Raw genomic sequence first — 72,089 nt, 5'->3', positions numbered from 1 at the left:
TATTACGCAGCGCCTGAAAATAGTCCCCTTGGTAACTTTCAATAGCAGGGGACTATTTTCGGGCATTGCGTAATGTCATTGACCCTCCTGCAGCCATGTTACGGCAGCAAAGTCCTAGCCACATCGACCTAGAAAATCGCAATTTTTAATTTTCCGTCGGTCTTCGTACACAATGTAACTACAGAAGAGTGAGGTTTTAAATAGGAAAAATATCAAAACTCTTTGGCTATTTTTTAGCGTGATGCTAATGGTCTAATCAGTTTGAATGGATTGTGCTAAGCTAAGCTAAAAGTGATACCGCCAGATGTGGAAATCAGCTGAATGGATTCCAAAACGGTAAAAATCGAATGTTTAACTCTAGGAGAGCTGGAAAATGAGCATGTTTTGTCCCTTTAAGATTTTGAATTAATTCAACTATTAGTTATATATTAATATAAGTAACTTTTTTTGAAGTATTTAAAAGCTTTTAAAATGATACGAAAATTTTTAATTGCAAATATGCTAATTGCATTAAAGTATTTTATGATAAAAAAGTGTACTTTCAAATCACTGTCAATGTAAACACTGGCACTTTGCTGACATAGCAAAAGGATAAGTAAATTGCTCCTGCATAGTTCAGTGGTAAAGCCTTGTGTTAGCAGCGCAAAAGGTCGTGGGTACAAACCCAACAAAAATGCATAGCTTGTATTGTCGCTTTAAATAAAATATCTGTAAAATGCCAAACAAGAACCCCTTTTTTCCCACAAATTAACAGAGCCATGTCTTAGAGTCATAAAGCTGCAGTGTTTATTTAAAAAAATTGACTTGCATATGATTTACTTGAAGCATTTATTTGCATTTTTTGCAATCTCTGTTTGAAACATTAAACTGCAAGTTGTTTGCACTTATTTTCCTGCATTTCGCATTACACATCAAAAATAATTATTATAAACTTATCGTTGCAAATCAGAGTAAGGTAAGGTTTCGAAGACCAAAGTAAAAATAAAACCAAACATTTACCAAAGTTTCTTAAAACTCACTTCACTTTTTAAATACTTTGCACATTTGACACATATCAAAACAACTTTCAATATTTTTCTGGATGCACGCAAGGTGAGGTTCACTCACCGGAATGGAAGATGGTGTCCAGACGCACTTTCCTCGCCCTTAAAAATCGACCAATCTGTTCAAGCTCCCCGTGCCGGATTAAATCCTGAAATATGACATCATTGGTGAAGTGCACGGCCCGGGCAGGTTTGACAGTAACGGTGGGAGTAGACTTTACAGTTGTGCGGGGCGAGCTGGTCTGTCGGGATAACTTGCTGTAGAGGGGGGTATAGGTGGACTTGTTTGCCGGGGTGTACGCCGGTGGGGTGTAGTATGATGCAGTGTGGAGTGTAGAAGGGCTGTACTTGGTTGAACCGTACAGACTGGGTGAATACGAGCTGCTGTTGTACTGTGAAGGAGTGTAATGTGTGTTTGTGTGGTGCGTGTGTGTGTTTGAGCGTGTGTACTGGGACACCGGGTACTGGTAGCTGTACTTCATTCCCGCAGACGCCACGGCTCTGCCTCCCTCACGGCTCTGGGCACGAGAGGAGGATGAGACTTGAGTAAATCTCCAAAGAACAGTAAAATCCTTTTTTGGGGGCGTCCTCAACACTTTAGGGTCACCCTTTCGTCAAAAGTTTTTAAACAGTCACACTTCAGGTCCAAAAACTTTCACTTTTCCAGAGGAATCGGTTCCTTTTTGGGGGATCTCTCTCTCTGTATGTTTTTTTTTAGTTTATTTGTCCAGGTCACGCATAGTGTGCGTTTAGTGTACTCTCCTAACAGTGAAGGTTGAAGCTGGTCCCTATATACCCTCTGTAGGGTTATTTTGGGGTTGTCATGCCTTGTATCGAGTGACTTTGCTTAGCAGTGAGTGGCTGCAGCGTAACCCCACCCTACTTTCACATGCTGGTCACCCCTAGACTCCGCCCCTGATAAAAATCTCAGGCCCAATGAATGTTGTCTAACCAGCAGCAAAGGTCTCTTTCAATAACATATACGTGTGTTTACCAAAGTAATGAGGTCATCCTCGATGCCAGCTGAACACATGAGGAGCAGCTGAAAGGGAACGTTTTACGACGGGTGTTTGAATCTAAAACCTGAACGAGACATGTGATCTTGATGATGTTACAATATATCATGAATTAGTGGAGCTCATGTTGATCGTGACTTTTAAGCAGTAACACAACTTAGAAAACAACGTGCACGGATTCTCAATATCAAAACAAGCTGCAGGTGCACGAAAGAAATTTGTTTTGGATTCACATGTTTGTACTTCTTGGTTGCAAGTTGCATTCACACCCCAACTCTAGGCCATACTATAAAGACGACATTATAAAAACCGACCGAATAGTTGGAAATAAGTGTTTTATATTTCAATTAATATTTCAATTTTGCATTTAAAAGACAGTAATCCCAGACGGCTAGGCTACAACAAGGTGAAATTTGGGGTGTCAGTGAAAATGTATTAGACGTCTATCTGTAGCCCAAAGAATAAAAATAAAATAAATGAAAGCAAACACCTTAGAGACACTGTTGACTGTGCTTACATGATTGAAAACTCAAGTTATTTTGGCAAGATCAACTTGTAACTGAATTCAAGGTTATTTTGGCTAGAAGTGGGTTACTCATAAGCCGCGTTTCTATTACCCTTTAAATTGCGCAAATTTAAATAGCGAATTGAAAATGCACCCAGTAGAAACACGGCCATTTCGCATAAACTCCCATATATCGCAAGAAAGTATTTATGCTCGGTTGAGGTGTTTTTTTCAGGCAATAAAAAATATATATATCGCAAAACTGTGAATGAAACTGTTTTTTTTTTTTGCACTTACAGGTCAGCTGATTTGTATAAAAGTCACATGATCATTCTTTAAATATGGCACGTTGGTTAAAGGACAAGAGTGTTTAGGTGTGTTCGACTTCATGCGGCGCTGCGCAGACCGATCGGCGGCTGACTTGAAGCAGTGCATTCCGGTTAGTAATTTTGTCCGACTTCAGCTGGCGCTGCAGGCACGTGACTGTGTCATATGGTTTTTAAGTACCGCGAGAGCGTTTCGAGAGTAGCCGGCTAGCTCAGCCGGTGCAGCTTCTCCAGAGCGGCTGCACGGAGTTGTGATGACGTAACAGCTTTACGTGATTGGTCGCCTCACTGATGACAACGATCACGTGCATTTCAAGTTTAATCCAATCTTTAGTTCCACTAATAAACATTATGAATTCATGTTTTAAAACAGGGAAACACTTTAATATGCTTAAATATGTTATATCGTGTCGTGTAATAAAATAAAAATGAAAATAACAAACTCTTGGTATTTTAATAATATAGGATTGTTTCCCGTTATTTTCGGGTATACAGTATAATCAGCAATTAAAATATTCGATATAAAATGTTTCTGGATGCAACTTTTTATTAAAATGTTTGTTTTTATCAAATTTAGCATCTAATTCACTTCATTTGCGATTACAAACAAGGAAACACGGCGCACACGTCACTACGGCAAGCAGCAGGTGTCCGGCTTGACGGCTCCGTCTTCAGTTCCTCTCTCGACTGCAAGCGGCAAACCTCGCCGATCGGTCTGCGCAGCGCCGGATGATCTCGAAACACACCTTTTGACTTCATGTGGTGTCACAAGAACCAAATGCATGACATCAAAATACCGCAAGAGCGATTTGGGAGTTGATGGCGCTATGCTTTCGAGTCGCTGACGCTGTATTTTGATATCATAGGGATGACGGTGTGCGCAGTGCCGTATGAAGTTGAACACACCTGTGCCATGGTTTTAGAATGACAACAACATGCTTTGGTTGCATCGGTTAATGGAAATGCTTTCATTTCGCAAGTTTTTTTTTTGTCGAACTTTAGCGCTAAATCTTTAATTGAAACGCAGCTACTGACATATTATATTAAGATCATAAAACAGTTACTACTATTGTTGGGGTATTACCACACCAGAAAACTGTAAGCATCTGCTTTTTATGTTAATGGCTATACATGTTGATATGATTTAAGGGCAAAACAAAATCTGTGGTGAAACAAACATCAAATATTGGCTGTGTACACTGCTGGTGTGTTGATGCTGTCTAGTGTCACGAGCCTCTAAATATATCTGCTATATTTAACACCTCCTCACTATTGCCCCAATAGGTCATATGGTACATACTCACAAAATATTTTAGTTTTGGGTTCTGTGTATGTGGCCTGATGAGATAAAGCTTTCACTAGCTGCACTCTTTTAAATAAAGTGGGTTCTTTGCAGTCATAGAAGAAGAATTTGAGGTTCTCCAAAGAACCTGTCATATATTTTACAAGCTGTACAGCCTCTATCCACAATAAAGAACCGTATGTGCTATTTATTTATTCAAATCAACAGTTGGGTTTGTGCCTTTTCAAGCCAACTACAGTTTGAAGATAACCCAAAATTTTTAGTGTGTGCAAGCATTTGGTTAAATGGGTAACTTGTCAGATGTCCAAAGGGAATTATTCTTAGGCTCATTTAGCAAGAGCATCTGCAATAACAGCCCTACTGTATGGTGTTTCCAAGCAGGTTCACTACTACAGTGTCTCTGAAACAACTGAAGATGACACATAGCAAATTCTGGTCTTAAGCCCGGAATACACTGCACAATTGTTGCCCTCCTATAAGATCATTACATTATCACACTGTGCGACATGACTCGTTTAAAATCGGGAACGAGAGGCATGTAGACTGTACGATGATGACACGGAAGCTTCGGCGGCAGCGTCACACGTTGCGCAACGTCACCAGTATGCGCTCGTGGTAAACAAATATCGGCGCGCAGGTCGTAGCAGCAAACACACTGTGCGTTGATCATGCTGAATTTCTGACACTGTCAGAAAACCATCGTAGGCTATCTTTGGACGCAAGACCGGGAAAACGGCCGTCTTTGAACCTCTCTCAATGTACGACATAGGACCACCGATGAAGAGCCACGATCACAGAAATCGCGACGATTGTTTCACGATGGCCATCTTTCGTCTGGGACAGCCAATTATCGTGCAGTGTATCCCGGGCTTTAGGAAGAAACTCCCTATACAATAACTCTGCTCTTGGAGTTTAATTTTAAAACTTGTTTAGAGTTGTAACTAACCCTAATTCAACAAAAGAAATATTCATGCTGCAATGCATACTGGGTATCAACGTAGTACTAAACTAATGCATGACTCTCAGCAACTTAATTTCCACTTAATTTTGAAAACAGATTTCTTTTCAAATGCACATGCGTTTCTACATAAACATATACAATCACAAAAAAGAAAAGAAAGGTTAAAATTTGAGAAAGTAAAGAGTCAAGGGCTTAACTAAAACAAACACTGAACACCGTAATGTTGGTTTATTAATATCAGCAGCAGCACCTGCTGCTCGTTTAGAACACTAGAAATGATACATGTTTTCACATATGGTTGGCTTTCTGGACAGGGATTAGCTTAAGCCAGGCCTAGGTCTTAGTTTAATAAGGAAATATAACTAGTTTTAACAAACATGCTTTACTAAAACAATTACTTGTGTGCATTTTGATGCAAAATAAATGGCACTGATGTATTTTAAGATATGTCAGTGCGAGTTGTTTTCAGTTTGGACAGCTCTTACATTTATTTTAGTCTAGGACTAGTCTAATCCCTGTCCGGGAAACTGCCCCATAGTCTCTAAAAGTATCCAACAATGCCAGGAAAAGTCACTAGATTTGTTGCCCAACAGTCGCTAAATCTAGTGACAAAGTCGCCATATTGGCAACACTTCTTTGTGCTGCTGAACCAGGGTTGTGTCATGCCACAGTTTCTTAACATATAACTCTAGATATGGTGTTAAAACTTGCTCCTGAACACCACAAATACAACACAGCTGGGGGGAGTTAAAAAGAAATCCAACTCTTTCACACTTTTTTTTGCCTAACTACTAATTTTTCCAAAACTCCAAAAATGTACTGTGTAGTCTGACTGATGAATGGTAGAAAATTACACTGAACACTATTTAAAAGTTGTAGGAATCAATTGTGTGAAGGTTTGCAGCTGTATTAAAGGCAAATGGTGATTCAACATCTTGTTAATTAAAGATATATCAGATGTTTCTCTACTGTTCACATTATTTTCTCCAACCCCTGTAGCTTTGTGTAAGAAAAATGGTTGGAGAAGTGTTTTGGGGGACTACTTTTATGACACTTGTTTCGGTTCTGAACACCAGCGTATTCCGCCATTATATGACCCCTTTGCACTGGATAATGCTCTACCAACTGAGATACATGAACACTGCAACATTTTTTAGAAACCACCTTTCATACATGACTATAATGTTATTACAGTAAGTGATTTCTTGACCTTGTAAGGGGCTTTAGGAGGTCAGATTGATGTACGTGACTGCTATCACATGCTGGTCAGAGGTATGAGTCTTTTCACAGGGCTTTGAACCTTAGGTCAGATCCACAGGACTGCAGCTGTCCTCTCATGAGCACTGAGACATCTACAGCCACTTCCATCTAGATTTCACAGGCCTTGGTTTCACTCTCCAGCAATGCCAAGGTGGTGATCTCAGGCCAAGAGAAATAGCAAGACATAATCTTCTTGGGCTCGTATTAGCAACACCATTTCACGGCTTTGACATCATTCGAACATGACCAATGCACAATAATATCACGGGATGTTTACACCTTTGTCACCAAAACTTTTAGTAAATGATGATTTCTCCATACCCACCAAAGCACTAGCTGTCATTTCACCGTCTGGGGTTAACTATATGTAACAAAGGTTAGTGAGTGAAAGCTGTGCAGTAAAATAAACCTCAGTGCCCGACCTCAAGAGGTACTCTAGTAACAGATGATTGAGGTCATGGCCTTTAGCTTCCTTGTTAAAGAGCTAAAGACCATTATTTTATTAGTCTTAAAAATTAGAAGAACTTATATTGTCTGAAACCTATAGAAACTTGTATTTATGTGACTATATTTAAAAAAAAAAAGTACAAATATGAATTCAGCTTTTATTTGATAGACCACATTATTAATGAATTTTCTGATTGGCCAATACATCTAAATAAAATAAAAAATGTATATTTTTTATTTTGTTGCAAAACTAAAAACTAATGACTAATCTTCTATTTTGCTGAATTACTTTGAATTAAAATTTCTCCCTGTCAGTCCATTGCTAATACCAAAAGGAAGCAAACTCAAAATTTTCTACAACCCTGCTTAAGGTTTCCAGCGTGATCTCAAAGTTCACGTCCAGACAGAGATATATTAAGGTGGAGATGATTTACTTTTCAGTCTGTGGTGTTGTTTCTTTCCTGGTATCGTATTACACACTTTCTTTTATGGCAGTGCAATGGCTGAGGAGAGAAAAGATCTGATTGGCTGGAAGGGATTGTTTCTTGTTGCATTGCATCACTCTTGGATACGTGTCAACATGATACGAACTCTCACGTGACAGGGTCATCACCAGTACACATCATCTATGCTATAAATAGTACAAGCAACCATTTGTACACCCCAGAAGCGTACACACTCCATAACAAACAGCAAGGAGTTCCTACACTTCACACAGCAGGTCAAAGTGTACGGCTTTGGCTTTGGGTCTCCCTACATTCAAAGATTTTTATTTTGCACCTTAGAGGTGCAATTGCTATGCAGATTTTTAGTATTTATTTTATATTTAAAGCTGTTATCTGCAAAAATAATAATAATAATATATATATAATTTAGCACTTATAGTTAGCACAATATTGTTCTCTACACAGAAGGTATGTGGGTTTATTAAGTGCAAAAATTATCCAGATTTAGTTTTACATGTCCATTAACAATTTACAACCCTAGGATTTGCCTTTAGAATGAAATGGTCTATTACCTTATTTGAAAGGGTCATGAATAATAATGTTGAGCTCTGCTCTGATTGGCTGTTTCTCAGAGCAGCTCCTTCAGTAGCTCTGTGTGTGTGTAAACAGATCTTGGGCCCTATCTTGCAGCCAGTGCAATTGACTTTGTCAGTGATGCATGTATTATTCGTATTTTGCACCGGCGCACAGCGGGTTTTTCCCTCCACAGACGCACGTCGGAAAACTAGGGAATGAACTTGCGCTCCCTGGGCGGTTCAGCGCAAAAAAGGAGGCGTGTTCCGGCGCAAACCATCCCTGGTGCTATTTTGCAGTTTCAAAAAACAATTGCGCCACTGACCAGAAAAAAAAAGTTTAAAGTCAGTGGCGTGTTGCGCGTTGTTCATTATGGTATTTTAAGGGCGCATGCTTGATCATAATGTATAGCGTGCACAACGCGCATACACTTTGCTTATCTTATCTACACAGATGCAACAGTTATTTTTGCAAATCATAAATTGTTACACTAAAAAATATTAATACACGAGATAAGGGGAATCATAGTGGTGAGCATTGTGGTGATAGTTTTTATTTATTGTGTGGCTGCGTTAAAAAATTCTCATGCAAATACGATTAAAATATTTTCATAAGTTTGTTGTGTGGCTGTATTACGTTTATTTTATAGAAATAATATTGTTTGGAGATTTTTAATGGACGTTTCTGAGTGTTTTTTTTAGTATGGACTTACAAAACATAACTGTAATGTCAATAGTAGAAATTTTTGCCTAAACACTAGCATATAGCATTATCTAGCATATAGCGCATATTTTTGCCCCCTCGTGGGTTGTTTATTTTGTTGTTTTTGTCTTAAATAAATTCCCTATTTTTGTACACCTGTGACTGCACTTGGGTTCTGTCAAACGTATCGTGACAGAATGAACAGGCCAACTGAACCCAGCAGACACATGGACCTAGCAGGTGCCTTTGCCTGTTTTCGAGGCTCCAGGTTGGCGATCCGTAGAACACCCTCCTCTAGGGGGACCGCTTTGTCTGTTCGTGCTCCTTGTCACCTTATGGCGGCCGCAACCAGAGCTCCTCATCCCGTCCTGCTTTTTCCTATCATGGAGGGTAGGGCCATGGGGGTTGTGGCCCTAAGCAATCTCCTACCCCAGAAAGCTCCACTCCACCTGTCTCCCTCTGTAAAAAACGTGAGAGGAGGGTTTCGTGGGAGTCGCCATCATAGGGGTCCTCGTTGAAGTTTGCCGCTCCTACCACTGTGCTCACCTCTCCTGCCACGGCTTCTGGGCCACGCCCAAAGAGAAAGAAGAAGAGGAGGGGGCTGATGTCACAGCCTGGTCCTTCATCTCTCACTGAGCAACCAGCGCAGATCCAGCCGTCGGCGCAGCCTCTGCCACAGCCAGCGCAGCCTCTGCCACAGCCGGCGCAGCCTCTTCCACAGCCCGCTGCAGCGGCCCTCGTCTTGGCTTCCCAGCCCGCTGCAGTGCCTCCTGTCTCGTCTCCGCTGCCGGATGCAGCGTCCCCTGTCTCGTTTTCCGCTGCTGCCCGCAGCGCCTCCAGTCATGGTCCCCGTCTCGATTCGCTGCTGCCCGCAGTGCCTCCCGTCATGGTCCCCATTGCGTCTCCGCTGCAGGTTGCAGCGCCCCCTGTCTCACCGGCTCCATCAGCAGTTTACTCCCCTGCACTGTTGTCTGGTTCGTCTGCCTGGTCCTCTACCAAACCTGCCCCCCTCACCAAGCCCGCCTGTACTCTTCGTCTACACGCCTCACCCAAGATCCCTTTCACTTCCAGTCCCACCCTGTCTGGACATCTTTTTTTCGTTCCCCCGCCCCCCCCTCCCTTGTTTGTTGTTTTCATTATGCCATCCCAACCCTCTTGTTATTCTGCATTGTCTGCCATTATTGTTATTTGTTATGTTTAATCTAGTTTTGTCTTGTATGCAGTCAGTGATGTCTTTAGTGTTCCCATGGGGAGCGTCTGGTATACGCTCCTTAAGGGGGGGTCTGTCATAGTTCTGCCATCTTATCCTTTGGTTAAACCAGTTTTGTGGCAGGATCATGACAGGCCCATGTTTTGTGTGGGATCACGTGGTCCTAGTATGGGTTTTACTAGACTACGTGTTCCCGGTGTCTTGTCACTTTTACCTCGCTCCCTTGTCACCCTCATTGTTTAATCCATGTCACCTGTTGTCTTCATTAGTTCTCCCCTATTTAAGGTCCTTCTGTTTGTTAGTCTGTGCCTCGTTCCATGCCTCATTTTACCTGTGTGAATACTTTGTTAGTTTAGTCTTTTCCCGGTGTATGTTATTTTTGCCCCCTCATGGGTTGTTTATTTTGTTGTTTTTGTCTTAAATAAATTCCCTATTTTTGTACACCCGTGTCTGGACTTGGGTTCTGTCAAATGTATTGTGACAGCTGTCTTTTGCACGAGGTTTATATAAGAAGGAAGAAACAATTGTGTTTGATGTTCACGAAAATGTCATTACCATATACTCTTATTATTTATCAATGCCTAGGTAAATAAAGTTGTCCATTCTACGGCACCTTTAAGCAAGTACAGTAAAAATCCTTTCCTTAGCCAGGTTCGCAACTGTAAGCTTATAATAAGGATTTTTAATGTAAGCTGGTGTTATGCTTTTGCAGGTAATGCCAGTTTGAATTAATTTGATTTAACAAACATGAAGAAAATAACTCTTCAAACAACCTGGAGATGTTTCAAACAAAAACGGCAAAAGAGAAACAAAAGTTTAACTTCACAGGTTTATACCTTTAGAACATCTGTTCTGTTAATTATGTTTATATTATATGATAGAAAATGCATTTTAATCAAATGATGAGGGCAAGGAAAGTGTTTCACTCTTATTCGTGACTAAAAAATGAATATTGATAGACTGCTCCAATAAATTTAATGGTGCAACGTTTTGACCATCAGGTCTTTGTCAGGCATAATATATTATTTGTCTGCCTGATGAAGACCTGATGGTTGAACTGTTGCACCATTAAATTTATTGGAGCAGTCTATCAGTGTGCGGGCTTCCTCTGTTATTTTTCCTTGATTATTTGTTGTCCAGCACTTTCATTTACATACCCTAACATTTTTTATTTTTTATTTTTGGATGTGCAGTCCTCCTTGCAAGCTTTTGATCTCAAAGAATGTATATTACCTGTGATAAAATCACTGTAACGTGCATCAGTGGTTTATTTACTTACTAATAATTGTGAAAAGGCAGTTTATGTGCAGTTCTTAATCTGATAAAGTTAATCACTTATGTAAGAATAGAATTTAACCCCTGTGACTCCATGTGTCACTCTTGGTGCCACTGCGGTAGATTTGCGATGGTCACATTGCTTTACCGTAGATGGTCTGCGGCTGTCAGGTAACGCATTATTTAGATGCACTCCTGCTGACCATAAGCTAACCAACAAATCCAGTCCCAGTACAGCACAGTTAAGACGGGGGGAAGAACTCTGATTGTCGTTTCCGTATGTCATGTGCAGTAGAAAGGCGGCTTAAGATTGTGAATCGCAACCAACAGCTCACTCCTCAATTTCAAAACGCATATGGTAGCTGCCACAGGACAAACATGTCAACGTAGAGGAGTTTAGGGGCTACTGTAGAAAGATGACGCATACTGTCATTCTAAGATAATAAAAACAATACAGTTTATTATGTAAGGTCTTTATACACCACTGATAATATAGTTAAAGGAACAGTATGTAGGATTGTGGTCAAAACTGGTACTGCAATCACAAAACTTGTGGCTAAAACTGGTACTGCAATCTCACAACTGGTGGCCAATACATAACATGACAACATAAACACCAGTTGAGGGCTGCAACTCCACTTTTTAAATGACAATATCCTGGCCAGACCACTGTTGTCAGTGATATAAGTATTTGAAATGAAAATGATTTCTTAATGTCAAGTGACATATCAGGGCCATTTTATGATTCATTGATAAAAATTTTTTACATAATGTTCCTTTAAGTATATAATATTGCATTTCTGTCAAGAGATCCTTCTAAAAGTTACACAATGCACCTTTAAAATAGAAAGAAGAAAAAAAGATGCTGTGAGGCTGTTATTTTTGATATACTGGTAATATTTTATTCTGTAAAGAATAATGTTTAATGTTAATTTAAATTTAAACAAACTGTTGCCAGTAAATAACATCAATTTAAATCTACAGTAAGTTACTGGCAAACATATTCCACTGTAATTTCTACAGAAATTTTTAACAGCGCAATGAAAAGGTTATTAGTCAATTATTGAAATTATTTTCATAAATGTCATTTCATTTGGTAAAGTCTTTCACTGCTGAACCCGTACATGCCAAAATCTCTACCTATATCTGCAAAAAGTCGCCAGTCATCTCCTGTCCTAATATATTTGGTAAATCTCCTTTAACCAGGTAAAGACTCAGTGCTGTTGTTCATTCAATTCTTTTTCTGTACACATAAACCCCATTCACACAGACCTCTGGTCCCAGAAAATACCCGTAAAACTGCCAGACAAGCGTCTGTGTGAACAAAAACTCATTCCGTTAATCTTCTGGGATCGTTGCCGGAAAGAGGACCTAGTAAGATACGCGGGTAACCCTCTGTGTAAACAAGAAGCCGCAAGAATGCAGTAATGGGCGTGTCGAAGTGAGGACGCGCGCGTCATCATCACAACAACACAAGTTATGGTTCAGCTCCTTACAACGAGAGATAACATGCATATAAACATTCACCACGAGAAATGTTGCAAACTAGATTGAAGCAGTTATCAGGAAATGATATATGAGACGCATAAACAATGACGCACGTGCCGTAGTGAGGACGCGCGTGTCATGGCAACATGAAGTTGGTTCAACTCTTTAAAATGAGGGATTTACAACATTCACTAAGAAGAAATGTCAGCAAAGCAGATATCAGGTAAGTTAGCTCGTTACTTACTGCGTTGAAACGGAGATCATTCAGCAGCATAAAAGAATATCGCGTCACGTGCTCATTTGAGCTATAATAAACGAAAATACCCGCATGTCATCCCAACAAGATATATCGTTCAGCTGTGCGTTCACGCGCTCCTTTGTAGTCTTATCATAAACAAAAATGCACGCGAGTTGTTTCTGGAGAGAGAAATAATATATAATATGCAAACTTCAGACGCTGCGTAGAAGAGAGGGCGGGACTTTCAATAGGTCGCGTGTCTTTCCGGGACCTTCACATCCCGGGTAAACTTGGCAGTGTGAATGAATAAAATATCAAGCGGTTCCCTTAAAATTCCAGGATGCCTGTCCCGTGTATCTTACGGCATATCTGTGTGAAAAGGGCTTTAGAGGTCTTTGTTCAAAAGCGGCATGGATTCTGCAAACAAACCTGTATTTATGAATGTCCATGAGGCTGAATTAAGCAGATCTATAGCGAAAGTATTATAATGAACATATAATACATGCCGACAGCATTCTGTTAAAGGCAGGAATTATCTAAAAAAACTTTTTTACAAATTAGTTTAAACTGTCTTTATATACCAATACATAAGTAAAATGTAAGTACTCTGAAAAAGAGAGTATAAAAATCAAGTGTCTGTAAACCTCTCACCACTGTTTTAAACACAGCTTATTTTTCCATTCACTCCACCCCCTCCCTTCTGGGTTTCTTCTAAAGCCACGCCCCCAAAACACATGAACGCGCGACGCTGACCGGCTGTGCTTGGAGCGCGGTGCATGTAGTAACATCATGTCACAATCACATGTAATAATACACCTACATTTTTTTACTATGAATATAAACAAATAGGATGGCTTTTAGTACTCACTATTAAGTCAGTGTTTTGCATGGAAGAGTTTCCGTGATGAAAGCATTGTTGACTCTGATGAGGACTACACTCTGGAGACAATACCGCTTTGTCGACTCGAGAAAAAGCCACGCGATATTTACTCACGTTTGATTTCCTCGTTTTTTCCTTTTTTTGCCTTGTTTGCCTTCGCTGACTGCATATGCAGGTACTGTGAGTTCTGAATGCTCTTTCTCTGCCATAATTTTGCTCTTCCTAGAGTGCCTCGTGCACGTTCAAATCAATCGGGTGTGCGCATGTGTGGGCAGATCCCATAGCAACAGGGGTGGTGCCATGGTCGCGAGAGAGAGTGATAGTCGCGCAAGCCAATCATTTGTTTCGTCCCGAATGGAAAAATGAGCTGTGTTTAAAACAGTCTAAAGACACTCGAGTTTTATACTCTCTTTTTTGTTTAAACAAATTTGGAAAAAAAGTTTTTTAGATAATTCCTGCCTATCCTGCCTTTAATATCATAATCAATTATATTAACCTAACTTATCATACTTTTCTAGTTTCTTCTTGTAAGTTGCTTAGCCATAATGAAAATAATCAAATGTTCCCTTTCTTACATTTCTTGATACAAAAACAAGTCTATATTCTATCTTTCAAATGACGGCACAGTTTATACTCAGTATTAAAGCTGTGGCTGCCCATGTAGGCAGGACTTTAAATAAAAAAATTTATTTAGTTTGAGCAAGACACATAAGAAGATATTTTGATAAATGATGGTAAGCACACAATGCTGTAACCATTGACTTCCATAGTAGAAAAAAAAATATTATGGAAGTATTGTGATAAATGATGAGGAAGATATTTTGATGATAAGCATGCAGTTGATGGTACCTATTAAATTACATCGTATTAGTTTTTCCTACTATGAAAGTCAGTGTCACAATAAGCTGTGTTTTTACCATCATTTATCAAAATATCTTCTTTTGTGTTCATCAGAGAAAATAAATTCACACAGATTTAGAACAACATGAGGATGATATTTTAATTTTTTCATATAAACTATCCCTTTAAGGCATCACAGATGTACTCCAGATTATGCTGAAGATATCTTCTTTTGCCCAAATAGAAGTCAGCTGCCCATATTTTTAGATAGCAGGGTTTCAAACAGATCCTTAGATTTTTACTTCTGGACCATAAACACTACAAATGAGCAAAGGAGCATGCAATTGAGGGATCAGACCGTGACCCTTTGAAACAGACAGTCAGACACAAATGTATATCTATATCAGGATTCAGTAATCCACCTTCTAATCTCCATGATGCTGGCTAGCATGAAGTTGTGAACACAGTACCTGGAAGGCTGTATTTATAACTTATGCTGTTGTAGGTGGGGATTTCATGGCATTTATCAAAATCCTATATTTAAAAATAACATAGTAAAGACAATCAAATGTTTGGGAAATATGCTACAAACAACAACAAACTAAAAAACATAATAATGATTTTATGTTATATTATATTAATAAATCATTAATAATTTTTTATGTATTTTACTCATTTTAATGTTTGCTTTATTGGTGTGTTAAATGTAAGGTGAGAAATATTGAAGAGTGAATATATTTTAATCTTCTGGCATTGGTCACTGTGCGCTTTGTTATTTGGTTCCAGGTATAAACTGAGCTTTGCATTCGGCACAACAAGCCTTTTCTACAGCTGCCTTTGGCTGGATGGGATGGGCTCGTGAATGCCATTCTCTAGACTTCAGCACATGTTTTCCATTGGGTTTCCCTTAATGTCAAAAATAGGAGATGATTACCCAAATGCTTCCAAAAAGCTATGATATTGTGTTACCATAACCTTTTAAACATCTTGTAAAATGCCTTCACCGATACACAGTTTGTCATTAACAATTCAATGCCTGAGAAAGCTAGGTCAATAAAAACACTTCTTAAATCCCGAGAATCATTCATTGGGTTCACTTACATTTTATGGAAAGACATGCATCCCAGTTCGCATACTACATGTGCTTTAAAGTTTTTAAATTGAATTAGTGTGTCCCAAAGCATTTAAGTTGAAATGAGTGTCCCAAATGCACCTACATGTTTACTACTAAAGTACATGTCCTTGGCAGCTCATTAAGGATAACCTTCAGTTTGGTAGATCCGCATCTCACATCAATAACATGAGACAAATTTTGAGAAATTGAAATTTTCAACTTATATGCTTTGGGACACACTAATTCATTTTATAAAAATTAATAGAATTTTATAGAAAAGCTGAAATGGTTTCTTTATGGAGCAATTGACATATGGAAATATTAACAAGTCACCATAATGCAAATGCTTCTTCAAACCCAAAGGTAGACTATATACATTCCCATCAAAGGACAGTTTTAGTACATAATATTATGGCAAAACAAGTTCAAATATAATGGTACAAATTTTTCAATATATACAAATATGATCAAAAATATATATTTGCTAAAATATATCTTTAGAAAAAAATATTTTTAGAAAAATATATATCTTAAAAAATATTTTTAGAAAAATATATATCTTAAAAATATTTTTAGAAAAATATATATCTTTAGAAAAAAATATATATATAGAAAAAATATTTTTAGAAAAATATATATCTTTAGAAATTTTTTTTTTAGAAAAATATATATCTTAAAAAATATTTTTAGAAAAATATAATCTTTAGAATTTTTTTTTAGAAAAATATATATCTTTAGAAAAATATATTTTAAGAAAAATATATATCTTTAGAAAAAATTATATAATATAAAAAACACATATTTTTAGCCATATTAAGCATATTACCCAAATATGTCAATATATACAAATATGACAAAAATATATATTTGCTAAAATATATCTTTAGAAAAAAATATTTGCAGAAAAATATATATCTTTACAAAAAATATATATATCTTTAGAAAAAATATTTTAAGAGAAATATATATCTTTAGAAAAAAACTTTTTAGAAAAATATATATCTTAAAAATATTTTTAGAAAAATATATATCTTTAGAATTTTTTTTTAGAAAAATATATATCTTTAGAAAAATATTTTTAGAAAAATATATATCTTTAGAAAAAATTATGTAATATAAAAAACAAATTTTTAGCCATATTAAGCATATTACCCAAATATTTCAATATATACAAATATGACAAAAATATATATTTGCTAAAATATATCTTTAGAAAAAAATATTTGTAGAAAAATATATATTTTTAGAAAATATATATATATCTTTAGAAAAAAAATTTTTAGAAAAATATATATCTTTAGAAAAAAAAATTTTTAGAAAAATATATATCTTAAAAAAATATTTGTAGAAAATATATATCTTTAGAAAAATATATTTTTAGAAAAATATATATCTTTAGAAAAATATATATCAAAAAAATAATATAATATATAAAAAACACATTTTTAGCCATATTAAGCATATTACCCAAATATTTCAATATATACAAATATGACAAAAATATATTTTTGCTAAAATATATCTTTAGAAAAAAATGTTTGTAGAAAAATATATATCTTTAGAAAAAATTATTTTTAGAAAAATATATCTAAAAAAATATTTTTAGAAAATATATATATTTAGAAAAAAATATTTTTAGAAAAATATTTATCTTTAGAAAAAAATAATATAATATATAAAAAACACATTTTTAGACATATTAAGCATATTTTTAGAAAAATATTTTTTTGCCATTTAGGGACAAAGCACTCTTGAACTATTGGGGGGCTACTCCTTTATTCATAATAAATGTATTTTAGATTTAGTGGATAATGTGCAGACAAAACCCAGAATAAACCACCAGCAGCGTGTGTAAGAAAACAACTGTCCATCTGAATTAACCAGATATGTTACATAATAACAGCACAGGTCAACATGTAACTCTGCAAACATGAGAAGCCGTATAAACGTGTTAAATGAGTCAAATTCTCCACGGGCTTTTAATGTTGAAACACAGTTAAGGTCAGATGGCAGATTGTAAAGCTGCTGGACTGTAATTTTAAACATGTCACAAGAAGTGTGACATCATAAACCCTCATACCTTTCAGCCTCATTCTGCTGGGGCTGTAGAAAGAAGCCTCTTATGCATATGACCAAGTTCATCATTTTACTTTTGGGGGTTTCCTAGGATATATTTTCATGAATTAAAGTTTAATAAACACATTATTTTTTTATCATACTTTACTGTAACGTACCTCTTTTCACCCTCTGTAGCTCCTGCCTCTTTAAAGGTGCCAAAGAATGCATTAAAATAATCTGTTAAATTGTTCTCTACACAGAAGGTATGTGGGTTTATTAAGTGCAAAAATTATCCAGAGATGGTTTTACATGTCCATTTACAACCCTAGGATTTGCCACTACAATGAAATGGTCTTTTGTTACCTTATTTAAAAGAGTCACGAATAATAATGTTGAGCTCTGCTCTGATTGGCTGTTTCTCAGAGCATCTCCTTCAGTAGCTCTCTGTGTGTGTAAACAGACCTTATGTTTGAGCCTGAATCAGACGAAGATACGGAATTTGAGGAATAATCAATTATTTGGAGATTGCTAATGGACGTTTCTGAGTGGTAAGTTTCAGTGATGCGCGGGTCAATGTATGAAGTATACATTGTTTTTAACTAACCTGCCCACAACTCGGACCGCAAAAAAATTTGTACCCGACCTTTAAAAAGTAGTAATTGTTTAAAATAGTTAATTGGCATCTTTATGTAAAACGCCCAAAACGCGAAAGCAACAATTCTTAAACACAGGACGTCCAGCACAGAGAGCTTTACACAAATGTTTTAATTATGTATTAAAAGCTTATATGATGTGCTTAGTGTTGTTACTCTTTGCTATATTTGAACCAACCGTGGGCCAGAGTGAAGTGACATTGAGCAGGTTTGCTGGCTTGCAAGCAGCTCAAGGTTCTGAGAAAAGCCGTGCAGCTGTTTCGGAGCGTTGCAGGCGCGAGTGTGTGCATCTGACCTCATAGGGTGGGTAGTGAAAGCGTTGATGCTACAACTGTTTGTGTGAGGATAGAGTCCCCCCCCAATAAAACCATGGGTGTGTTAGTTGGTCACTGTGTGGTGCTTACATAATGGGGCTGTGTGTCTTAAACATTCAGCCAATGAGAGCAGGCTTAACAAGGTTAAAGAAAATTAAAAAGCCAGGACATGGTACACTGTAAGGAAACTTAAGCCAAAGGAAAAATACATTGGTGTAATGTTTAAAAAAAACCCATGTTGTAGCACATGCGTGTAATTGCCTTACACTTCATTAGGCCAGAAAATGTAGATACTGGTTACTTAATATTAGTTTTTTGGATTTTCCATGCACAACTATTTGATCACATGCACTGCCACAGTTGCCCTTAACATCCCAGCTAGAAATAAAAAAGTTCTAAGAACGTTCCCTGAAAGTTCCCAATGTTCCCAAAAACATTTTGCCAACGTTAAAAATGTCCAGTTTTTTTTAAGTTCTAGGAACGTTTCTGTTGTCTGAATTTTAGAGTAATGTTACATTTTACCATTTTTAAACGTTATGACAATGTCATGTTTTAATGTTCACACAATGTTTAAAACAACAACTGTTTTTATATTGACTTGTTTGACTGTTATGTAAATGATAGAGAAACATTGCATTTTATTATTTTATAAAACATTATTTCTAAATGTTCAGTAAATATATTTCTTTTTTTTTCACAAATATCTTTATTGAATTTTAAACGTTTTCCAGACATACAAATACACATACAAAAAGAAACAAACAAACCCCCCCACCCTAAAAAAAAAAAAAAAAAAAGAAGAAAAAGAAAACAAACAAACAAACCCCTGCTCACTCCAACAGAAAGTATAGTTTACATGTCACATGCTTTCACAATGCGCAAAAAGGGCAACCACATGCTTTTAAAATCTTCAAGTTTTCCTCTCACAATATAGGTCAGTTTCTCAAGTGCCAGGTTATTAGCCATTAGTTTTATCCACTGGTTTATCTTTGGTCTGTCTGTGTTCTTCCAGTTCAGAGCGATTGCATGTTTGGCTTGCAATAAACAGAAACTAACAAGCTTCCTCTTTTTTACGGTTCCTTCAAAACCATTTGGAAAAATGTGTAGTAAACAGAGTTTACCATCCATAGGCATGTTACATTCAATTAAAGAGGAAATAAATGTAGTAACCTCTTTCCAAAAAATCTGGAGTTCCGGACACTGCCATATACAATGAAGAAGAGTGCCCTTATCCACACAACATTTTACACATACATCAGGAATTTTAGAATTAAAATGGTTAAGTTTTACAGGAGTAATATAGGTTCTGAATAACCATTTGTACTGCAGCAATCTAAGCCTGGTGTTAATAGTTTGCTTTTGTGCCATCAGGCAAGAATTGCTCCACTCATCATCTGTAATTTCTGTTTGTAAATCTGCTTTCCATGCTTGTAAATATGAAAGACTACTTTCTTTTGAAGAATGTAGTAAAATGTTATAAAATTTGGAAAGCAGGCCTCTACTCTGATGATGGTTAACAGCTATGTTCTCTATAGTGGAGAGTGGGGGTTTCACAGTAGACTTTAGTTGGGTAGTGATAAAACTTCTGACCTGTAAATACTTGAAAAAGTGTTTTTTGGGCAAATCAAACTTATTTATCAATTGCTCAAAAGACATCAATACTCCTTCACTATAGAGGTTCCCAATTGTACTCAAGCCTTTATTCAGCCAAATTCTAAACCCCATGTCTGCTCTTCCTGGTTTGAATTTATAATTTCCCCATATTGGCGATAAACATGAGAGCTTAGATACTTCCGACAAGGCAGCATGAGATTGGTGCCAGATTGATATAGTGTTTTTGAGAAAAGGATTTTTCGTGTTTTTTAATAATTGTTTAATTTCGGCTGCATAAAGATAAGATGTTAAAGGTAGCTTCAATGTATTGTTCTCAATGTGTATCCAAGATGGAGTATCAGTTATAGAGAAATAATAAGTAGCAGCACAAAGTTGAGCTGCCCAATAGTACAGCTTGACATTAGGCAATCTAAGCCCCCCTCTGTCAAAGGGCAGATATAGAAGGGAGAGTCGCAGCCTGGGGCGTTTACTATTCCATATAAATTTGGTAAAGGTTTTGTTCAAAGAGGAAAAAAGGAGGCTGAAATGTGTAAGGGGATGGACTGGAAAAGATATAAGAATTTTGGGAGAATGGACATTTTAATAATATTAATGCGACCTATCATAGAAATTGGCATCCCACCCCATCTTTCTAAGGAGTCCATTACCTTTTTTACTAAGGGATCATAATTAATAGATACAATGTTCTTTATGTCAGGACTTATTTTAATTCCTAGGTAGGTGAAACCTTCATAGGTACACGTAAACTGTGTATGTATTGTGGGGTTATTTTTGTTCAGCATTAACAGGGAGCTTTTCTTTTGATTGATTTTATACCCTGAAAATTCACCAAACGTCTTCAGAATTTGGCCAACAGCCTGGACAGACCTCCCTAAATCAGTTAAAAACAAAACAACGTCATCTGCAAAAAGGGACAAGCGATGTTCTTTTCCTCCGATTTGAATACCAGTAATTTCAGGGGACTTGCGTATCGCCATAGCGAGTGGCTCGATAGCAAACAAAAAAAGAAGGGGAGATAGTGGGCATCCTTGTCGTGTCGATCTACCCAGGCTAAAGGATCTTGATAACTGACTGTTTGTTACAACTTTGGCTATGGGCTCTGCATATAGTAACTGAATCCATTTCAAATATTTTTCTCCCAAGCCAAATCTTTTGAGTGTTCCGAAAAGATAACACCATTCAATCCTGTCAAACGCCTTTTCGGCATCTAATGACAGAAAGGCGTGATCTATGGCTAATTGTTTTTCGTATAATATATTCAATAATCGGCGGGAATTGTGAAAAGCTTGGCGGCCAAGAACAAACCCATTTTGGTCGTTCGAAATTAAGATAGGAATATGTGATTCAATCCTCCGAGCCAGAGCCTCGCATAATATCTTGGTGTCACATGACATCAAGGATATTGGCCTATATGAGCCCATATCTGTCGGAGCTTTACCTGGTTTTAACAGAACTGAAATGGATGCCAATCTTAAGGATGGGGGTAGAATACCCTTCTCATAGGACTCATTATACATTTCAAGTAGATGAGGTAGTAATTTATCTGAAAATCTCTTATAAAGCTCAATAGGCAGGCCATCAGGGCCAGGGGCTTTGCCTATATTCATATGGGTGAGTGCCTCTTTAAGTTCTTGAATGCTCAGTTTTCCATCTAAATCATTTTTTGTCTCCTCTGACAAGGTTGGGAATTGGAGTTGGTCCAAAAACTGATCTTGTTTGTCCATATTATCTGGATATTGGGATTTATATAAATTTTCATAATAGTCTGCAAAAGCATCATTTATACATTTTGGATCCACTAAATTATCTCCATTGTCAAGTACAATTAAGTTAATAGCCCTATTTGTCTGTATTTTTTTAAGCCTCCAAGCCAGGAGTTTTCCTGCCTTCTCACCCTGATCATAGTATGACTGTTTCAACCACAGTAAACTAGTTGCTATTTTATTGGTGGTGAGTTCATTGTATTCAGATTTTAGTATGAGAAGCTTTTTATATTTTTCAGTGTCATCACAGTAATACAGCTGGGCCTGCAGATCCTTAATTTGCTCTTCAATTTCCTTCAATTTATTTAAATGTATTTTGGATTTATGCCTAGTGTAGCTCATTATTTCCCCCCTTATATAGGCTTTAAATGCTTCCCATTTTATTGATGCACTGGTCTGGTCTCTATTGAAATTAAAATACTCCGTTATTTTTTCTTCAAGAAAATTTTCAAATTCTACGGACTTCAGCCATTTAGCTTGAAACCTAAATGGTAGTGGAGATGAATAATAATTAGGAAACTTAATTGATAATATGATTGGGGCATGGTCAGAGAGTACTATAGTCTCATACCAGCAATTCTGAATCATAGATACCAGGCCAGAGGAGACCAAAAAGTAATCTATCCGAGAATACGTTTTGTAGGTTGCAGAAAAACATGAATACTCAATTTTACTCGGGTAAAGTTGTCTCCAAATCTCCACCAAGTTAAGATCTTTCATAAACTTTCCAATCGTTTTCCTAGCTTGTTGGTGGGATGTGTCGGAGCTGTTTGAACGATCTACTGCAGGATGCAACACACAATTAAAATCTCCTCCGATGATGCAGTGGCCCCTATAAGTTGACATAGTTAAAAAAAAGTTTTGGTAAAAGGCAGGATCATCCCCATTGGGGGCGTATAAACATACCAAGTTGACTAGTGTAGAGATTATATACTAGTCAACATTTGAAGTGGATCAAAAAAGTTTATCAAAGTTGTCCTATGACAAGAATGGGTATAAGGGATTGGTTTTATGTAAACATTTATTAAAGGTTTTGATCCACTTCGAATGTTGACTAGTGTAGTTCCACTAAGTATAATAAATCCCCCAGATGGATCCAGATATTTATCTTTTAGATCAAATGGAACTGATTTATGAATCAATATTACGACCCCTCTTGCATGAGTTGTAAAATTAGAGGAGAATACCTGACCAGGCCACCTAGATCTAATCTTTTTCACATCTTCATCTATCAAGTGTGTCTCTTGTAAGAAACACACTGTACTTTTCATTTGTTTAATTCTGCCCAGCACCTGTTTAAGCTTTACAATTTTGTTCAGTCCTCTTACGTTCCAACTAGACACATTTATGACTGAGGTATCAAACATAGGTTTTTCTTAATTTCAATTTCATGCCATGTAAAGTCTCTAAACACCCAACAACAACAAAATGGAGTGAGCCCCTTAACACAAAACCCATCACATTTCCCCAAACGAAATGTGATGCTAAACCCTGTAAAACTAGGAACTTGGGTTATAGAAAACGTTTCATCCACATAGTGGGTAACGTGTAAATCTGTACACATAATAACATAGCCATACGTGGGCTAGCTATAATATAAACGTTGGACCATAATAAAACTTGACGCACATAAACGTGTACTCACTCAGTGCGTAGTAAATAAAAATATAAGACTGTATCAATAACACAACAAATAAAAAAGGGTATACTTTAAGAAAGCATGCCAGTAACGTGTTCTAACCATAGGGCGACTTATTAAATTACCCGTTGAATTTTGTCAGTTTTCATTGCCATAACTGGTCGATGACTCCATGCAGGAGAAAAGAAAACAGCAGTGAGTACAAGGCTTAGTTTAGTAAATATATTTCTGTAGAAAACTCAATTCACTTACTATGTTTAGATGTTGATGTTTTGTTTAATTTAAAGTCACCCTTATTGTGATTAGTGTTTGTTTTAGTTGGACTCTTGACACTTGACTTTTTGCTTGCTAGTTTTTTCCTGGTTGTGTTAACTTTGTGTTAATGCACCACATTTGTTATGAACGTGTAAAGTTAATAGTGTAATTCTGTGATGCTTAGTACATAATTGTAAAGGTCATCACCTTATTAATTTACTAATCAAAAGTTTATTTTCTGTCAAAAATGTAAATGAGAACCAGTGCTTTCACAGCAGTTTTTCATTAAGGAGTTTTAGAAACTTTGGACAAAAAATATCCCCTGTATAATTGGGACGCACAAACATCAAGAATCAGAGTATGAATCTCAACCATGGTGACAATTAAATGAAAAACTTCATGCTGCAATGCATGCTGGGTATTAACAAATTACAAATCTCATTCAGGACTCCCAGCATGCACTGCAGCATGGATAAATAAGGATTTTTTTAACAATTTTATTTATCACCATGGTTGAGATTCATACTCTGATTCTTGATGTTTGTGCATCCCAATTATACAACGGATATTTTTTGTTCAAAGTTTCTAAAACTCCTTAATGACAAACTGCTGTGAAAGCACTGGATCTCATTTACATTATTGACAGAAAATAAACTTTTGATTAGTAAATTAATTAGATGATGATCTTTACCATTATGTACCAACTACCACATAATTACACTATTAACTTTGCATGTTCATAACAAATGTGGTGCATTAACACAAAGTTAACACATCCATGGAAAAAATTAGTAAGCAAAAAGTCAAGAGTCCAACTAAAACAAACACTAATCACAATAATGGTGACTTAAAACTAAACAAAACATCAACATCTAAACCTAATAAGTGAATTGTGTTTTCTACAGCAATATATTTACTGAACATTCAGAAATAATGTTTTATAAAATAATAAAATGCAATGTTTCTCTATCATCTACATAACAAGCAAACAAGTCAATATAATAAACAGTTGTTGTTTTAAACATTGTGTGAACATTAAAACATGACATTGTCATAACGTTTAAAAATGGTAAAATGTAACATTACTTTAACGTTCAGACAACAGAAACGTTCCTAGAACTTAAAAAAACTGGACACTTTTAACGTTGGCAGAATGTTTTTGGGAACATTGGGAACTTTCAGGGAACGTTCTTAGAACTTTTTATTTCTAGCTGGGATGCTGGTTACATTGTCAAAGTTTTGTCATTTGAAATAAAGTATATAGAGGTAATGAAAATTCACCATTGATCATATAACAAATAGTTTAATATGAAAATGCATGTATTGGTAATTTTACTGTTGCAGAAAGCTGGAATTGAACATTGATTCAGACTCGACTGAAACCTACAAACATTTGAAGTGTAGCACCGCTACACTGCAAAAATGATTTTCAAGAAAAATCTTAGTATTTTTGTCATGTTTTCAGTAAAAGTATCAAAAAATTCTTAAATTAAGATGCTTTTTCTTGATGAGCAAAATGACCTAAGAAAATAAGTCTAGTTTTTTAGACCAAAAATATCAAATGTAAGTGATTTTGTGTATAAAACAAGCAAAAAAAATCTGCCAATGGGGTAAGCAAATTTTTCTTAAATTTTTCTTGAATTTAGTGGTAAAGAAAAATGTTCAAGATTTTTTTGCTTACTCCATTGGACTGTTTTATGCACAAAATCACTTAAATTTTATATTTTCTCTGCTTCAATTGTGTTGTAGCAGAGATGTGTGTGTTGCTTATATAAAAATATAATGAATCAAACTCAAATATTTTTTAAATGATTGAGCCAAAACCCTGCTGTCCCCGCTCTCCCCTACATCGTTGCCATTTAACCGCACCCTAAATGCCACTCCTCATATTCACGGAATATATTTGGAATACATGCTATGCAAATAGATTTTGTCAGTGGATCACAGTATTTGTGGTACAAATGAACAATATGTAAAAGCAGAATGCATGTTAATGCATGTAAGATATTGCTGTCTTGCATCTCTTTCTAAAGCTATATCTATTTCATATATTTTCAGGCCAGGTGAAGGTTACAGAGGAGCAAACCACACACATGAGCTCACTGCATAACATAGATATCATCTGCACGTCCTATTCCCGGCACTTTCCTGTCCCATCATCAGGTCATATCCCACCGGGAGCGTTTCGAGGAAAGTGGAAGAAGAGAAATGGAAAGAAATAGAGATGTAGTGTGCCTTGATGACAGGGCATACTGATGGTAACTGTATGATGTCATGTAATTCGGTGACATTCATGCAACAGTCTGTCTTTCTCTAAAACATTCGGACACATAAGAGTCCAGACAACGGCTATTAAAGAGTCCAGACAACGGCTATTAAAATGCAGGTTTTAAATAGCCACAAGACTGTAACATTTTAAGTGTTAGCATGAGACTAGTCTGATATAGTTGCTGACAGACATTGAGTTTGTTGAGTTATATTTAATCTTCAAACTTTATTTTCATGACTACGGGAAAGGTTTGCAGATATGCGGGGAAGTGACTCAACTTGTAAAGCACCTGTGGCAAACTCCACTTATGAAACTGCAGGTGCACACAGTCATTCAAACACATCACCAGGGATTTTACTAAATGTAAAACATACCTGTAAGCCCGTCTTCTTACCATCTATCCATTTATAATAATAATAATAATAATACATTTTATGGAGTGTGGTATGAGGAGTTCACTGAGGTACACTGCAAAATCCCGGGAGTTAAATTAACACTACTCAGTGTTTATATAGGTCCATCTCTAGAGTGTTAAAAAAAGTAACACCGGAGAGAGTTAAAATCTGCAATCTGTGACTTTCTCCTCTCTATCACCATCTCTGTTTGAAACCTAAAATTGCATTTTAGATCTTACTTGTAGAGTTATTTTCTTATTTTAGGATTAGATGTTGGCTGTTTCATTTAAAGTCACCATTATTGTGATCAGTGGTTGTTTTAGTTGGACTCTTGACTTTTAGCTTGTTAGTTTTTTCTAACTGTGTTTAAAACACATTGTTATAGCAAAGAAAAAACAATTGTGTAAATGAATATTGATAGTTAATGTACACTGTCAAATATAAACATTTAAATGAACCGATTTAATAATACAGTTCTTCCTCACTCTAGTGATGGTAAGTCCGACTCTTTTTTGTGAATCAGTTCTTTCGGACAGTTCATTTCAAAGAACTGGTTCAAAAAACCGATTCACCAGTTCTTTAACGTACTTTACGTAATGACGTCATTCGCATCTAATTCCATCATCCAGGAGGGTAAAATACATAAAAAAAATCAAAAATTCCAAAAGCACATTCAAAAACGTTTAACAGAAATCATGATCAAGCTCATAACAACTTAAAATATAATCTGAACACACCTAACAACTACATTTTAGTCAAAACGGTGTTTAATATAATTAGCTGTTCCATTCATATTTCCCGTAAGTTTTATGGTAATATTAAATAAACTTACTTTATGTCTGTCAATCATCTTAGTTCATGTAGGCTATAGTATTAGCACAGAAACTAACTTATGTCCGTACTGTTTGGCTCACGCTAGCTCAGTATCCACAGTTCTTTGATTAGTTCTTTGATTAGTTCTTTGGACGCGTCCGATAGAAACTGTTCTCAAATCAGTGAACTGGTGACTCCATAAATGCAGCAACCTGTTCCTGACTCGAGAGTCGCTGTATCGTGCTGTTCAGTAACACATGCGCAGAATTAACGGCTCATCAAGTCGGACGCGTCCGATAGAAACCGTTCTAGATTCAGGTACTCATTTTATCAGTGACTCTGGAATACCAGTATGTTTGTTGCGCATGCTCAGTATCAACAAAGTTCAGCAGGTCTAGGTTCAGTCAGTGATACTGTTGGGGAGAGCTTGTACGAGTTAAGATACGGATTACTCTCTTTTAATTAGAATCAGAATGACTATCTGAAAGTGAGTAACTTGTGGATCATTGCTGTCTCGGGACACAAACTTTTTAAACGATTCAGTCCGATTAGGTGTACTGATTTAAGTCGTTCACTGAAAAGAACCAGTTCAAAAGAACGATTCGTTCACGAACTGGACATCACTACCTCACTCATCAAAAGCATCTTTTTCTGTTAAAAATGAAATACTACAGTTTAAGGTCCAGAACTCTCATAGCAGTTTGTTATTCTGAAGGATTTTGATAGGGTGCACATAAAGCATTAACCCCTGCACAATGTAGATGCACAGACATCAAGAATCAGAGTATGAATCTCAACAATGGTGACAAAGAATATGGTAAAAAGTTCATTATTTATTCATGCCCCAGTGCATTCTGGGAGTCCTGGATGAGATTTGTAATTTGTTGATACCCAGCATGCATTGCAGCATGAAGCTTTTCATTTTATTGTCATCATCATTGTGATTCATCCTCTGACTCTTGATGTTTAAGTGTCTACATTATACGGCAGTTAATCTGTAAGTGTCAGTGTTCAAAAATGATTCAGAATGAAAAACTATTATGAGGGAGCTGGATATCATACTACAGTATAATATTATTAACATAAATAATTACTTCTAGTAAGAAATCATTTTTAAATAAAGTGTTATTTGAAAGTAAATCCTAACAACCATAGAAATGCACTAGTGTCTCCTCTTCAACCACAACAAACATGCGTTAAACACATGTAATTATAATAGCCAAAGCTGAAAAGCTAAGACTAAGACTCAAGAGTCCAATTAAAACAACCACTGATCACAATAATGGTGACTTTAAATGAAACAGCCAACATTTAATCCTAAGATAAGAAAATAACTCTACAAGTAAGATGTAAAATGCAATTTCAGTTTTCAAACAGAGATGGTGATAGAGAGGAGAAAGTCACAGATTGCAGATTTTAACTCTCTCCGGAGTTACTTTTTTAACACTCTAGAGATGGACCTATATAAACACTGAGCAGTGTCAATTTAACTCCCGGGATTTTGCAGTGTAGGCAGGAGCAGTTCCATGTATGCACTGATGGGTGAGGAGACAGATTTTGTACTGGATTCTGTATCGAATAGGCAGCCAGTGTAATACTTTCAGAACAGGTGTGATATGATCGTATTTGCGCCTCCTCATCAGGACCCGGGCAGCGCAGTTTTGTATATGCTGTAGCTTTTGCAGGCTTCTGCCAGGGATCCCTACGAGGAGGGCATTACAATAATCCAGCCTGGAAGAGACGAAAGCATGGATCAACCTCTCAGCATCTCAATATAACCACCCACACAACCCCAAAACCACCCCCTACAACAACCCACCCACCCACCTACCTACCTACCTACCAAACCTGCCTACCTACCAGCCTACCGTCCATCCATTCATCTATCTATCAATCTTACCTTCAATCTATCTACCTATCAATCTATCTATCTATCCATCCATCCATCCATCCATCTACCTACCTACCTGTACGTCCGTTTTGCCATCCATCTGTCCATCCATCTATACAACCACCCACCCAACCAACCCCAAAACCCACCCATTATTTGAGCTTTGTGACATGGTGCTTTTATTTGTCTGTGTTCTGTCCGGGAAGTTCCCTTATTGGTTACTGTGGACTGATTGCTGCCACATGCTGATTGGTCAGCTGTCACCAGCCGACCTATAAAGAGCATAGGTGTGTTGGACTTCATGCGGCGCTGCACAGACCGATTCGCGGATGACTTGAAGTAGTGCATTCCGGTTAGTAACTTTGTCCAACTTAAGCTGGCGCTGCAGGCACGTGACTGTGTCATATGATACGCGAGAGCGATTAGAGATCAGCCGCCTGTGTTAGCCAGCGCAGTTCTTGAAGAGGAGCTGCAAGGGTTGTAATGACGACACAGCTGTTTCACGATTGGTCGAATTCACCACATGACAACAATCACGAGTGTTTCATGTGTATTTGGTTAGGGTTAGGGTTAGACTTTCAAAGTCACTAAAATCCCCTTTCTTCTTCCCCAATCTGGTGCTCGGTTTGAATTTGTTGAAAAACAAGTCGTCCACATCTGCATGCCTACATAAATCCAATGAGTTCCATCCATGTGATTGGCTGATTAACAATTTGTGTTAACAGCAACTAAACGATGTACCTAATAAAGTAGCCAGTGAGCTTTTTAATTTTTCTAAATTCAGTATAGATGGGAACTCCTCAAGGATTCACCTCAGAAAGTTTGTTAAAGTCACCTTATATGAGAAATATACTTTTATATGTAATTTGAACATAAACATTACATAAAAATAAATAAAGATTTTGGGTGAATGGAAATTAAATCACAACCCTAACCTTAAAATTCTCATGGGACCAGTGCAGACCTAACCCTAACCCTAACCTAACCCTGACCCCACCTACAACCGTCCAAAGACCACAGTTAGGTCATAATTTCTGTTCAAAATCTTCTTTGCCTAATTTATTACCACTATTATTACTAGCTATATTATTAAAAACTGTATTTTTTCGGTATAGATAACAGTAAATGGGGAAGCAGTGACTTATTTGCATTTAAGGAGACACACACAAAAAAGCACTTTTCCTGCACATCCAAAAATAAACCTTTTCAACATTGTACAATAAATTTATCTATAGGGTATTTGGACCTGAAACTTCACAGGCACATTCTTGAAAAATTGCCATATGAGGATGACCTTTAAGTCCATATGAACCGGAATCGCCACCGACTTTTGTGTTGTGACGAATTTCCGAGCAGCACTGAGGCTGCGTTTGGAAGTCATCAAGGCACATCTGAATCAAATGTTTCTTTTACTTCCTTTCTCCTGAGATACCTTCATCATCTTGTCCCACAGGGGAATGTGATTGGTCGAGCCTGGTCGAGTTTGAAAAAATAAAATGTTGACCAAGAAAGCGTCTGGAGCACAAATTTAGTTAGATTTTCACTTTTTACATCTTTTGATTGCGTTTCTAGCCACAAATTAGTATTTAAGTTTTCAAATATGGGATTATCACAGATGCGCTCTCTGTTTATATTTCAAACTAAATTTAATTTTGCCGCCTATGAAGTGTGTCCTAATGCGTTTCTCTGAGCAGCCTTCATGCCTCCGAAGTCATTGCCTCATAAGGCAGCGAGGCAACAAGTCAGCTGTCTAAACTTTCCGACGCAGTCTGAATATCGTGCACGAGAAAATAGTGGGAGTGGCTTGTGTTTTTCACTCTGCTTTGATTGGATATAGCAAAGTAGACGTTTCATTCAGAAATAGAACTGGCAGCAGACTGACAGTTGCAGGGGACGGAGTTAATGGATGCTCCCGCCTGAGCCGTCTAAAGCTGCATTTACATTACAAGTGACCTTATCGCTGGTCTCTTTCAAAGAGGTTGTTAGGAGGCGTTTTTAAATCTGGTCGTCAGAAAACAAATGAGTAGTCGCTCCAGAAGTCGCTCATCATTTGCATAAAGTTACATTTTTTTCAACTTTGTCGCGCAACTGGACACTGGACACACCCCATCACCAATTTAAATTAATCAGATTGGTGTCGCTCTGCTACTGCTAGTCGCTGCTAAAGTGAATAAAGCTTAAGTGATGCATTTAAGAATGCTCGCCACAAGGGAGTGGAAGTACATTTGCAGATTTTGATTAAAGTTTATGAGGGTACATAAATTAAAAAATATTTGTTTTAATAAATTGTGTATAATGATCACTGCTTGATTTTTACATAAAAAATTAGAATGGTCAGTTTTGCTTTCATTGGAACTGAGTGTGAAGAGATGGAATCTGAGCAAAAGAGACTACTTAGAAGAAGCTAAAATATGAAATGTTAAACAATTATGTTTTTGTCACTGCCTAATTGTTTTATTGTGCGTAAGTCTAAACATTTAACTGGTGGTAATACAACAATGTGAGCAATACGTTTTATAATAGTCACACACTTATTTTGTGCATGACTTATTTCTTCGAGTGTCATTTCTTTTCAGCTCAACACGTGCAACATGCAAACTGCAGTTAGCTGAACTTACGAAGGGTGCATCCACGAAAGAGGAGCTTCTTGTCACAAGTCTAAAATATTAGACAGTGTAGCACACTGGACTGGCCGCATAAGGCAAAGTGGAAGTCAATGTATTCCCAGAATACATTTTACAGAGGTCAGCGTGCCACTTTTAGCATAGCAGCTAATGGCAGGACTGGGATTCTTCTTCGAGTTGGTGCTCGTGTTATGAACGACGGACGGGGCAAGTGAGGGACACTTTATGGTACTAAAACAGCAGAACATTACGTTCCCCCCTCCCTAAAATAAGAGAGAGGTGAAAACGCAGAGCACATGCTTCACTCCTCGTGGCACAGATTAATACATTATTATACTATACTTCATTTTCTGACAGGACAGTTTTAAGGACTTTTATGTAAAAAAAAAAACATATTCAAACATATGATTAAATAAAGTATTTATAATGTCAAAAACAGCCCTATAAATTTTTTTTCAAATGTATAATAAACATTTATCATAAAGTAATATTTTTTTTTTCTGAAACATTTTTCAGTTTATTTCAAAATGGTCCTTTACGTAAAAATAAATTTCGTACAATGTTTGTTTTAGTTTTCTCACTACATTTATTAATTTAATAAATATTAAAATGAATTACAACACATGAAAGCTTTGATCAGTATTTGTAAAGCAACCTGAACTAAATTTTTGTTACATTTAAGAATGTTTTTAAGTTTGGAAGTATGCTGCAAATATATTTTAGTAAGAAAAGCATAATAAAAGGGAAAATATTTTTTTCATATGGGTGATTCCTCTCTTATAGTCACAGTATGGTGGTGGTGTTGTTGGTGTCAGCTCATGACATCATTGTGATTGATGGGGTCACGCTCAAAAGCTCCTGACTGTCACACTGAAGCCCTTAAGTAACCTGGCACCATCCAGAGATACTAGAAAATGTTGCCACATTACACCACACTCTGAATAAAAGTTACAAAAGTTGTCACTAGGACGGTACCTTTTAAAAAGGACCTAATATGTACCATTTTGGTACAGAGAAATGTACCTTTGTAGTACTCATATGTATCCCTTAGCCAAAATTACCATTGTGCACCTTTGAGGTACCAACATGCACCTACAAAAGTGTACTTTTTAAGAAGAGCGACAACCTTTTTTCTGAAAGTGTACCTGGAAATGAAAAAGGTGACATTTTTATGAACGTAATAACGGTGTTCCTTTCTTTCCCATAAATCTTTTTGCTATGTTAACATATAAATGAAGCATTTTGATGTACTCTGATAAGAAAATAAAGGGAACAGACAGATCTGCTTCAAGTTAAAAAACTTTAAAAGGTGCTTTTCTCAATATTAAAATTTTGTACACCCTCACATTCCAGATTTTCAAATAACCTGTCTGGTTAAAATACCTGCCTTAAAATAATTTCCTTTTTCAGTTTGATGTCCTCCTCCACTTGGACGCGCCTTTGGCACTTTATTTTCAATTCAGTCACTTTTAAAAATACAGCCTTACACAGGCTACCATACAGTTAAGGATATTCGGTTTTCAGGGGTTGGCACATGCAATGACCCATAATGTTCGTATCACTGATGTTCTGTGCCCTTTGCAAGCCAACCTCTCTGCGGGGACGCGCCCCACCATTTGACAACCACTGTGCTAGAGACATACTCTGTCCCTTTCATTTACATTGGCTCCTGCGATGGGTAAGGCGGTGTCCCATCCCTGTGCATTGAGCCGACCAGATGAACCAGTTGTTGCCAGTGCTGACGATCTTGTTCCAGCTGCTCTGCATCCTCTACAGCAACTCCATGTTGTTGTAGGTCGCACACAAGGACGTCAAGCCATCGGGTGCGAGGTTTACCTCTTGGTCGTCTCCAGCCTGCAGCCCTTGGATCAAACTGAAGAATAGCTCGTAGGATGGTCAGAAGGGAGACGGAGGACATGGCCGAGCCAGCGGGTACGATGTTGTGCTGCCAGGGAGGATGCTCTAGGCTGGCATGTGCGGGCTCTAAGATTTTGATTGGAAACCCGCTGGGTCCACCTGATGTTCTCAATGGTTCTGAGAGCGCTGCTATCAAAGCCATCTAATCTTGCAGCCAGTGTCTTGTTTAAGGGCCAAGTCTCCAAGCCATAAAGCAGGATGGAGAGTACTGCTGAGTTGTAAATGCAGAGCTTCGTCTTGCGTGAGATAGTCTGGTGCCACCAGAGAGACTGCAGAGCTGACGCAGCTAGGGCTCTTCTGGGGGTTATCTCTGGTTTTAGGTCCCCGTTGTCTGTCACTATGGATCCCAAGTTCTTTACAGTCTCCACGATGTCATTGCCAAGCTGCAGGGAAGGTGGATGTAGTCTGTCACTCATTGGTCTGTCTGTTTCCAATGAGTTTCCAATTACACAATTTATATAAATTACATATTTTGATTAAAAACTGTGAATTATGCTGAAAAGCAACTAGTTTGGTATGTTACACAACACTCAAAGATGTCACATCACCAGACCTGCAGTAAAGAATAAATGGTAACACTTCACTGTCAAAAATAATGGTACAAAGCTGTCACTGGGGCAGTACCCTTTAAAAAAAAGTCCTGAAAAGTACTATTAAAGTAAAAATATGTATCTTTAAACTGCCAATATGTATCTTTGAAGTACTAATAAGCACTCTTTGGGTACAAAGATGTACCTTTTTGAAAGGGTACTGTCCCAGTGACAACTTTTATACCTTTATTTCTGAGAGTGTTTTCAATTAAGTTGTAAATTCATTAGCTAACATTATACCACTGGGCTGTTATAACACTTTTTTTGTAATCATAGGGGAACCATTTTTAGTGCTATATAGCACCTATAAAGCACATGAAGAACCTTCCGGGGGTGATAAAGCACCACTATAGTACCACATATGGTGCTACATAGCACAATATGGTTCTACACAGGTGCTACATAGGTACTATATGGCACTTAAAATGGTTCACCCTATGATTAAGAGCCAGTGAACCACTTTTAGTGCTATTTAGCACCGTTGGGTTTTAGAGTGAATGCTTTATTCTGATTGGTTGAAAAATCATCCACGAGTTTTGATTCTTTTTCAGTAAAACGCACACCTGACCTGTCAAATGTCTTTAAATAACCACCAGAGCAATGTCTGTGGCAACTGTGGTATAAAAGGAAAAATTGACTCTTGACGACGGACCGGTGTAGCGGCCGAATTATTACCTTGGGAGTGCATTATGTTCTTATAATTCAACGGCCCATCGTCAATTATTCCTTACTTAGAAATTGACAGCTTGTTAGATTTAGGATTGGGTCAGGGGCTTCTCAAACTTTTAATTCACACTTATTTAATTAAAGGAATATTCCATTTTCTTAAAAAGAAATCCAGATAATTTACTCACCACCATGTCATCCAAAATGTTGATGTTTTTCTTTGTTCAGTCGAGAAGAAATTATGTTTTTTGAGGAAAACATTGCAGGATTTTTCTCATTTTAATGGACTTTAATAGAGCCCAACACGTATCACTTAACTCAACACTTAACAGTTTCAAAGGACTATAAACGATCCCAAACGAGACATAAGAGTCTTATCTAGCAAAACGATTGTCATTTTTGACAAGAAAAATAAAAAATATACACTTTTAAACCTCAATTTCTCATCTAGATCCAGTCCAGCGTGACCTAACGTAAATGCGTAGTGACGTAGGGAGGTCACGTGTTACATATATAAAACGCACATTTGCGGACCATTGTAAACAATAAACTGACACAAAGACATTAATTAGTATCATTCCACATACAACAACGTAGGAACGGTCCTCTTTCTCCACACTTGTAAACACTGGGGTGGAGTTTCGCGTTCATCCTCTGTGAACTCTTGACGTCATGACGTATTGCGTGGGGTCAGCTGGCGCATCACAAGACCAGACCTAGATGAGAAGTTGTGGTTTAAAAGTGTATATTTTTTATTTTTCTTGTAAAAAATGACAATCGTTTCGCTAGATAAGACCCTTATGCCTTGTTTGGGATTATTTAGAGTCCTTTGAAACTCCGTTGAAAAAAACTGTTAAGTGTTGAGTTAAGTATTAAATGTTGGGCTCTATTAAAGTCAATTAAAATGAGAAAAATCCTCCTCAAAAAACATAATTTCTTCTCGACTGAACAAAGAAAGACATCAACATTTTGGATGACATGGTGGTGAGTAAATTATCTGGATTTTTCCTTTTAAGAAAATTGATTATTCCTTTAAGGGTTAAAAAATGGTAAGGGTTTGAGTTAGGGTAATTTGAGGTTGAAAATGTTGATCCAGGACCACATCTTACTTTATGAAATCACAGTGACCCTACTGTATCAAATGGTCTTGGCCAGGGGGTGGGGGCTAATAATCTTTGACATAATTCGAGCACTGTTTAAATCAGCATAAAAATATCAGTAAAAACATTAAACATATTAATAAATAAAAAAAATTGTAGTTGGTATGTAAAAAAAATTCTTGCAGGCATGGACTCCACAGTTTGTGCAAAGTCTCACCATTCACATTTTATGTGCTTCAGTAAACAAGGAGATCAGATCTTCTGTTAAATTGAGATTACATGGTTACTGTGGTTTACATATGAATTCATTTTACATCATTTTACTTCATTAAAGACAACTTTCTGTAAAAGTAATTTCTACTTTTTATGTAAAATATTAGAAGTGCTATTGTTCTGGGATTGACTGAGTTAATGGGATGGACTCTTGTATCATGTTGATTCCGTGTGTTTATCTCTAAATCACACATTTTCATCAATTGATTAATCAGTTTGTAAGTTATTTTATCTTTCACCAGCACACTGCACCTCTCTTTCACTTTTTCCTGTTTCTCAAAGTTCTTGGAAACCCACCAAACAAAACACGAAAGCAGATTCAGACTCGAGCGGTCAGATTTTATTAATCGCTACATAAAAATCACACTTCACACAGGTAACAAAATTTCAAGCCACAAAGTAAAAATAATAACAACGATGCTGAAATGAGTGAAATATTTAAATGGCAAAACACTGCTTTGCTTCAGGTGGTGGAGAAGCTGAATGCTGTATGTGAGGTGTAGTTGCAGTAGATAAGCACGAAGGGACGATCTGCTGGCTTTACGCAGGCTCTGGTTCACTGTTGTTGAGTTGTGCGTACTCCAGAGCGACCTGCAGAGACAAAAATATACAAACAGCCTGCACTCACCACAGCTCCAATTCATACAGATAATGGATACAATTACCTGACTCCCTGCCCTGAACTAATATAGAAATGTCACTGTGGACAATATACTGTCATGCTTTTTTGTTCTCATGTACTGAGGTCTTATGAAACCTATTAAGAGAATGTCACGGCCATAACTGACCTTGATCAGTTCAGAATGATATTTATATGAGGAAAATTAATGGAATTAAAAAATAATAATAACTGTAAAAGAGAAATAGATTAACATTTCTCATAGATCACAGTAGCAATAAATGGTCCTAAAATGTTATTCATTTAATTCATAATGCATGCAAAATATCACTTTCTTCTGTAGTATATATATCATCCACCAGAGAGCGTCCCTGTGTTGACTCTACAGATGTACATACCTACATATGGACTTGTGTGTCTGTGTCAATGTTATGCGTCACTTACGGCCTCAGGCTGCTCCAAAACTCCTACAAAAAACACAAAAATCAGAGAGTCATATAAAAGATGCAGTCGAAAATATTTAAATTATTTATTTTATTTTAAAATATAAAAAGTGATATTTGGATGAATATGTAATACAGCTTTTAATATTTTATTAATGAATATATTATATTAATATTATATTTAGTAATATTAATGAACTGTATATAATACTTTTTTATTGATTATTTTGGACTGGACATTTACCCCAAAATGTTTGTTACAAAACAGTTGTTATGTTCTTGTGAAGTTAATGAATACTTCACAAATGAAAGATACCATCTGGCAAAAAATAAATATTTTTAAATATACAAAAAATGTCAAAAAATATATTTGGTTTATGTATATTTTTAAATATTTTAAAAATATATATATTTTAGTGCTGGGCAAAGATTAATCGCGATTAATCGCATACAAAATAAAAGTGATTTTTTGTATAATATATGTGTGTTTACTGTGTGTAATTATTATGTATATCTATACACACACACATACATGTAGTCATTTCAGATTTGTTATTAATCGCGATTAATCTTTTCCCAGGGCTAAATATACATTATTTTTTTATTTATATATTATATAAAATATATAAAAATATAAATAAATGTATATATATATATATATATATATATACACACACACATGTAAATGTTTCTTAAATACATACATGAATGTGTGCGTATTTATATATACATAATAATTACACACAGCACACACACACATATAGTATGCAAAAAATCCCTTTTATTTTGAATGCGAATAATCACGTTTAATCTTTTCCCAGCACTAAATATAAACTATTTTTTAATTAATATATGATATAAAATATATAAAAATATAAATACATTTATATATTTATATGTGCGTATTTATATATACATAATAATTACACACAGCACACAATTACAAAGAAAACACTTGAATGCGATTTATCGCGATTAATCTTTGCACAGCACTAATTTAAAGCAAGGAAATATATTCACATCGCATTGGAATAAAAACTTTGTCTATGTTACAAACATTTAAAAATGTTAAAATTAAATATATTTTTAACATCAAAAATGTATTTAGCATATATTTAAAAGATATTTTGGATAAGAAGACATTTCTTGCTATATGAGTTGTAAACAGTGGTGACCGGTGACTTCTCTTCAGAGGAGTGCGAGTTCAAAATATGTGTTCGTTGCGTCATGTGAACTTATGTGCGTCATGCCAAAATACGTGTCTGCTGGACATGCGTCGAAAGGGTTTGGGATAAAAATACACTCACTTTTACAAAATACTTGGCATATACGAGCGTCTCTTTTATCATAAACCTTTTCAAAGCGTCTGCAGCAGGCACGTATTTTGACATGACACTACAGTAAATGACAGAAACCAGCTTCGGAAAAAGATTGACGTGTAATTAAATTGTTTAGTTGGTCCCATTGAAAAACATGGGGGAGGCGGGGTTTATGACCTATACTGGGACCAGTCACTGGGGGGCGATCGAGACGTTTTGGCTTCACTTTTCAGGGCTTTTCACTGGTCGTAAAATTAGAAATGTATTTGCTTGCCCTTGAAATACATTTCAGAATATGTTTAGTTTAACAATCGTATCAACATATAAAAATATATATATTTAAAACATATTTTTGGCCAGAGAAATTTATTTTTTTGCAGTATGGGCTACTGTTTGTAGAATCTGATCCGACTCCAATCCCAATGACGGCTCTGTTGCATTAGCGTTATGCTAACACGTCTATCTGCTTCCATACAGCCGTTGTTTTGGTTTCAGGTGGCAATGTCAAATCCCATTACAGCTTGACCCTCACGTTTTAGCATTGTTTTACTCACATACCACAATGATTAGCCGGAGGTCTCGCTATGAATCAACTGGGTTGTGTTTACTTGCGCCGAGGAAACAATAGGCGACGCTCTGTGTTAGTTAGGCAGGGGAACACGAGGCTCCAGGGCCCATTGTGAAAACAGGAAGCTCATTCCCAGCAGAACAGGAAATAGGCGCTTAGTGTCTCATACATGATGAAAACACCACTCGTTCGTTAACAATGTCGATGCGTTTGCACCACACGTCTCTTTTTTGCCTGTCATGGTAATGATGGTAAGAGTTGAGCTCACCTGGTGTGGGCACCTGGACGTCTGTACAATGGATTTTGTGTTCAGGATCTACTTCTTTCGTCACAGGAACTTCTAATAAAAACATGGAAAATCACAAATAAGTATTTGAAGTTATCAGCCGAAAATCATTATCATAAACAGCAGAGATGCACAAAAGGTCATTTTGACAGGTAAAGTTTAATACATTATGTAAGGGATAATGTATAGGCAGCAGGTTGTTATCAGTGTGATCAGGACCCGACGCGAAGCGTAAAGGTTACTGCAGTTTAACTTATATATATACAATTTACATACTGACCTCTGTTACAATCTCCTTCCGGTGGGTGGATGAGCTCAGACTCTTCTTCACTGTGATCATCACCTTCTAGTATAACATCAGACAGTTTAGATCAGATCATCACATAGCACTGAAACACATTTAAACTCAACACTTACCTGAAGCGGATACATTTTCACTCCAGACATTTCTGCCCATCACATATGGAGTTCCTGCGAGCCACAGACAAAATAAGACCAACTATCTGACATTCAAAGGGATTTAAAATCAAAGAAATCAAACATTATGATAACTCTGCTAATTCCAACCAGACCTAACCAGCTTAATTTAGTCCTACGAGTTTTAAGTAGGTTTTGAGTTGCTGATCTCAATGTTATTTCCATTTGATGTTTAATTAATAACTTCGATAAATAAGAGGGTGCAAGGCCGTGGAGAGATTTATATACTAATAAAAGTAACTTAAAATCAATTCGGTGCTCTACAGGTTCGTGTTTCTTAACATTCATTTATAATCTCGCAGCAGCATTTTGAACCTTCTGCAACCGTAAGATGGAGGCTTGACTAATGCCTTTGTATAACGAATTACAATAGTCCAATCTTGAACATATGAGGGCATGTATTGTAATTTCGAGACTCTTAAATGTCAAACAGGATTTCATCTTGGCCAAATTCCTCAGATGAAAGAAGCATGACTTCACAACATGATTTATCTGTTCGTCCATCTTCAGTGAGCTGTCAATAAAAACGCCCAAGTTTTTAACACATTTTTTAACGTTCATTGACAGTGGGCCAAAATTTAACTCTGTTACACCCTTCACTCCTTTGGGGCCGAACACTACAACCTCAGTTTTTTTTTCATTAAGGTATAGGAGATTAGAACATTTACATTTACATTTAGTCATTTAGCAGACGCTTTTGTCCAAAGCGACTTACAAGTGAGGTAAACAATAGAAGCAATTATGGCAACATAAGAACAGCAATACATAAGTGCACTGGAAATAGTCTCATCAAGTCCAACAAAATATACATAGCCAAGGGTATGTTAGTATTTTTTTTTTTTTTTAAGATAAAGAGGAAGGTAAATAGAGAAAGAGATAAAGAGAAGGTAACTAAATAAAGATAGTAAATCTGTAGTTAGGAAGTTAGGTAATGATGGAAGAGATGGGTTTTTAGCCGAGTCTTAAAGACAGCTACAGTGTCAGCTGATCATGTCACGACCGGCAGATCGTTCCACAGTTGTGGGACAGTTCCTGAGAAGGTACGCGTTAGTGTTTTCTTCCCTTTTTGAGATGGTACCACAAGTCTTCGCTCGGTGGCAGAGCGCAGTGATCGAGAGGGTACATAAGGCTCTATAAGCAAGCGAAGGTCAGGGGGTGCTGACCCAGTGATGGTTTTAAAGGCCAACCATGTTTTGATATCATTAGGCAAGACTTTAAAGGTTCAAAGCAATTTCCATTTACCAATGGTAGGTATATTTGTAAGTCATGCGCATGGCAGTGGAATGCTATATTATGTTTTCTCAAAATATCCCCCACTGCAAGCATGTAAAAAGAAAAAAGGGGCTAAAATGGAGCCTTGCGGCACACCGCATGCAAGCGATATCATTCTCAATGTATATGATCCCAATCGTACTGCCAGGCCTCTATCATTCAAATATGATTTGAAACAATTTAAGGCCTGACCCTGCAACCCTACATACTCTTCTAACCTTGAAAGCAGCAACATATGGTCTATTGTATCGAAGGCTGCAGTTAGGTCTAATAAAACTAACAATGCTGAATCCCCGGAATCCACAGTCATCAATAAATCATTAAAAACTAAATCATTAAAGACTGGTAAAGTTTCTTGATCTTATTCTGTTCAAGAAAAGCATGTAGCTGATTAAACACTACTTTTTCTAACATTTTTGACAGAAAGGATATATGAGAAACTGGTCTAAAAAGTTGAGGAGTTGCCCTATTTGTAAACACAATTTGCCCCTATTTGTAAACACAATTTATTTGCCCAATTTGTAAACACAATTTATTTGAAGATAATAATAAAAAACCTGCAAAAAGCAGGAAATTTAGATTAAAAAGTTTATGAGACATTTGATTAGCTTTGCTGTTCTGCGCATGCTTCGTAAACGCCAGTGGAGTAAAGTCAGAATGGAGGAGAGCACGATCGCCTGTGCTACAGGTCACCCAGAGGCAGCTTCAAACTTAAAGGTGCAGTGTGTAAATTTTAGCGGCATCTAGTGGTGAGGTTGTAATTTGCAACCAATGGCTCAGTTCACTGCTCACTCCTCGCTTTTGAAACGCATAGAGAAGCTACAGTAGCTGCCTCCGGACAAACATGTCAAGGTCGGAGACAACTTAGTAAAAAAGTTTGTCCGTTAAGGGCTTCTGTAGAAACATGGCGGCACAAAATGGCGACTTCCATGTAAGGGGACCCTCGGTGTATGTAGATAAAAACTGATAATTCTATGGTTCATTATGAAAGGTTTTTAAACATCCCTGATAATATAATTTTGTATATTATTTTGAATTTCTATCAAGAGATCCTTCTAAAAATCACACACTGAACCTTTAAAATCATTGTTTTTATAAAATATCCAGCGTGGAAGCTCAGATGGTTTTTTGCTAATGTTTTCATTTGTTTGCTAGCCTGTATGAGTGCAGTCATGTCTGTAAAATATAGCAAATATTGCTAGCCTGCCAGATTGATGACATTGAAGATCATTTGTTAGAAAGGATTAACAAGTCACCATGGTATGCACTGCTGGTCATTGAATCGACCGACGTTGAAAACAAGGCAATACTACTTGTTTATGTAAGATGTATATTTTAAGACGATGTACACAAGGATTTGTTGTGTGTACATACAGTACATCTAACACAACCGAGGCAGAAATGTTTAAGTCTTTAAATAACTACATATCAGGGAAACTGGACTGGACATTTTGCCTTGGAACATGCACAGATGGAGTTGCGTCTATGACCACACGGCTGTCAAAGGTGTCATACATCGGGAAATGCTGTCTAGCCGTAAAATGTCCCTAGAACTTCACTCAATGCTGAAGGACGTTGTTAAAATAATTAACGACATCAAAGCAAGTGCCCTCAACTCTTGTCTTTTTGAACAGTTTTGCAATAAAAAAGGAAGCAGAACTCCTTCTTTTACACACAGAAGTCAGGTGGCTTTCAAGGGGGAGATCTTTGGCGAGAGTTTTCGAGTCAAGAGAGCCCATACAGAGATTTCTTTTAGTCACCACTGGCAGCAAACTTTAGTAACGATGAATGGATAGGGAAACTTGCGTACCAGTGTGACATCTTTAACCTGCTGAATCAAATTAATTTATCTCTTGAGGGGAGAATGACAACTTTCTTTAAGTTGGCAGATACAGTGTCTGCATTCAAAGCCAAGTTGCAACTGTGGGTACAGCGAGTGCCAAGGGGAACATTTGACATGTTTCCATCATTGTCTGGACATTTGGAAAAGAAAAAACCTGATCCCTCTCTCTCTCTCAGCTGATCTGTCATCACATCGCTTCGCTGTCAGTTGAGTTTGAGCGTTAGTTTCCATTGTTATGTTTTTCAATGAGTTATGTTTTATTTGTAATCTTTTAGTTAGTTGTTCTATGCATTTGGCACAAATGTAATTTAATGTAAATGTTAAATAAATCAGTAATAAATGAGTAGTTATTTGTTGACGGCTAATTCAATATTCTGTTCATAAGCCCTTTTAAGCTACCTCAAGTAAGGTGTTCATTATTATTTGAGTGTTAATGTTCTGTAGTTTTGTTTTCTCTCAAGATGCCTCAAGATGGCACCATGTTAAATGATTTGTTTCAGATAAAATGCAAGACACCAGTTGTATATATCTTGCATCGTATCTAAAACAAATCAGGTCTTTTATTAATATTTTCTCTCAAATGTCCCATTCACAGATCCCTAAAATAAATTTTATTAACATTGAAGTGATTAGAAGTATAAATATACTTAATTTTTTATAAATACTAATTTTTTTTATAAAAACATGATTAATTCTGTAAAACAGGCTCAATGTTACAGTCACTGCCTGTGCCATCCAGAATGAAATACAACATTCCAACCTAAACCCATTGTGCAAGCTGTATCTTTAGTACCGCATGGTTTATTTACATGTTGCTGCTGATTGGACTGACAGTTCTGACACACCCACCAAACAAGAGAAAACGTATCTCAATCACCGTGCACACCGTTTCCAGGAAACATGTCGTTCTACTCGGAAACTGTAGCACAACGTTGAGCTATAACACATTTAACACTTTACAACAACGTTTTTCTTGCATGAATATATTTCCTTACATTGAAATGTATGGAGGGCTAAATATATTTTCTAATGCTTAAAAATATTTTTTAAATATATTTCAAAATATACAAAAAATGTGAAAAAAAATATATTGCTGAAAAATATGATTTAAGCTAATATATTTTTGGCACTTTTTTGTATATTTTAAAATATTTAAAAATTATACTTGGAAAAATATATTTTTTGACCAATCATTATTCACTTTATAACATGACGTTACGTTACACACAGAGAACAACACTCCAATATGAGGCGAAGGCTTATTTAGTACCGTGTCACAAAGTTTTTAGTTTTACAAATTGTTATATCGTCCTATTATCGTCCAATCGACCACATTGCTTTATCAATATCTGTATCGGCTTCAGCCAATAAAAAACCCATATTTGTTGACCACTAGTTTTGAGGGATTTGATGCTGATTTTATAATCAAAATTTTATTCTTTTGGTAAACTAAGCCCAAACTAGTCAAAATATATTTTATCAAACTTTAAAAATAGCTTGAAATGAAGAGTTTGTTTCTAAAACGTGATAACTCTGTTTTTATTTATTTTTTGTTAAAACATGTTTATTATTATGTAATCATGTTTTTATTGTGCTACCTAACTGTATTTTTTTGTTATAAAGGCTTAAATAAATAAAAAACCAACTGCAGTTTAATTGATATTAATTGGAATGCACAATCAAAAAACACGATTTTGTTATGGTTTTGTCTTGGTTTCTGTTGTTTAGGTTTTTATTTTGATGTCATGTCTCTGGTCTTTTATTTTGAAATCATGCCTTGTCTCACTTTACATTTCACTTCCTGTTTGTTTGTATAAAGCCTGTCCAGTCATCTCATCACTTTGCAAATTATTGTTAGTGTAACACTGCATTACCAAGCGTTCTTGATCATTGTCTGTATCCTGTTTTCTTGTTCATGATCTTGACGCTTGGCCTGTATTTTGGATTACGCTTGTGGATTACCCTGTTTGGATTTGTTTGCCTGCCCTTCTGGGATATTTTAATTCGCTTTGTGTAAACAGCGATTAGTTACAGATTTGGAAAAAAATGTCGTTTTGGAACCAAACTATATAATTATAGCCAAATTTAGGCTATTGACATGAAACACTGAAGAGATTTGTTACCATTGACAGCACTGTTATCTTCAATATCCATGGTAAGACTCACTCTCATGGGATCACCTGATTTAGGTCTTGGTTTTCTGAGAGAGCAAAATTTTCCACACAGAAAGTAAAGTTAGATTAAAAGTTAGATTACAGCAGGTCTTATAGAGATGATTTCAGTCAGAATAAGTAGTAAGAAAACAGTGTCGCTTACACTGATAACTCAGTCGCTGGCTTTTTCTTACGTGAGTTTGGCATTTTCTTCAAAAGCACGATGAGAACTATGATGATAGCCACCAAAAGCAAAATACAGAGTACTCCAATAAGAGCCTTCTTCCATATGGCTAAACTGACTGTAAAGGAAAGACAAAACGATGAACAGTTTTCATTGGATCAGATATGTACAGTATGAATATCAGTATTGTATCAGTATCATGTTTTTGAGTGGCATTTATCAGTAAACCTGTAATGGTGACTGGCGGACTCCGTTTGATTTCCGATGCGAGATTGGTCGCCTCACAGTGATATCGGCCTTTCTGGTCTCGTTCGATGGCTTTGACTATATGTGTGCTTTGTAACAGGCTGACTTCCAGACTGGATGAAGGGATCTCATTTTCATTATGATACCATCTGAAGGTGATTGGTTCTGTTCCCTGCTGTATGCTACAGATGAGATAGAGGTCAGTGCCTTCTGTGATCGTAGGGCTGATCACCTGGAGAAATGGCTTTGAGACTGGTTCTAATAAAGACAAAGACAAGACATTTAAAGTTTAGATCCCCTTAACTGGCCTTAAACAAGACCAAGCTTAAGCTTCTAGACCAAAATACATCACCATTTCACACCCCCACTCAAAAACATGCTAAATAAACCTATGCTGGGTTGTTTCTCTCTGATGAAGCCAATACCGAAGTGACTTAAACTGCAATTCATCGACCGGCCAATAAAGGCTGGCTCCAAAAGGGAGTCAATTCCCATAGACCCCCATGTTAAAATGGCCATCTTTAGAGCTAGTTTTGCCCTTCATGACAACTGTGAGGGGGGGAATTTTTTTGTAACTCATCCGTTTAAATTATATTAAGCCTTAAAGTTCTGCATAATTAAGGGCGTGGCCACTTGAGTGACGGTTAAACAGCCATTGCTGTCACTATAGTCGAGGTAGGCAGGCGTGGCTTTAGCAACCAGCCACCTTAGCTTCACCCATGCCCCGCCTCTTTATCCATTTTCGGTTTCGGCCGCACGGCCAAGTCGGCAAAGGCAGGCACCGCCTACTATTGGCTTCAAAAAAGCTCTTCACAAACTAGGTATGCACCGGATCCAGGATTTTCCACCGAACCCTAGGCTTGCGCTACACTGGTCGACGTCACGCGGCCGTTGATAACACACATCGGGTGCTGACGTGAAGATAAGCTTTTACTTTCGGTGAGCCTTAGGGGCGGTTCACATTTCGCGGACGCACCTGGAAAAACGAGCGTGTCGCATCACATTGCTTTCATTATGCATAGGCTTATGGTAATTGTCAAAATAGTTCTTCCCACTTGTCATCCTGGCATAATGTTGCCTATCCTTTTTTTTTACAGTTTAAATGAAATAAAATGAAATATTCGCCGCTGTGGATGTTGTTAACTTCATTAATGTGTTTTACTGTGTTAATGGAATAAGGATGCAAGTAGGATTGGGTATTCGGTTTCGGCCGAATCTTAAACAGTGGATTCGGTATTCGGCCAAACCCAAAAAATCTGGATTCGGTGGATCCCTATCACAAACCTATGGGTGACATCACAGACACTACGTCCATATTTTTTACAGGCTATGGTTTTAACACATGGTCGGGTGACAAAACACGGTGTAGATTTATTTATAACCCAGCGCAGATCTGTATGATTTCTTGTAGTATACACAGCAAAATCCCCAGTGTTAAATTAACACTGCTTGGTGTTTATATAATCCACACCAAGATTGGTGTTAAAAAAACACTAAATTCGTGTTAAAGTTAATAAGATAATGAAGTGATTGAGTCATTAATGATGAACACCTGCTGGTCATTCCGTGTCAATTCAACTCAATTTTGGAATTGTTCCTGTCTTTAATTTTTTATTTTGTTGACTCTTTATCTGGAGAAAGTGAACACTATCATCATCTCTGTTAGAAAACTAAAATTACAACTTGCTTGCAGAGTTACATGGATGATAAGTTTAACTTCTAAAGAACAGCTGAAAACCTGGTGAATAAAGTTAGTCACCATTGTGCCGATTAGTGTTTCCTTTAGTTGGGTACTTGGGTCTTGAAGTTTAGTGTTAGTTATCTTCTGCTCATTATGGCAGTGCGTTTATAGAACACATCTGTTAACGCAGAGAACGATGAGAGAAATGAACTTTTAAACTGTTACTAAGTTATTTATTGTGAAAGTGTAAGTCTTATGATTCAATGATCTTATACAAAAAAAAATCACTGAATATGAGTGTATAATTTTACATTCTGCCAACCCTGTGAAGCTACCATGAAATCCAGCAGTCCTGTAAAATCCACATACCCTGAAGAGTTAAATATTGTTTACCCAAATCTAATCTGTGGTGTTAGACAGACACAATGAGACATCAACAATCAGCCTATAAATCACAGTCATGGTGACAATCAACAACAAAGCTTCATGCCACAATGCATGCTGGGTACCAGTATGGTAGAAAACTCATTCATAACTCCCATCATGCATTGCAACATGACAAAAATTTTACAACTTTCTTACCATTAACTGTCACCATCGTCGAGATTTGTATCAGAAATCATGATGTCTCTCTTAAGCAAAAAAAAAAAATACTAAAGCTTTACGGCAGTCTTATTCAATCAAGTTTAATTTGCATAGCGCTTTTATTTACATGCTTGACTTTTTTCATAATTAATTTGTGATCAAGTGTTTAAATGAATTGGAGAGTAGTGTACAATAAAAATAAACAATCTCTACTCCTCTACACAACAAACAAGTAATCTTATTAAAACACTGTTGCTATTGCTAAAAGAGGAGAGTTAGATCTGTGAAGGTCAACGGACAAATGCCTAACTAAAGGAAACGTTAATCACAATAATGGTGACTTCAAATGAACCCAAAACAAACACAAACTTAAGATTTAATGTGATACATTCTGTGATTACATTGAGTCAGAAAGAAGATTTGTCTACTAAATCACGTGTGTGGATGCTGGAATAGTTGAGCACTTGTATTTTGTTCTGACAGCTGTTTAGAAGTTAAACTTATCCATTTAGAAAATAACTCTGCAAGTTATTATTTTATTTTTCAAACAGAGATGATGATAGAGAGGCAAATGTGAAAGATTGCAGCTTTTGGAGGCATACACCTAACAGTATTCATCTATTGCATTTAGTAATTTGTCTTTCTTTATCATTTTAGTATTAATTTCTCCAGAAAACAGTCATCAAAATAAAAATGTAGAGACAGGAACATTTCCAAAATGTAACTGATTTGACACGGAATGACCAGCAGGTGTTTACCATTAAGTCTTAATCATCACTTCGTTATCTCATTAACTTTAACACTGATTCAGAGTTATATTTTTAACACCAGTCTGTTTTAACACCGATCTTGGTGTGGATTATATAAACACCAAATAGTGTTGATTTAACACTGGTAGAGTTAATTTAACACTGGGGATTTTCCTGTGTAGAAATCATCATAAAACATGCTCTTTGCTTTCTGGCCAGGATTTCAGGTGTGTCTTCAAGAAGTCGTAGAAGTCGCATACGTCATCAAGGTTCTCACTTTTGTGTTTAAAACATATACAATCATTGTAGTTTCATTCTTACCCTGAAATGTAATGGTTGCTTTTCTGAAATAGAACCTAAATTAATAAACCTCGATGACGTATGGGGTCGACAAATACTACTCCGGAAGACTTACCAGAAATCCTGGCCAGGACGCGTCAGGTTAAGTGCTTAATCCTGTTTTTCTACAACCGAATTAACTCCTGCAAAAAACTCCTACATTAACATAGTTGCAACATGATCTTACAAAGTTCGTGGTATAGTCACAGAATATTTTGCTCAGTTATCCATGTCATTGTCACGGATCTTCGCATTTTTCCGTGTCCTTACCAACCAGCCAGGGTTTGGGGTTAGATTTGAAATGTGGGTTAGGATGTCAATTTAACTATTGGTTTATAATTTTTTTCCTGATCTTTAATCAATTGTCGCCTGACGTAAGGGTTAGAGTTGGGTTTGGGTTAATATGTCATTTTATGTAACAGAAAGTTGTTCTAACCCCAAACCCACACGACAATGGTTTAAAAATAGGAAAAACAATTGAGTAACCAATATGTAAAACTGACATGAAAAAGAAAGTCAGTGGTACGGACACAGAAAAAATTTGGATATCCGTGATAATGATAGGGATAAATGAGCAAAATATTCTTTGACTATAACACGGAAATTCGTGAGATCAGGTTGTTACAGAAACTCTGCATAGTGTACATAACCGAACTGAACAACTAGTTGTTGTTTAAACGTGCATCATGGCTCTCTTCTGAAAAAAATAAGGGGTTGTGCACACCAAAACTTTTAAGCGCGGAGGACACAGATGCCAGCTGTTTTTTCAATTAAGCGCCAACTTTCTTCAGCCGTGATACTTAGCTCTGATACTTGAGCTGTGAGCCGGTTGGTTGTTGTGATACTAGTTCCGCCCCTCCTCCACTGTAATTGGACGGCCGTTTGAGGACTGACATTGACGAGCGGAACTTTTCACCCAAAGTTCAATCTCTTTAAACTCTCGATGCTCAGCGCCAAGCGCAGAAAAACCACCAATCGCCTGTTTTCAACTCGGAAAAAAAAATGCTAGCTGCTGGTTTATTTGAAAAACGCAGTTTCCATTGGAATCAATTAAAAACATGAGCCGGCCGCGGGCGTAAAAGCTTTGGTGTGCACGCCCGCTAAATCCCTGGAAGGGAAAAAAGTCTTCCGTATTCCCAATGCAAAAAATGACAGAGGCAGGAGCATTTGCCGACTAGTGTTGCCAGATCTTCCACGAAAAATACAGCGAACAAGAAAAATCCAATAATAAACTAAAACGAATCCAAAGGCTTTACCTCAAAGATGTTTAATCGTCACAACGGTATGTAAGTACAAAAAAAAAGAGGACCTGGCAACACTGCAAGATAGTCTCACCTATAACAGATGTTCTGAGGGTGGCGCTGTTCTTAGTAATTGAATCCTTGTTATTAGCCTGACATGTGAACCTTTGAATCTCCTCTGGATAACTGATGGAGGTTATGTTAAAGATCGCCCTGTCAGTGGTCTTCATCACCTTCATCTCAGCCACTAGACTCCTGTCCTTCAGCAACCTGAAGGTTATAGGCAGACTTCCATTCTCTGCCTTACACCAAACCTTAAACGGTTGACCCACAATCACATTACCAACTGCACTAATGATTGGCACAGAAACGGGCACTGGAAAAGAGGAGGAAAATGAGAATCAAAGACAGGAAAATAATGCACAATAACTGCAAACGGACCAGTTAAGTGTTACTTTTGCAAATCTTCTGCATTGAAATCAATTCATTCTCCGTGTCTCCTTTAATATGTTTTTGTTATTACAGTTGTATATAACAGACAGAATATTTGTACTCTAATGCCACAGCTAGACAACTACATGAATCTCACCTTTAGCTTTAAAAACAAGTGGTAAACTGGTCTTTTTAACCCCTTTAGCCATGGCAACGCAAAAGTAATTCCCATTGGTGGCTGAGCTTGCTTTGCCAGTGTAGGTGGCCGCCGAAGAAATACGTTGATCTTCTTTAAGCAAATAAAAACTGATGTCCGCTTTGCTGAAGTTCTGTGTGAAGTTTAGAGCGCAGGTGCAGGTCAGACGAAAGCTGTCCCCCTCAAAAACCTGGTCTGGACTCAGTTTTAACATGGGCTTTGAAAACAGCTCTGAAGGGAGAAGATAGAGAGTTCCATCAACCAAAAAAGTTTCTGTTACCATGGAAACAGACTGAACTTAGTATTGACTGCATATAAAGTATTAAGTAATGTCTAGACGGTTTATTTAAAAAAAATTTTTTTGTTATGGTTGGTTTGGTTCATGAAATGCTACGGAAATACTGAAATACTAAAAGACTGCTTATGAACAATTCTGTCATCATTTTCTCATCCTCATGTTGTTCTAAACGTGTATGAATTTATTTATTCTGATGAACATAAAAGAAGATATTTTGATAAATTATGTTAAGCACACAGCTGATTGTAACCACTGACTTCCATAGTAGGAAAAACAAATACGATGTAATTCAATGGGTACCATCAACTGTGTTACCATCATTTATTTTCTTCATCATTTATTACAATACTTCAATAATATTTGTTTGTCTACTATGGAAGTCAAAGGTTAAAGTAGCTGTGTGCTTACCATCATTTACCAAAATATCTCATTTTGTGTTAAAATAAAATAAAAAACTCATAGAACAACGAGTTTAGAACAACGTGAGGATGAGAAAATGGTGATCTATCTCTTGAATTGGTTGCTATTTATTCTCAGCTTCATGTTTAAAGGGGACATATTATGCCCATTATTATAAGAGCTAATGTAAGTCTCAGGTGTGCCTAGAATGTGTCTGTGAAGTTTCAGCTTTGTTTGTGTGACATCACATTAATGAGAGAATGAGAACAGCATGTCTAAAGAGACTGCTTTGGTTTAATTGGGATTAAAAAAGAGAGAGAGGTTGGATTTTTTCATTGTTGTGTTCACACACTGACAACACACATTTATGTCCCAACACCAAATGCATTTTGCATAATTTGGGCCCTTTAAAGGTGCAGTGTGTAATTTTTGAAGGATCTCTTGACAGAAATGCAAAATTATATACAAAACAATATTATCTGGGGTGTATAAAGACCTTACTTAATGAACTGTTATGTGTTTATTACCTTAGAATGAGACGTTTTTTATCTACACATGTTTTTATCTGTGCCGCCATGTTTCTACAGAAGCCCTTAACGGACAAACTTTTTTACTAAGTTGTCTCTGACCATGCCATGTTTGTCCGGTGGCGGCTACCATAGCTTCTCTATGTGTTTCAAAAGTGAGGTGTGAGCACTGAACTGAGCCGTTGGTTGCAATTCGCAACCTCACCACTAGATGCCGCTAAAATTTACACACTGCACCTTTAAAGGACACTCCACTTTTTTTGAAAATATGCTAATTTTCCAGCTCCCCTAGAGTTAGACATTTGATTCTTACCGTTTTGGTAAAAAAATCAGATTTTTTACCAAACGATTAACTGATCTCTGGTTTTGGCAGTACCACTTTAAGCATAGATTAGCATAATCCATTGAATCTGATTAAACCATTAGCATCAAAGAGTTTGGATATTTTTCCTATTTAAAACTTGACTCTTCTGTAGTTACATTGTGTACTGAGACCGATTGAAAATTTAAAGTTAAAATTAAAAGAATATTTTCTAGGCAGATATGTTTAGGAACTATACTCTCATTCTGGCGTAATAATCAAGGACTTTGCTGCTGTAACATAGCTGCAGCAGGCGCAATGATATTTTGCAGCACCCGAAAATAGTCGCCTTGGTTACTTTCAATAGCAGGGGACTATTTTCGGGCACTACTTAATATGCGTAAAACAATGATATAACACAGTGCCCAGTCATTTTTAGCACGGTGCTTATGGTCTAATCAGATTCAATGGATTGTGCTAAGCTATGCTAAAAGTGCTACCGCCAGGCGCGGAGATTGGCTGAATGGATTCCAAAACGGTAAGACTTCTCTCTAAACTATCTCCTAATGTTAATGTAAAAGTTAACCCCAACCCATTATGGGGTGGTTTCCCTGACAGGGATTAGCTTAAACCAGGACTAGCCCTCAGTTTAATTATGAAAAATAACTAGTTTTAACAAACATGTCTTACTAAAAACATTACTGGTGTGCATTTTAATGCAAAACAAAGGGCACTGATTTTACGATATGTCAGTGCAAGATGATTTCAGTTTGGACAGCTCTTACATTTATTTAAGTTTAGTACTACTCTAATCCCTGTCTGGGAAACCACCCCTATATGTATATCAACATTACATTCTCAAATAATGTGTGATTTTATAATAGTTAACTTACCTGCTACACTTAGCCGATCGCTCGCCATCTTCTGCACGTTGCCTTTCTCTGCTTTACATACGTATTCCCCTGAATCCTCGGCTCTTACCGTGAAGCTGTGTGTGAAGCTGGTGTGAAATTGATGAAGTAAAGTGCCGTTTTTTGTAAGGAACACCCCCAGATTTGAAGAGTCTTTCACCTGACATGTTACCTGCACCCGGTCACCCTCAACCACATTCGTACTGGGTGAGATTTTTATTTTTGGGGTTATCTCATTTAGATCTGTAAAAATAAAAAAGGAAATAATATAGCACAACATCATCTGATACAGTACACTCTTTAAATAACCCAGCAAATAGGTTTCAACCCAACATTGGGTCAAAAAAGGACCTTTGCTGGGTTGCTTAAACCCATTGCTGAGTCAACTTTGAACATTTTCTGTATTGATTAAACCAAACAACCGAGTTTGTCCCTTTTTGACCCAACACTGGAACACTGAAACAGGAAGCTGGGATTCATTGTGTCATAGCCCTAGACCTGTAGTTTTATGTCACAGGCATTAACCATGATATGCTATTGCTATTGTATTTAAAAAGCATTGAGGCCTTTTGATTAAAGTAAAATGCATATGGTTACCTTTGACAATAATCTTCCACATGTTGCTTTTTTTAGAAAGGCCTGCATCGGGTAGCAACATGACCCTATATGCACACTGAAGGTACGTTTCTTTAGGATTTTTCTGAGTAATATTGACAGTCACAGAGTTACTGGAGCTCGGGACGCTTATGATCTGATGGTTGTTTTCGTAGAAGACAAAGATCAGACTCCCGGTCTCCTCCAGAGCGCTGCATGTGACGATGATGTTTTCACCCTCTGACACGATATCAGACTTTACTTTCAGCGAGGGGGTTTGAAGGCCTAGATGGGTTTAAAGATATTACAGTCCATTCTGTTAACACTTACTTAAAACAAATTCAAAGCAATATTTGGTTTCTCAGCTCAAAGCCCTTGGCATTCAGATGCCCAAGGGCTTATTGGTCCGTAATTCTTGTTTTTACCTCTTTATAATTCATCACATAAACCATGCATTAAAAGCCATACATGGCTTCAATGCCTGAAAAATTATCTTTGCGCCCTCACATAGGCTGCGTCCGAAATTCTTGTTGACTCGCTGCCTCATGGCAATGACTTTGGAGTCAGCGTTTGTTCCTGAAGGCAGCTCCGGGAAACGCATTCGTCATTGGAATATAAACAAGGAGCACTAATCAAATATTTAAAAACTGCAATACTAATTTCTCCCTAGAAATGTTATCAAAAGATGTAAAAAGTGAAAATATAACTTCATTTACACTAAATATTTACTCAAACTGCTTTTTTTTCCAATTCTCGACCAATCACACCTCAGAAGGCAGCATTTTAGAGCTTTCGTACGCAGCCATAAGTTAAAAGAAGCTATCTTACATACCTGTGACTGCAAGTGGCTGACTTTCGCTCTCCCTGAATTTGTCAAAGATGCGGACATCGCACTTGTAGTGACCAGAGTTGAACACCCTGACCGATTGTAAAGTGCGATTCACCATCGACTCGCTGCTGTTTTTAGTGTAGACCACCGCTTCGTTTTGAAAGAATCTGAAGAGGTATTTCAGGGGTTGTTGGAGACTGTGACTGACTTTGGCTTCACAACGCAAAGTCACGTCAGTGCCACTCGTAACATCCTTACCAGGAAGTAAAGTCAGTACCACTTCATCAATGGTAAATGCTAAACAAAAAGACCCAAAAGTGACACTGTAAGTCCAAGATTGGAAATAAAAAATAATGCTTAAAATCATTGTAGGATAGATTTTGCCAAATTTCACAGAAAAATGTTAATAACCAAATGTAGTTGGAAAATGTGTACAATTCTTGCCTGTTTTCTGCATGTTAAATAATCAAAAAATGAAATGTTGGATTTACTTAAAAATTGTGTCAACAGGTTCCACACGATTTGTTTAAGTAATTGCAACAAACAATAATTTAGTTCATTTTACAAAAGAAGTTCATATAAACTTATCAAACCTCAGTAGTGTCAATAAACAACAATTGAGTTATTTGTGCATAAAATGTTTTATTAATAATGACAAAAATGTCAATAATTCCATAATATAAACTCCATCTCTTTTAATTAGGATCACCTATTTAATAACTCCATCAATCAGTCAATCAATCAATCAATCAATCAATCAATCAATCAATCAATCAATCAATCAATCAATCAATCAATCAATCAACCAATCAAAGTGCACTCATATAGACCTTTAATTCCAGATTATTAATGTATTCATTGGACAAAATTATATAAAAAATGCATTGGAAAAAATCTTACAGGTAATTAAGCATACTGTACAATACTGACTACATTTTGGTCTGTTATTAATATTAGCAGATCCTCTTTTGTGGTTATATTTTATATTCATTGTCTCTATAAACTTTATGTTTGTATTTTTTGCTAAGGCTCTTCTGAAAGCTGAGCTTTAGTTTATACTCCAAACACACGTCAAATATTTTTAATTCATCTTTAAAAAAAATATGTGAAAAAAGAGCAAATATGTCAATTGTTGGACATCATTTTTGGCCACTATAGGGGAGAACCAGGGCGAAAGTAAGGCAGGGTAAAATTTACAAAGCGATTTTCTGTCTACATTTGCATTCCAAACTATGACAGCATCTTTAGCACACAACCCTTGACAGAGCTGACAAATATCTTATTTAGTTATTTTTTCATCTTTTCGGCCACATGTTTTCGGCCATGATAAGTAAATTCCTGAAGCGCAAATGTTTTTCTTTTAACATGTTGTGTTTCTCATTACATGTGTTGTAGTACTTATCAATCTACAGGTTATTTAGTGCTGTAACAAATCCTGAAGTTTGCCTTTTCAGAGTTTTTTTTTAATAAAAGTTTAAAACACTTGTTACTTTTGTCCTGGTGCTAAATAGGTATTGTTGAATTATGTTTGAAAATGTATATGATTCTAATTTGATTTAATTTAATTTTCATAGGGTTGAAAAAATGTTTTTTATCTCAACAATTTAAGTTTGTACTGTCGGGTTGCTTTAAAAACATTTGACAAAACTGAAATTTAAAATAAAAAGGCAATTTTTAATATTTTTTGCAAATATAAATGACAAATATGTTTGCAGTTACATATTAACACGCTAATAGTCATGTATATTTACTAAAAACAATTGTAACACAAAAATTTATCTAGTTCTGTTGTAAAAGTAACAATTCCCTACTTATGTTAAAAGTGAAATAAGTCATTTTAGAAGTCATTTTACATTTGATCAAAATTTCACCTGGTATTGATGGAGCACAGTTGTGAGTTTTTGACCACAGCAAAAATATATATATCTCTGTCTAAAACATTATCTTTAAAAATTAAGTTTTTCTGAAAAATTGTGCTTTCGCCCCTGCTCTATACTGTTTATGACATTAATTAAAAACACGGCTAGAGGAAAAGTAATAAAGTAAAAGTTATATTAAATTATATCACAATAAAATTGTAACAGTTAAAATAATTGTATGCTCATATTTAATCAAATAAAATGCTAAGTTAAAAGTTGAACAAGTCAATTGAACATACTATTTTAAGTTTTGACCTGTGATAAGTTGGCATAAAAATATATGTCGATTTGACAAAAATGATGCATATTTTACAGTGTTGTGAAATCTGTCCTACTTTACCTTTCAGACATGTCTGAAGGGTAAAAGAATTAACACTTTATTTTTAACTTTCAACTTTGAAACTACTGTACATGTCAAATAATTTTCCTAACCCTAACGCCTTTCCTAACACTAACCAAAAAAATAAAACAATCTGTTATGGGGGATTTTAAAATAAAAATTCCACAGACACTGAGTGGATTTGATTTTTTTATTGTTTATTATCCTGAAATTTTTATGACTTACATGATCTTTTAGATATCTATTTTTGCTCTTAACATTACTGATTATACTACAAACAGAGGTGTATCTTAAGTATTTTAGTTTCATTTTCCAAACATCTGTGCTTTATCAAAGTTTTTGTCTTTGGAAAAAATGTACTTTTCTTTACTAAAAATGTTTCACTACATTCTAAAGCACAGAATCATACTGTGTATTCATTATACAGTATATTGCATATTAAAATTGATTTAATGCCTAGTTACATAAAAATTGGATTGGAATTTATGTTTTCCAAAGAAAAACACTAATAAAATACGAATAATTGAAAATGTAGAAAGTAAAAATACTTAAGTACTATACAACTCTGACTACAAACAAAAGATCAAAGTATAGATGGCAGTTTACATGAACACATCATAAAGGCTTACAAATTATTATAATTTATACCACGGGTCTGTTGAATGCTGTATTCTGATTGGCTGAGAAATGTTCAGTGGGTATGCATTAATTTCTGATAACCACACACCTAACTTGTCAAATGTCTTAAAAATAGGCACCAGAGCAATGTTTGTGGTAACCGTGGTATAAGAGGAATAATTGACTCCCGTCCATTGAATTATAAGAAAATAATGCACACCCGCTTCGCGTCGCATTATTTTCTTATAATTCATTGGCCCGTCGTCAATTATTCCTTATAAACTTTTTTTATTATTTAGGTGTGAGCATGGTTTATTTGTGGTGAAGCACTCATCTTAAAAAAAGCACTTAAAAACTTTTTCAATTTCTTTTGTCTTTGCAGTGGCACTTTAATACTTTTGGTTTATTTTGTTTTTTTATTTTTTAACAAATGTGTATCTTTGCTACTTTAAGTCAAGAGCTACATTTTTAGAAACACAGTGTATTAATGAACAATATGATAAAAATTATTTGGAGGATGTTTAAGATTAAGACAGACATGAAAGAGACATACTAAGGTTCTTTTTATTACTTCTGCAACCCCCTCACCATCCCCATTCCCTAAACCCAACTTCACCATCCCTTTTCCTAAACCCAATCTCAATTATAATAATCCAAACCCTAAAATCTTTTTCGAAACCCAATCCAAACCCCAAACCTTCTTTTTTAAACCCAATCCACTCTTAAGTTGTAACCCCCTTCCATCTAACCCTAACTCCTATTTATTTATGTATTGATATATAGAAATTTAAATTTGATTAATTTTTTAAAGTTGATTTTTATTTGTCCACTGTTCATAAACCGAATTCCGAAGTTTGTTGTGTGCCTGTGCCTATGCCCACCTGGGAAACTGGGCTTTCATTCCCCTAAGCCTAACCATAAGGGTCCTTTAATATTATAATGAGACTTAGTTGGAGTAGTTGCAAAGTTATTAATAGTTAGTAAAATATCTATAATACATCTAGAAAGTAAACTATCAAAGTAACATGTAACCAGAAAGGCTTGCCAAAGTGCTCTCTGGGATTGTCGTTTCCACTGGGGATATCTGTGATCCTGCCTTTGCCCAGAATCTTAAAAGATAGCATAAACAGTTTCCTAGCATTGGGATAGCCTTCACGTCTGCCAGCTCACTATGTTTTGGAACAGAGTCGGCACTTCAAAAGAGCTATCTCATCTTTATGTCTTTCCCCTGTCGTTTTAAGGAAGGCCATGCTGAGAGTCCGCAAGTCGGTTGGCTCCGAACAGTAAGAAAGGGAAGGAAGGAAATCACATAAACAAACAAAAAACATAATTCCCTCAAGAATGCAGAGCCAGTGATTTCGCCATACGCCTCTCAAACAGGCCAACAAACAAAACTAAGTTCGCCACTGTGTGCCTCTGTAAACACAGCAGCTCAAATCTGGGCAATCTATAACAAACCAAACCTTAAGTGAATGCAGATCAGTTGTTCAGACGCGTGTGCGCTGTGCGGCTTCGCTGATTTTGTTTGAGCATCTAATTAAACTCAGACTAAACATCTTGAAGATGATACTCAGACTTCCTGTGTAGAGCTGAACACCACATAACAAACATCTCTGAAGAGAGATCAACCTAAAAATACATCCAATAAGTCTTACAGAGAGAGAATCTTACAGATTTTCTTAGAAATATAAAGCAAGAGGTCATCTGTAAGAGCTAGATGAAAAAAATAACCACTTTGTTAGGAACTCCACTGTCCTAAAACTGCCGTGAACTCGGCTCTCTCGTCCAATTACGAGGTACAGACTGAAACCGCATTAAAGACTTACCTGACTGAGCGTCGACCGCTTGCCCTGCAGGTTAAAGCGAAAGGGAAGAGGTGAGATAAAACCGAAGCAGGAAGACAAACATCGAAATCGTATGATGGCGAGTATCCTTACATAGCGCTGCCAGGCCGATGCATAGAAGTGTGAGATAACCCAAGCTCATCCTTACAGGTGAGTGTTCATGAACGTTGAGACACACATGCGGACGGTGTTAGAAACGGAGGAATGAGGAACGGTTGAACTTACAACATGGAAACGCCTTTCTTTGTTTAATGTTGATCAGGAAATGTGTCCCTTCCTCAGGATGTGTGTAATTGAATGCGTAGCTCTCATCCAGGCGCTTGGAAATTATGCCATGCTGCCTACTGCAGGTCTCAAAATTGAACACAATGACTTATAATATAGCGCTAAAATGTTTTGAAGGACATTTTTTTGTGGTGAAACATTTGGGTATTTCCATTTGAAACAGTCAGTACTTTCTTTGTACTGATTTTAAAAAGGCCAAAATGTCACACACTAAAACCAATCTGTAGCTAAATAAAAAGTTTGATCTGTGTTTCTAAACAAAAGGCCACAGAAAAGCAATTCCACAGACTCGATAAGAAAACAGCTTGTTTAGTGACCTTGACACCACAAGGCCATGACTAAACCATTGGGTACATGTGCCTTGTGGATTTAAAACTAAACTTGTTCAAAGTGAATGTGCTGAAGTCAAATGTCAATACAAGCTTGCAGATCAATACAACAAAGGAGATCATTACTAAGATTGGGAAGCAGGTGGGATGTAATGTTAGGTTGCAGTATACCAGCCTGAGCACTAGGTGTCACTCCAGCTTCACAGTGTTGACTGTACAGAAACAAACTTTAATGTAGACTAAATAAAAAAACAAATGCTTGATTTTTTTAGTAAAACAGGTCTTTTGGTCCCCCAGCTCTTGAGTTATGTTGCGGCCGAGAGGATTAATTGTCACCGCACCGATGCAGTGCCAGTTCCTTTAACCACCGGCCTGAGGGAACACTTGAATTAAAAGTGATAAATGATTCGCAGTGCGTGTTCGAAAGTAAATGGGCATCTATCTCAGTTGAGTTTTTGTGGCGATGTAACTCACGTTCGGCACATCATGTCAAACACAGGATGTCCTGCTGCCCGTGAGGAGAGATGCCAAGACCAGACGCCCAAATCACAAACTGTCACAACACAATGAAGAACCAGAACTGACTGGCTGTTCCGGCTTCACCGGAGCCAAAACTAATACTCAGACGACTTCCTGCTTCAGCGGCATGTGCTTGTTAAACTCGGTTTTCTGTTCTGTTGCAGTGTTATGGCAGTAGCACATGGAAATATATTCATCCCATAGGTATAGATGTGCTTGTTATGCAGTGACACAACACGCTGCCTGGCATCAGTGGGAAAAGATGCCTGGTCTTTCAGCACATGACCACATAGATCATGTTCAATACTGTCTGTCTGTCTGTCTCTATCTGTCTATCATTCGGTTTGTCTTTCTAACTATCTTTCTATCTGTCTCTCTGTCTGTTTTCTATCTATGTATCTGTCTAACTATCTGTCTCTCTGTCTATCAATTTGTTTGTTTGTCTGTCTGTCTATCAATCTGCCTGTTTTTCTATCTGTCCCTCTAACTATCTTTCTATCTGTATGTCTGTCTGTCTATGTATCTGTGTCTAACTATTTTTCTATCTGTATCTCTGTCTGTCTGTCTATCATTCTGTTTGTAAGTCTGTCTGTCTATGAAACTGCTTGTGTGTCTATCTCTTTTATCTGTCTGTCTGTCTCTATGCAGGTCTGTCTATGTGTCTGTCTATTTATCAGTATATCTGTCTGTCTGTTTTTCTATCTATCTATGTATCTATCTATCCGTTTGTGCATCTGTCTGATAGGGGTGTGCGTTGGCACTGCCCTCACAATTCAATTCAATTACGATTCACCAGGTAACGATTCAATTCAATTCAATTCTACGATGCATTGCGATGCATCAGAATTCTACTGTACACAACAAGGCAAATTTTTAATAAGTCAAGTAGTAAACTCAAGTGCAACTATTATCAACAAAAATGAAAGCTGACCAGGGGTCGCAAAATTTTAAAATCCCTGGTAGCCCTTCGGGCAGACACTCTTTAATATTTGGTAGCCCGAAATGAATATAAGTAGCCCGAATAAAAAAATACACTGTTTAATGTAGAATATTGATAAATCCTGGATTTCCATGTAAGCCAAATATTGCTGCCCATCCCAGCTAACAATTTGGTTCCCAAAACGTCCCCCTATTTTCCAAGGTTTTTGGTTAGCCAGGAATGTTAAGAAAATAAACATTCCCCTAATGTTATTTTTAGGTTATTTGAACGTTCCCCTAATGTTAGAATAATTTAATTGTTATATTTGTATATATAATATAATTGTATATTACTGAAATATTATATGAATGTATTATAACACAGGTTATTTTTTATAAAAAATACCTCAACACATCACACATTGTATTTAGATAACATGGTATTTTATCCAATATATAAACAACCAGTGACTTTATCACAATATAGAAGACTTAAAGCAGATATTTATTAAAAAGGAATAAACATAATTCCCTTTATGTTCCCTTAATGTTAGACTCTGAGGTAAAACGAAATGACAATGAAATTACGTTATTTTATTAAATGACTTGAGTTCGCGCAAACAGGTGCTCGTGAAGAACCTAGCCGGTAGAAGCGCGTGCAGAGGGTCGCGCGCATATATCAGATGTGCACATTAGAGGATGAGTTTATTTATGCTTTCACTTCATTTCCTGACAGTTTCACTTGGTACGTGAGGATAATGACTGACAAGAGGACACCGAAATACATACACTATAATTACCTAACTAAATCTGAGACAACCCAGCTAGAAATAAAAAGGTTCTAAGAACGTTCCCTGAAAGTTCCCAATGTTCCCAAAAACATTCTGCCAACGTTAAAAGTGTCTAGTTTTTTTAAGTTCTAGGAACGTTTCTGTTGTCTGAACATTAGAGTAATGTTACATTTTACCATTTTTAAACGTTATGACAATGTCATGTTTTAATGTTCACACAATGTTTAAAACAACAACTGTTTATTATATTGACTTGTTTGCTTGTTATGTAGATGATAGAGAAACATTGCATTTTATTATTTTATAAAACATTATTTCTGAATGTTCAGTAAATATATTGCTGTAGAAAACACAATTCACTTATTAGGTTTAGATGTTGATGTTTTGTTTCATTTTAAGTCACCCTTATTGTGATTAGTGTTTGTTTTAGTTGGACTCTTGACACTTGATTTTTTGCTTGCTACTTTTTTTCCTGGTTGTGTTAACTTTGTGTTAATGCACCACATTTGTTATGAACATGCAAAGTTAATAGTGTAATTCTGTGGTGTTTGGTACATAATGGTAAAGATCATCACCTAATTCGTTTACTAATCAAAAGGTTATTTTCTGCCAATAACTTTGGACAAAAAATATCTGCTGTATAATTGGGATGCACAAACATCAAGAATCAGAGTATGAATCTCAATCATGGTGACAAATAAAATTGTTAAAAAAAATCCTTATTTATCCATGCTGCAGTGCATGCTGGGAGTCCTGAATGAGATTTGTAATTTGTTAATACCCAGCATGCATTGCAGCATTAAGTTTTTCATTTAATTGTCACCATGGTTGAGATTCATACTCTGATTCTTGATGTTTGTGCATCCCATATACAGCAGATATTTTGTCCAAAGTTTCTAAAACTCCTTAATGACAAACTGCTGTGAAAGCACTGGATCTCATTTACATTTTTGACAGAAAATAAACTTTTGATTAGTAAATTAATTAGGTGATGATCTTTACCATTACACTATTAACTTTACACGTTCATAACAAATGTGGTGCATTAACACAAAGTTAACACAACCAGGAAAAAAATAGCAAGCAAAAAGTCAATATAAACAGGTCAATATAATAAACAGCTGTTGTTTTAAACATTGTGTGAACATAAAACATGACATTGTCATAACGTTTAAAAATGGTAAAATGTAACATTACTCTAACTTTCAGACAACACAGAAACATTCTTAGAACTTTTCCCCATTAACTTCATAGAATCCGAAATGTGCCCATATGTCCACTTTCCATGGAAAAGGGTGCGTTTTTATTTACCCGTCTATCACGGTCATCTCCAGAAAATAAACAGTGACATAATCGATAATGGCATTTGCTGCATCGATGCTGAATCGTGCATGCCGAATCGATTATTGTTGACACCCCTACTGTCTGACTCTCTGTCTGTCTGTGTCTATCTTTCTACCTTTCTATGTACCTGTCTGTCTATCTATCTTTTTATCTGTTTGTCTGTTTTTCTATCTATATGTCTGTCCTTCTGTCTATTTCTCTATCTATGTAACTGCCTGTCTATCTGTCTGTCTGTCTGTCTATCTATGTATCTATCCGTCTGTCTGTCTGTGTATCTGTCTGACTCTCTCTCTCTCTCTCTCTCTATCTATCTATGCGTCTATCTATATATCAATCCGTCTGTCTGTGTATATGTCTGTCTGTCTATGTACCTGTCTGTCTATCTATCTTTTTATCTGTCTGTCTGTTTTTCTATTTATGTATCTGTCTCTCTATCTATATTCCTACCTGTCTGTCTGTGCATCTGTCTCTCTGTCTACAGTGTATGTCTGTCTATCTTTCTACCTTTTTATCTATCTATCTATCTATCTATCTATCTATCTATCTATCTATCTATCTATCTATCTATCTATCTATCTATCTATCTATCTATCTACCTGTCTGTCTGTCTATCTATCCCTTTGTGTATCTGTCTGACTCTCTGTCTGTCTGTCTGTCTGTCTGTCTATCTTTCTACCTTTCTATCTACCTGTCTGTCTATTTATATTTGTATCTGTCTATCTGTCTGTCTGTCTGTCTGTCTGTCTGTCCGTCCATCCATCTGTCTGTCTCTCTGTAAACAGTGTATGTCTGTCTATCTTTCTACCTTTTTATGTACCTGTCTGTCTATCTATCTATCTACCTGTCTGTCTATCTATGTATCTATCCCTTTGTGTATCTGTCTGACTCTCTGTCTGTCTGTCTATCTTTCTACCTTTCTATCTACCTGTCTGTCTATTTATATTTTTATCTGTCTGTCTGTCTGTCTACAGTTTATGTCTGTCTTTCTATGTATCTATCCATCTGTCTATTTGTGTATCTGTCTGTCTGTCTGTCTGTCTCTATCTATCTATCTGTCCGTCCGTCCGTCCGTCTGTCTCTCTGTAAACAGTGTATGTCTGTCTATCTTTCTACCTTTTTATGTACCTGTCTGTCTATCTATCTATCTATCTATCTACCTGTCTGTCTATCTATGTATCTATCCCTTTGTGTATCTGTCGGACTCTCTGTCTGTCTGTCTATCTTTCTACCTTTCTATCTACCTGTCTGTCTATTTATATTTTTATCTGTCTGTCTACAGTTTATGTCTGTCTTTCTATGTATCTATCCATCTGTCTATTTATGTATCTGTCTGTCTGTCTGTCTGTCCGTCTGTCTGTCTCTATCTATCTATCTGTCCGTCCGTCTGTCTGTCTCTCTGTAAACAGTGTATGTCTGTCTATCTTTCTACCTTTTTTATGTACCTGTCTGTCTATCTATCTTTTTATCTGGCTGTCTGTTTTTCTATTTACATATCTGTCTTTCTAACTATCTGTCTGTCTGTCTGTCTGTCTGTCTGTCTGTCTGTCTGTCTGTCTGTCTGTCTGTCTGTCTGTCTGTCTATCTATCTATCTATCTATCTATGTAACTGCCTACAGAGGTAACATAACATTCACACTGCAAATATCTTCAAACTGCCTAAGTATTTCAACTTTAACATTCAAACTAAACTGTTTAAGTTTTCCTGTTTGTTTCCCATTTCTTCGGCACCTCTACAAACGCACTGCATTATAAAATAAAGCACGCACAGTGTACTTCAACATTATGCAACTCTGTCTTCTTCATGAAAGATACATGAAATGCTGTTTTGAATTTGTCTTTAAAGAATGCATGAATGTGTTGGAACAAACTTTACAGTAAGGCAGGAGCACATCTATGATCCCTTAAAATGCTGTCTAGGTAGGGAGCCCACCATAGGTTTCAGAAGAAAGCCTTTGTTTTACACCTGTATCTAATTTCTAATTATCCAGGGATGTTTGTTATCAGCTGTGGGGAAATAATGATTTTACAGACAACTCTGACAGAAGAGTGCAAGAGAAATTTAGTATTATAACTATTCTCGTACCGAATCGCTGGTTTGATTTATTTTAGGTCCTGGTGGAAGTGTCGTGATGGAGAGGCTGTGCTTTGAGGGTCCTGATTAATGGCTTTCCCTAAAGCAGTAGCGCCTGTGCCGGGCCTAAGCGAGAGAGAAAGCCCTTCTCCAGCACAGAGCCAAGTCATAAAAAAGTCACGGTCTTAATAGCGGCTGTCATACCGGCTGCATGTGGGAAAACAAACTTGACTGAGGATTTAACACAAACGTTCTACAGCAAGTTAAATGAGACTAAACAGCAGCCAATAGCTCAAACGATGTGCTTAAATTTAACATTACGTTTCAGCAATTTTCTTACTTAGCAAGAGCGACTTATAATTTGTTGGCACATTTGTTACAATTTTGTAAAAAGTTTACAATGCGTCCAGGACAATGCTAACAAAACACAGCTGCCGCTTTCCTCCAGGGCGCGTTTGCAAAAATTGAATTGACAATGTCGGTGACAGCCGTGAGATGCAACATTTGCCTAAATTGAATGAGAGTGACAGATACATTTTGTTTTTGACAGAGAAAATAAAAACAGTGACGCATATCTGATTTTTATGCCAGACGTGTGTCTGTGAAAAAGTCGGCCACTAACACTCAGCGAAATGTGGGTCATCATTTCAAACGTCCTCACACGTGACTATGAAATAATGGGTAAATCAATTAAGGTCATGTTTTTATAGATATCTGTGTCAGGTGTACTTGATCCACTATTATTTAGCTCACGCTCTTATCAGTCACTTTATATTAAAGTGATGAATCCAATTAAATTGATCCTGCAGGGACAAAGAAACAAAGCTGATGTTGATCCAGACAGAATCCTTTTCATTGATTTACTGTGCTTCAAAAAATGTAGGATATAGAAGCTGCAAACAGAGATGTACTTATATTTGTTTAACTCTCTACTACAAAACAATATCGAAACTAATTATTGAAGTGATATTTTTTGACTTTACAGTTTTATGTAAATGATGTGGGGTGAAAAAGAAAAGGGAACAAGAGCTCGAACATTGGGTCGCTGAACCACTACTGGGCTATATGTTGGTGTGCAGCTCACCAGGCCATTTGTGGTGGTAAAGTGAAAAACATTTTATGCACATTACAAAACATCTCAGGTTACAGTAACCCTGGTTTCCTGCAAAGGGAACGAGACGCTGTGTCGCCATAGTGAAACAGAGGCGTTCCCAAAGCATCATTACACTGACACAACATAAGTTCCCTCGAAAGGGAACCCAGGGTTGATATGTGAAGGAAACCAACGAACACAACCCTACTGAAAAATCCAGCTAAGACCAGCATTAGCTGGTGAGCTGATTTTAGCTGGTATCCAGCTTGGTTTTAGCTGGTTTTGCTGGTGTGGGAAGCTGGTTTTGCTGGTGTAGCAAGCTGGTCTAGCTGTGTTTTGGTCACTTTTTAAGCTTGTCTAGCTGGACTTAGCTGGTCAGGCTGGAAGACCAGCTGGCCCAGCAGCATGACCAGCTTTTCAGGCTGGGAGGACCAGCGTAAACCACCTTAAACCAGCTACCAGCTTATGCTGGTCTTAGCTGGATTTTTCAGTAGGGAACTTGCTGTAAACAGATGCCAAATATGCTAACTCAAACTCATAAAAATCAATACTGCAGGGATGATTTATTTTTGTAGGCAAAACCTGGAAGAAAGTTAGGATTTTAACCCTTCCGGTTCTAACGTGGCTACATGTGACTGCAGACTTTGGTACTTTAAACATCATCACGCATATGGATCTCAACAAACAACCCAACATGGGCAAAAGACAAAGATTCATCCACAAAGTATTCGTGTTTTTAAAGCGTGTTTAATCAAGATTGAAAGAGATGTCCAAAGCTTGGTGGTGATGACGTTGATGTCGAGAGAATAAGGTTAGCTTTATATTTCTAGTGAACGCATTTCGGACGGGATTAGAAATCTCAGTAAAACATTCAAAAGTGGGAGGGATAACTCGACTGAGCAGCGCGTCACCTCTCGTTGTCACGTGCACATTACCTTGCTTTCTGATATCTGATGTGCAAACAACATGACACAGACGACGAAAACGCGAAACACTGACTTGTTTTTCTGCCTAGAACGCAAGTAAATGCTTCTTTAAGCGCTTTAATATTTAAAATAAACCCGCAAATGAACAGGAAATGACGCAATTTACGTGTATATACGGTCTATTCGCACAGGATTAGTATTACCTGAGGTAATTTCTCCAGAACTTTTCACAGAAGGTAAAGGTCGCCATAATCTTTGCTGACATTGTCCGTAATGATTACTGACATGGAGCATTCGGACAGGACTAAAATCACTGAGAAGCTCTGATAAAATTTGTTTTTTACCCCACCTCCATACGTAAAACTAATCCAGTCCTAATAGTACTTTAAAAAGTCATAAAAATTGTGTCAATCTGTGAAGATTATCTTGTCTAACAAAATGAGTAATGCGGCTTTCACATAGGATGCAGTGTGCGTTGCGCTATGAAACCCATTGATTTCAATGGCTTGTGCCGCGCGAGGGCGGTTTTTTGTTGAGCCGAGCAAAGCGCGAGCGCAGCGGAGCGCACGCCGCGGTCAAAGTTCAAAATAGTTTAACTTTTGCGCTGCGCTCTGTGACGATTACCCACGCGGCCAATAGAAACGGGGCATCCAAACAAGCAAAATGGACGAAAGCTTATACTCGGGATTCTCAGAGCTTTATAATACAAGTTTATGCTCCTACAGAGACATCGGAAGGAAAGTTGTGTCATGGAAACAAGTAGCAATTCAAGTTGGGATGTAAGGTGTGTTTTAAGTCAAGCAGATTGTTGTAGGTATGCTGAAAGTAACGTGAAATGGAGATGAGCAACATCAGTCTCTGTATTCCTCGTCGACTATTTAACGCAAATATAAACACTGTAGTAATTTATTGAAAACCCCGCCTACTTTGGTCTGGACATCAGAGCACAAATCGCTTGGCTGCGCCGAACCCAGCAGCGAGAGCAGCGCACACCGCATCCTATGTGAAAGCCGCATAAGTGTAATGCTGCGTTTACACCAGCCGCGGTAGAGGCGTCAAGCGTGAGTGATTTCAATGTTAAGTCAATGTGAAGACGCGTTGACGCGCGTCTGGAGGTCTTAGGTGTGGCGCGGTAGACGCGATTCCCGCCATTATTTAAACCGTTTCCCCCTATAGTAAGGTGACCAAATACAAACCGGTAACTATCTCGATAAATGCACAATCAACATCAGCCATGCATAGCACTTGCCCCTCCCACAAGAAGCGGATTTAGCCTTTGACGCGCGTCAAATGCTTGCTTTTTCTGTGAGTCTACTTTGCTCTAGACGCGCGAGTGCATTCAAACTGTTCAAGCGGCAAACTAGGCGCGCTAGATGCGATTTTGACGCCTCAAACGTGGCTGGTGTAAACGCAGCATAAGTGTCAAACGTTGTTAAACACAGGGCTTAATTTTTGCGATAATCCAAAAGTGTATTGGAAAAATGAATAGGCCTTTTGACAAGGGAACAAGTATCCCGCTAATTTTTGGGTTGGCCTATAAAAATATGTCATCCCTACCGCACTCTACTGCCATAAGATTGAATCCTCAAAAGTCTCATACTACACTACCCATAATCCCTAAGAGAGATCATCCAATCAGAGGAGCTGATGTTACCATGGAAACAGAAATGTTCATAAAAGAGCTCAGCACGAGTCAGTCTTAACTCACACTCTCAAACAACAGACAGCAGAAGCGGCAGAGGCGTTTTAGACATTCATGCATATACTAGGTCCAAAACTGCTGACTCATATAAACAATTTATATGAAGAAAAACTGAGTGTGTGTACAGAGAGTTTGTGCGAGTGAGTTTTACATTGCTTAAAGGAAATATTTCACTTTTTTAAGATGTAAAATAAATCTTTGGTGTTTTTTTATATCTGGAATGAAAGCGCCATTGTTGGAAAGTTAAGGGGCGTTATTATTATAATAAGATCCCCTTCTGACATCACAAGCTCAATGACCTATTTTTCACATGCTTGCAGAGAATGGTTGATAAACACTAAGTTACTGTGTTGATCCTTTTCACATTTTCTAGGTGATAGGAGCACTGGGGACCCAATTATAACACTTAAACGTGGAATAGTCAGATTTTAAATATATTACAGACTAAATTACAAAAAATAATAATAACCTAAAATATTTTAAACCAGTATGGGTGTGGTTTGGATTTACAAACAGTTATTTAATTTACACTGTTCAGACTCACATCCGGAAAAAAAAAATTCTACTGTAGCTCGCAAATAATACAGAATCCATTAAAATGGCAATGTGCTGTAGGGTCTCAACCACCAAATCAATATTAAAACCTTCAGTATTCTTACCAACCTATGAGCATTATAGTTTTTGTTTCTACATGTCAGTGCTATCAGGTGTGTGAAAGGTTGTTTTGTTGCATTGATTTTTTTGGTCCATCATTGTTGCTTTCTGCAACGGATATTTGTAAAACTTACATTAGTGGTTTTGGACCTCTCAACCTGTTGTTGCTACAACTCTTGCATCCTCTAGGGCTGAACACCTAAAACTGAAGCTTTAAATAAGGACATGCACTTGTCCTCAGGTTGATGTTCATCTCATCTGTCGTTCAGCTCCCTCTTGCACTGTTTGTTCTCGTTCCCAGTCACACAAACAACAACCTGCACCTTCAGTCCTCTCTGTCTCGTCCTTCTGTCCCGTGTCAATAATACATGACTTGAGAGCTTTTCAGATGGCCGCTTCTTTTACTTTGTAAGTTGCTGGGGAGAACTGACACATTGTGTTGAGTCAGGATTTGAACAGGTAGCAGTGTGTATTCAGAAGATGCATTGGATGCATTGAGTGGCAAGATGCTCATTTGATCTCATATCAATATTTGGAATATCAGCCCCCAATGCAATCCGCTTGTTAAGTCTGACATGCAGTGCTTCCAGGTCCAACCAATCTCAAATGATATATGGAAATAACAAAAAATCACACTAATATGTACTCGTATAATAGTACAAAACTACTAAAAACACTAGATCCAGTGCCAAAGTGGGACTCATTTTCAGCCCTAGAGTTTCATGCCTTAGACCGACCCACTTTAGTTCATGACTGACTATATTAAAATAATATCATTAAATCCTCAGTAGCCTATATAAGTCTGAAATAGTGCACTGTTCTCTGCAGCCTTGCAGTTCATTGTATTTTTCAAAGATATAATTTCCAATTCAGTATAAATACAGTAGCATAAACAATTATGATTTTTGCCAAACTCGTGCAGCCCCTACACAAGCAAAATTTAAGGGAAATAGATGGAAATTCATTATCTTAATGTGCACCTTTGCTAAAAACAACGTTATTTTGTGTATTTAGTATAATCAAATGTTTATAAACCTTACATTTTTGTAACTCCATTTGAACTTATTACATAAATTGACAAAAAGGTTGAAATAAATTTGAATTGAACTGATAAATAATGCGTCATTTATATCTTGACTTTAAACTGTAAACATTGTAATTCTGTGATAGATTTAAAACACTTTCCTATTTAAAAACAACACGTCAACGTCTGTCTCATTCACTTGTGTGAGTTTTGGAAGGGGCTACCTTATGGTCTGACTAATGGCAAATGTGAAATCTGTGCCGAATTTAAATATTTATGTTTATCATATGTTTATGTATGCTTGTTCTCTGGGGATGGTGATAATGCGATCATCAAGGTCTTGAAACCAATTTATTTGTGCTTTATCCACAACTTACCAAGAAATGCTGACCCTCGAGCAGATTTCCCCATTGCCCCATCATCACTAAAGTTTACCTTGACAGACACTGTACACCATCCTCACCAGCAGTATTTCATGGACAAAAACCCTCTAGAGCATCTTTGAGCGGTCCTTAAACACATACACACCTATAGGTTCTGGAAGCAATAAAGTAAATGACAGCGTCATATGGGCAGTTTCATTTTCTGTAGCGTTGTCCTTACACAGGTAACACAGGTGCTGGTGCACTGCTTGTATTGCAAAGATTTCTGAAATCATAATAACAGAATACAGCAACTCAAGGATGTTTGTTCTGCAGGATTTGTCATTGAAAGATTTCAAAAATAAAATTCGGTATCAAACCTAAATGCATTATAAAC

General features: G+C 36.8%; 2 protein-coding genes across 3 annotated transcripts in view; both read right to left on the bottom strand.

Annotated features, from left to right (window-relative positions):
- The window catches only part of ppp1r27a (protein phosphatase 1, regulatory subunit 27a), a 3,877-nt gene extending 2,054 nt beyond the window's left edge, over window positions 1-1,823 (bottom strand). The window contains exon 1 of the mRNA XM_065263269.2: window positions 1,108-1,823. Coding sequence (XP_065119341.1) covers window positions 1,108-1,525 — 418 coding nt within the window. The 5' untranslated portion in view covers window positions 1,526-1,823. The remainder of the gene's footprint in view (window positions 1-1,107) is intronic.
- Window positions 1,824-36,779: 34,956 nt separating this feature from the next.
- pecam1a (platelet and endothelial cell adhesion molecule 1a) lies at window positions 36,780-59,906 on the bottom strand. Of its 2 annotated transcripts, none has more exons than XM_065263131.2 (15): window positions 59,768-59,906; window positions 59,657-59,680; window positions 54,957-55,250; window positions 54,128-54,409; window positions 53,513-53,773; window positions 51,056-51,325; window positions 50,561-50,842; window positions 45,854-46,129; window positions 45,605-45,743; window positions 45,412-45,488; window positions 40,114-40,167; window positions 39,977-40,042; window positions 39,679-39,750; window positions 37,479-37,547; window positions 36,780-37,052 (listed from the first exon to the last, which is right to left on the bottom strand). In XM_065263131.2, the coding sequence occupies exons 1-14, from the start codon at window positions 59,814-59,816 to the stop codon at window positions 37,510-37,512; spliced, it is 2,184 nt and encodes a 727-aa protein (XP_065119203.1). In that variant the 5' UTR covers window positions 59,817-59,906; the 3' UTR covers window positions 36,780-37,052; window positions 37,479-37,509. The 2 variants fall into 2 exon arrangements, with proteins under 2 accessions (XP_065119203.1, XP_065119202.1); XM_065263130.2 differs by having other exon boundaries at window positions 37,525-37,547; window positions 59,768-59,905.
- Between the last annotated feature and the right edge of the window lie 12,183 nt (window positions 59,907-72,089).

The sequence above is a fragment of the Paramisgurnus dabryanus genome, chromosome 3, assembly GCF_030506205.2.
Source record: "Paramisgurnus dabryanus chromosome 3, PD_genome_1.1, whole genome shotgun sequence".
In the NCBI taxonomy this organism is placed as follows: Eukaryota; Metazoa; Chordata; class Actinopteri; order Cypriniformes; family Cobitidae; genus Paramisgurnus; species Paramisgurnus dabryanus.
Note: the sequence above shows the minus strand (reverse complement) of the source record. Positions and strands in the feature narration are given on the sequence as shown.

What these genes read in the sequence shown, in the direction of transcription:
- pecam1a (XM_065263130.2), bottom strand. Translation starts at nt 59,816, where the DNA reads ATGAGCTTGGGTTATCTCACACTTCTATGCATCGGCCTGGCAGCGCTA. An exon ending in GTGGAAGATTATTGTCAAAG is followed by an intron (nt 53,774 to 54,127) that starts GTAACCATATGC and finishes TTATTTTTACAG; the next exon opens with ATCTAAATGAGATAACCCCA. An exon ending in TCCGCCAGTCACCATTACAG is followed by an intron (nt 45,744 to 45,853) that starts GTTTACTGATAA and finishes TTTCCTTTACAG; the next exon opens with TCAGTTTAGCCATATGGAAG.